This window comes from Protopterus annectens, chromosome 2.part1 (genome assembly GCF_019279795.1).
Source record: "Protopterus annectens isolate FY-2018-M chromosome 2.part1, PAN1.0, whole genome shotgun sequence".
Lineage (NCBI taxonomy): Eukaryota > Metazoa > Chordata > Ceratodontiformes > Protopteridae > Protopterus > Protopterus annectens.
The window spans coordinates 1,871,788,143-1,871,860,231 of record NC_056729.1 but is presented as its reverse complement, the minus strand read 5'-3'; positions in this window follow the sequence as shown (position 1 = coordinate 1,871,860,231).

The following is a 72,089-nucleotide window of genomic DNA, read 5'->3' as shown; positions in this document are numbered from 1 at the left end:
TGAGTTTAAGTACTTGGGATCAACAGTTCAGAGTAATGGTGAGTGTGAAAGAGAGGTGAAGAAGAGAGTACAGGCAGGGTGGAATGGGTGGAGAAGAGTGTCAGGAGTGATTTGTGACAGACAGGTACCAATAAGAGTGAAAGGGAAGGTCTATAAGAGGGCAGTGAGACCAGCTATGTTATATGGGTTGGAGACGGTAGCATTGACGAAAAGGCAGGAGTCAGAGCTGGATGTGGCAGAGTTAGATGTTAAGATTTGCACTGGGTGTGACTAGGATGGACATGATTAGGAATCAGTATATTAGAGGGTCAGCTCAGGTTGGACAGTTTGTTGACAAAGCAAGAGAGGTGAGATTGCGTTGGTTTGGACATGTGCTGAGCAGGGATTCTGGGTATATTGGGAAAAGGATGCTAAGGATGGAGCTGCCAGGTAAGAGGAAAAGAGGAAGGCCTAAGATAAGGTTTATGGATATGGTGAGAGAGGACATGCAGGTGGTTGGTGTGAAAGAGCATGATGCAGAGGACAGGAAGAAATGGAAACAGATGATCCGCTGTGGTGACCCCTAACGGGAACAGCCGAAAGAAGATTATGATGAGTGAGTGTAAAATAGTGATTCCATCATTCTCACTCACATGAAAAGTATATACACACAAACATAACATTTTTCTTTTATATTTTGCACTCTCTAAATGGCAGAAGCACTGCTTATTGAAAGTATAAAATGGCAGTAATTTGGTTATTTTCAGTCCGAGCTCCACTACAGCTTGATATGCTGCTGTAAAGCACTGGACTTGTTTTTCAGTGGGCATTATCTGTAGATTAACATCCTCAATCAGGGTGAAATCTACAGTTTGCCTATTCTTTAACACCAAATAACACACAGCAAATATTACCATAACATAACTAGGCAGAGTGATAGACTGCTCATCTTCCTTTTAAACACTTTAATAACTTCAACCACACATCATTGCAGAGACTAGACAGCATGTTGGACAACTCAGCACACATCTATTAGCAGCTTTCCACTGCCCATTAACAACTTAACTCCACCAGGCAGTGTAATACTGCTGGTCTGAACCAAAGACAGTGCCAGCTGAAACACAATAAGGGGTACAAAGAAGGACCTACCCATTGAACAACTACTAGGGTTTTTCTGACAACCAGAATGCTTCACAGCCTGTTCCCACACAAACATAACACTGTCTCTAAAACAAAGCCTGCACAAACAATGACAGCAGCACATTAAACATGTCCAACCTGATATGGCTATGGTGCACACCAGCACAACAGAACGAGGCCACATCAGTATCTGCAAAATCTCAGTGTTCCATTACAAGAAACCCTAAAGCACCCCTCGCCCTAGCCATCCCATGGTTAAGAACCCTCATTGTCACCTCCATTGCCTTAAACATATCAGAACCCCTCCAAACCAACCTGGAAATTGTGGCCAATCAAATGAATTTATCTTCTACGAACTTCTGCACAACAACTGACAAGTCCCTTAAACAGATATGCAACCTCGTTTTAGGTATGCTACAAATTTCCTTACATCCCAGATGGATAACTATCCATACAGGTTCCACAAATTGCCATTGCAATAGATGCAGTCCAGAATTCACACCACCAGGACACACTTCCACTCTTTTAGCTGCCCAGTAAACAAAATAGTGAGCCAACATGTCTAAAAGCTTCCTTCCTGAAAAAGAAACACACATGATTACTCAACTAATACAACTCTGTTTTCCTTATATTCTTATAAATTTAATTCAAAAACACTCTACAACTGCATTTCCCTGCTTCTTTAATCACCCCCAGAGAATTACCTTCCTCAGCCAAATCAGGTACTCTTCCTGTTCCCAAAGAAGGATTAGCAATATTATCCACGTGCACTCCTTGTACTTTCAATGCCATCTTCATGCAAGATGCAAACTTCCTAGCATCCAGCCTTCCTCCTTTCAAATATGAAAAATTTAAACCATCCAGCCATTTACCAAGTGCCTCTGCCCACTCTCCAGCTCATGCCACTGAGCATAACAAATGCATTCTGCTTCTTGGCAAAAACACCTGCTTACCTTCACCTTCTTGGTCAGTTTCTGATCATCTTGGCCAGAACAATATCCCCACTGAAGTAATCTTTAGGTCATTCCACTACAAATAACCTAGCAATTCACTAACCTGGAACACCCTGAGATACATGAAAACTACCCACCAAAGCGATCCCGCAGTACAAGCCAAAATGAGTACAAGCCACCTTGTGAAATCCAGCCAACAAAATCGTCATCATCCACTTGCCTAACAGTAACCTTCTATCCCCTTTTCTTGGACATTGCTTTTTCCAGCTCTTCAATAACTTCAATATCCTCCAGTCCCTAGTAACATCTCACAAACTCAACAGTTTTTCCACAGCACTCAATTCTGCAAGGTGAAGCCTAACTACCTGACTGCTACACCAGTCCTGCACCTCTCCACTAAAATTCTCAATACTAAATTAACCAATTCTTCATATTTAAGGACAGCCTAGAAACAAACTGCTAAAAAATCAGCAAAGCCTTACAGCATGCCTTCCTAGTTGTTTTGGACCAGGATTGTGTCACCAGTCTACTTGCCAGGCTTAACCAATCTCCCACACTTTCCTGGGTTCCAGTTGCCAAAAATCTGCAGAACTGGAAATAGAATAGACTCTCAGCCAAAACATTGCAATGACCAGGAATATGCTGAGCTGAAAAAATGGTTAGTGTTTAAACAATGCAAGACAATCTTCTCAAGAAACTATTGCACCCATCTAGATTTTGCCATCTTCTTAGCTAGAGCTTGTACAACTTCCTAGTTATCCAAATTAAATATCACCTTCTTCCAAAAGTCCTCCCCCACATTACCAATAATCCCCAAACTGGTATCTATACCAAGAAAGCGATATCCTTCCAGTGCTTGTCAGTCCAAATCTGCTTCTAAACCTTGAACCTCATATAAGAGAACTTCATTTTCATAAGACAAAAATTGCAAAAACTGAAATACCTGAATGGCAATTTTTCCCAGCGTAAGTAAACACTTGCCCAAAAGTACATGAAACACACACCAAAGTAAGTAAAACCCATCTAGGTGGGGAGCTATGCCCCCACATCCACACTAATAATTTATACCAACTCCAGGATCACACTACAGTGGAGAAAAGGGCATGTTGGGCAAGTGTTTACTTACCCTGGGAAAAAATTCACCATTCAGGTATTTCAGCTTTCGTGATTTTCATCTCACAAAAATGAAGTTCGATTATATGAGGTGTGAAGGCTGCCAGTCTAGCCTGATAGAATTGTGCAGATAATTCTGTCATTTGTAAATATAAATGTTGAAATACAGGCTTGTTTTCTTAAATGCAAGAATATGCTGTGAAATGTTGAACGTAAAACAAAGTCGCAACATTGCCCTTGGCTGTAAAGAAAGCTAAGTCAAACATTTCTTGTATGCCCTTTGAAGTTCAAATTATTTCATGATTGTCTTTGATGTTTACAATTCGGCTCTGGCTGGGCTAGATGAAGGCTTCCTGCCTATTGTTTTAACTTAAGGAATAATTACTAGAGTTTACATATGGAATGTCTTTTATTGATGTAGTTTCCTGCAGCTGTAAGATAACAAAATAATGTAGTATCTGTCAGCCTGGGAACACCAGGAAAGTGTAAAAAACGATGTAATGTTTATCAAAACTGCAATAGCAATTTTTGTCTTGATCATCCACCTCACATTTGTGGTGGCAGTGGTTGGGATATGCTCACATTTGGGTTTGGCAGTAGTGGGATATCCACATCACATATTATTTAGGTGGCAAATACTAATTGGCTTATAGTGGTGTGGGTAGAGTTTATCCCAGTAGCTTGTGTACAGTGAGCTTGGAAGGTGTTTTGTACTCTAAAACAGCCACGCAGTGAATACTCAGATTTCAGATCACAATTGTTTTATTTCTTTTGTTAGCTTAGTTAGTCAGGGTGAGCAGGCAGCATGTCAGCAGAGGAGTATGGAAAGCTGACAAGGAGCCAGCTGGCGGAGATGTGCCAGGCTAGGGGACTGGTGCATGGAAACCTGACAAAGGCAGACCTGATTGCAGCCTTCATTACAGCTGCATCAGAAAACAGCAACCAGGAGGGCAATCAGACTGGCAGTGGATATATAATACCCTCAGAGAATGGACAGCTCAACCTTTCTTCAGTTTACTTAAAAATCCAGATGGAGCTAAAGAGACTTAGGTTGGAGGCCAGGCATGTGGAACTAGAAGCAGCTGAGAGACTGAGGCATCTAGAGAGTGAGGAGAATGAGAAACTGCTATGCCTAGAAGCCGAGGAAAAAGAAAAGCGGAGGCAGCATGAGAAGGAGATGCTGACTCTTCACCAGAGTCATGGAGGTAATGTGGAAGGGAGTAACTGGACCCCAGAAGGACAAATGGTCAGTAAATTTCTTCCACAGTTTAAAGAGGGGATAATGTTGATAGTTTCCGTCATATGTTTGAGAGGGTATGCAAACAGTATATTGTTGACCAAAGGCTCTGGGTACGGTTTCTGACCCCCTTACTCCATGGTAAAGCTGTAACTGTACTGTCTAAAATGTCTGGTGTTGCATGTTTTGATTATACTGCTGTTAAGAAATGTCTTTTAGAACTGTTTAAGCTAACATCTGAAACATATAGGAAAAAGTTTCATGAGCATAGATGCAGGGCAGATGAAAGTGTGTGTGAATATGTTGCTGATGAGCACTTATTTCCATTGGTGGGTGAGTGGATGCCAGGTGACCACTTTTGATTGGCTGGCAGACCTTTTGGTGAGGGAACAAGCCCTTAGCTAACTACATCCTCATGTCCTCAGGCAAAGTGCTGATAGACAATGTGCTACTTCAGATGAGATGGGGAAGAAGGGAGACCTATAACTGGCAAGCAGGGCAGCCCTGCAAAGGAAGGGGACTCCTAGTACTGCTGATGGGTCTAAAGGAACCCATGGTGGACAGCACAGATTGCCCCAACAGAATCTGCCAGTGGAAGGGGAAGCCACTAATCCAGGTACACATCCAGGACCTAGGGTGAAATGTTTTGAATGCAACCAGTGGGGCCATGTGGCATACAGATGTCCACAGAGGCAAGGTGGGGAACAAAAGGTGAGATAGCCAGTAAGTGGGAAAGACAAAATGCCAATAGTAGGTTGTCTTGGGACAACAAGGGTACTAAACTACCACCAGAGGCTATATCCTATTATTGTGAATGGCAAAGAGGCCATTGCCAAGAGAGAGACAGTCTCTGATATAACCACTGTAAAGCCTGAAATGGTTACAGAGGAGCACTACTTGCCTGGGCAGTCTACACCAGTCAGGGCTTTATGAAGGATCCCATTCCAAATACCTTTAGCTTGGGTTCACCTTGACTGGAAGGGTGGAATGGGAAGCCAGCAAGTAGGTGTGTTTGAGGATATACCTTCAGATGTCCTGATATTGAATGATTTTGATAGTGCAGTACCCAGTGCATGTGCGGTTTCATGCAGTCAGGCTTGGGGACAAGCAGGTAAGTCTGGTAGCCTGGGGGAGACCCAGACAGACTGCATACTTGCAGCCAGAACTGGTGAGGTTTGTTACTTCAGGGAGTGAGCTACGCTGTAGCAGTGAGACTGAAAGTGAGCCACAGCTGCTTTGGGGTACTGATGTTCCCTTGGATGGAGTGACTGCAAAGGTAGAGGTGAGTAGGAGTACCCAGGCTGACAGTGAGTCACCATTGTCAGAGGATGCCAGACTTCCTGTGGAAGGGGAGCTGGGAAGGGTAACAAGGAGAGAGTTTAGATAGGCTTAGCTCTCTGACCCTATATTGCAAAGCCTGAAGCAGGTAGATAGGGTGGCACCTGATTCTCAAGGAAAGGGGGAATCTGTATACTGGGACAAAGGGTTACTATACAGAGAGTGGAACCTTGAGGGAAGATGAGAAGGTGAGAGAGTACAGCAGTTGGTACTGCCTAGAACTTACCATCTGGCACTTCTAGCCATAGCCCATAATATTCCCCTTGCAGGTCATATGGGCATAAAACATGCAAAGAGGCATATTATGTAGAACTTCTATTGGCCTGGAATTTCCAGAGATGTAACAAGGTACTGCAGGACCTGCGAGCAGTGCCAAAAGGTAGGCAAGGGAGGAGACAAGGTGAGAGCTCCTTTGATGCCTTTGCCTGTGATTGAGGAGCCATTTTAGAAGGTAGCTATGGATATTGTGGGTCATCTGAGTACCCCAAGTTCTACAGGAAAAAGATATATCCTAGTGATTGTGGATTATGCTACATGATACCCTGAGGCAGTGGCTTTGTCCTCCACTGAGGCAGAGAAGGTGGCAAATGCTTTGTTAGAGATTTTCAGCAGGGTATGTTTCCTAAAAGAAATACTGACTGACAGAGGTACCGATTTCATGTCAGACCTGCTGGCTTGTCTGTGGAAGTCCTCTGGGGTGAAGCACATGAAGACCACCCAATACCATCCCCAGACTAACGGTCTTGTTGAGGGGTTAAACTCTACAATCAAGTCCATGCTATGGGCATTTGGAGGTCAGGTTAAGAGGGAGTGGGACAAATATCTGCCTGATCTGTTGTTTGCTTACAGAGAAGTTCCCCAGGAACCCACAAGTTTTCACCCTTTGAGTTGCTGTATGGGCATAGGGTGAGGGGACATCTAGATTTAATTTGAGATGAGTGGGAAGGTGAGTGTGAGTCTCACTAGGAGTCTGTTGTGGCATACATCCTAAACCTCAGGACAAGGCTCAGGGAACTCATGAGCTTGGCCCAGGAGAAGCTGGCAGAAGCCCGACAACAGAAAAAGGTGTGGTATGACAGCAATGCTCGAGCTAGAGAGTATACTGTGGGGCAGCAGGTAATGGTTCTCATTCCTGTCAGACACAACAAGCTGCAAGCACCTTGACAGGGACCCTACAAGGTGGTAAGAAAGGAAAGTTATGTTAACTACATGGTGGAACTGCTAGACAGAAGGCAGGGGGCACAAACTGTACCATGTTAACATGATGAAACCTTACCATGATAGGGAGGCCATTGTGCTGAGTATTTGCAGTGGATTGCAGGAGGAGTCTGACGGAGATCTGGGGACTGATCTCCTCAGTGAGACTTGGGCCGACACCTCAGTCAAAGGGGTAGCAATGTCCCAGCAGCTATCTCCTACCCAGGTTTAGGAAATCCAAGCAGTGTTGCAGGAATTCGGGGACATGTTCACTGGGAAACCAGGGTGCACCCTCCTGGTGCAGCACCAGGTTGATAAAGGACCCCAGAGGCCTATTATCAGGCCCCTTAAAGGGTGCCCGAGAGAGGCAGACAGACCCTGAGGGAAGAGGTACAGGAGATGTTGGCATTAGGGGTGATTCAAATGTCCAACAGTCCCTGGGCCTCACCAGTGGTGCTGGTGCCAAAGAAGGATGGCAGCACCCGGTTCTGTGTGGACTACAGGAAATTAAATAGTCACACCGAGACAGATGCTTACCCAATGCCTAGGACAGATAAGGCCCTAGAGCAGCTGGGTGGGGCTAAGTATCTTACAACCATTGATCTTACCAAGGGTTACTGGCAGGTGCCCTTGACTCCTAGTGCTAGAGAGAAGTCAAACTTTGTGACTCCTTTTGGCTTGTATGAGTTCACAAAGATACCCTTTGGGATGAAGAATGCCCCAGTGACTTTCCAGAGGCTGGTAGATAATATCCTAGCAGGAGCAGGAGGGTTTTCCCTTGCTTACCTAGATGATATTGCCATCTACAGCCATTCCTGGCCAGAGCACCTTCAGCATGTCAGGGAGGTGCTGGGCAGACTACAGAGGGCAGGGTTGACCATTAACCCAAGCAAATGTCAGGTGGGTATGGCAGAGGTCTCCTACCTAGGACATAGAGTGGGGAGTAGTAAGATAAGGCCATGACCTGCCAAAGTGGAAGCCATTCAGGCATGGCCTGCACCTGTTACTAAAAAGCAGGTGAGGGTATTTTTAGGGACAGCAGGGTACTACAGAAAGTTTGTCCCCAGTTATAATACTATAGATGCTCCCCTCACAAACCTGATAAGGAAGAACAGGCCAGATAAGGTAATGTGGACCCCAGAATGTGACCAGGAATTCCAGAAGCTTAATGAATCTTTGGGATGACCCCCTGTGTTAGCCATTCCAGATTACAGCACATAATTTGTTGTGCAGGTGGATGCTTCAAGCCATGGGGTGGGGGCTGTACTTAGCCAGATTTCTTCAGAGGGGGAAGAGCACCCAGTGGTTTATCTCAGTTGTAGGCTCCAACCCAAGGAGGAATGCTATGCAGCTGTAAAAAAGGAATGTCTAGCCATAGTGTGGGCATTGCAGAAACTTCAGCCTTATCTGTATGGAAGGAAATTCACTGTTATGACAGATCACAATTCCCTAACATGGTTAAACAGAGCCAGTCATGAAAATGCCAAGTTGCTAAGATGGAGCCTGGGGGTGCAAGCATTTGATATGTCAGTGAAGCACTGCAGTGGGGTTAGCAATGCCAATGCAGATGGGCTCTCAAGACCGGGAATTGGGTGAGTTACACTCAGATAGACCTAACCCTCTCAAAAGGCATTTCTCAAGGGTCACTTGAAAAACGAGCTTGAGTTCTCGGGGGGGGGGGTGGATCTGAAGGCTGCCAGCCTAGCCAGATAGAATTGTGCAGATAATTCTGTCATTTATAAATATAAATTTTGAAATACAGACTTGTTTTCTTAAATGCAAGAATATGCTGTGAAATGTTGAACTTAAAAGAATGTAGCAACATTGCCCCCTGCTGTAAAGAAAGCTAAGTCAATCATTTCTTGTTTGTCCTTTGAAGTTCAAATTATTTTATGACTGCCTTTGATGTTTACAATTCGTCTCTGGCCAGGCTAGATGAAGGCTTCCTGCCTATTGTTTTAACTTAAGGAATAATTACTAGAGTTTACATTTGGAATGTCTTTTATTGATGTAGTTTCCTGCAGCTGCAAAATAACAAAAGAATGTAGTATCTGTCAGCCTAGGAATACCAGGAAAGTGTAAAAAGTGATGCAATGTTTATCAGAACTGCAATAGCAATTTAAACAGAGAGAATCAGAAGGCATTAAGCATTTTTGTCTTGATCATCCAACTCACAGCACTGCCTTGCTCATATGTAAAATATCTTAGACTTGTGTTTTCTTTTAGAAATAGCTAGGAACTAGAAAGATTAGACTAAGTTTTTTCCTGTGATGTCAGAACTGTACTACTAAATTATTTTAAGTATTTCTGTGTGATCTCTGAACTCTCTTGACTAGCAGTGTATAGTAGCATGTATTGTCTTGTGGTTTTAATAGTTTATTATTAAATATTTTAAAACCTTTTAACTGTGGCTGGTTTGTGTAGAGATAAGTTAAGCACTAAGAGTACTTACATGCCTTTGGTAAAACTGTACAAAGCCACTCTAATAGCTTTAGCCTTGGGCTATACTACCAATTGGATAATATTATTGCACAGTAATAATTTTACACCCTTTTAAGGGCCTTTGAGTAGCTGCTAAATATTAGCTGGGTGGTGGCAGTTATTTCTACTGTATGGTTTGGGTAAAAGGGGCACAGCTGGAAAACCTATGCCAGCCTTTCCCAGAAGTGTCTGTGTGATTGTATAAACTCTTATCTCAAAATGTGTGTGTGTCAGCTACTTGGGCAAGGACATGAGGCATTGGTTGGACAGAGAGGGTGCTGGAGATTATAGCTTGCCCAGCTGGCTGAGATCTGGACCCTATAGCTGTGCCAGTGAGGAGTCTTATTGGGGACCTGGAGAACAAGGGAGTGACCAGCCCCAGACTGACTATTTTCTCTGTGTGCTCTTAAGGGAAATTGCACTTTACTGTGTATATTGGTTATCCTTTCCTCATATATGAGACACCCCCTCTGGTGTTAATGGTGAGGATTGAGGCTCCTTGATTGCTGGGCCAGGGCACGGGCGTCACATGTGATTCAAGGTTTAGAAGTAGGTCCATCAGTTCATCCTTCTTGCAATGGTTCAGCAAATCACCCACCTCCAAAATAAGCTCCAATTCTACCTAGCCCTCCTGCTACATCTATAAACAAGCCAATGTCTGATGAAGTAATCCAGTCATTCTTCCAGCACACCCTCCATTAAAGTGCTGGAGAAACTGCAGCCAACTAGATATGTCTTCCTTGACCTTCTTATCCTTACACAATGATGCTTCTATTTTGTACCACACACCAGTTATAGATGTATGACATGACCCTATTGCTCTACTTGCAAAATTACGAGTCCTAAAACCTCCATTACTTCCTTAACCCTTATCTTTTCCTTTCCCGCCATATAATCCACCTTACTTCTCACTTTCACCTTGTCATGTGGTAACTTGAACATTTCAATATTTGCAACAAGCTTCAAACATAAAACGGTGAGCATCTTAGCTGGTCCCTCTACTTTGATCTTAGTCAGTGGTACCCAAACTCTACATAGACTTGTTCAAACAACCTCATTTCCCTAACCACAGATTCCTGCTCTTCCCTGATCAACAGAAATTATCAAAATAATGAACTGCCCTCATGCTGACTGCCCTGTGCTGAAATAGTAGCACATGCAACTCTGCAGTCCATAAGCATGGCCTTATTGAAGTAAAACTTAACACCATGATGCATGCCCATAATAGGTCAATCCTGCCTTCTCATCAGCAATAAAAATACTAACTTGATATCTAACTTTGTAAACCAAGGATTCTTAAATGACCTGATCACTCTTACTGTTTCATTCAAAGAATAATGAACCTTAACCTCTGACCTATCAGTATTACATTGACAATTTCACCTGTTAAAGACACCAAGCCCAGTTGAGATATTCAATATTAACAAAATGGGGTAACTTCAAAATGACAAAATAATAATCTACCCACAGACAACTCCTTATCAAACAATTTCTAAACATATTCTTACAGGTATGAACTGTATCAATCACCTTAAACTTTATCAAAAAACCACCATGATACCCCTCCACCAGCTTCTAGGCTATCTCCTTATTAGGGTAACGCTGCAGGAGAAACTCTGACTCACAAAAGGGTGACTCACTCTTTAAAATCCATCTATCTCCCAGTTACTCTAATCCAAGTCTCCACATCCTGCCCTGGCACAGTACCATCTCCTCTCATCCCCAGCTACCTCCTGTAACCCAAGTCTCCATATTGTGTCCTGGCCCAGTACCATCCTCTCTAATTCTATGTCCCCCACCGCCTGTAACCCAAATCTCCACATCCTGTCCTGGCCCAGTACCATCCCCTCTCACCCCCCACAACCCATCCTTCTTCAAGCACTTGAAGGCAGGATGCTAGCCTGAACAGTGAGAACACACATGTAGGAATCTACATGTGAGAAAACATTTTCCCTCACTGAGCACTCAACATATCTTCACATTCCTCCCCATTCCCTCTGATCACTCCCTGACTACATCAACTGACCTGTCCAGCATGGTACTCATCCAATTGTCTGGATGCTCATATTCCCATAATAAGGAATTGTCCTACTGCCTTGACCTTGCAAAAATGTTGAATATACCATAGACAGGCATTATTCCCCCAGAGCCTCTGTGCCTCCCAAGTCATTAGAAAATAAGATAACAGTGGTAATACCTGCTGGGGCTGTTTTTCAGATGTAACAGCCATAAACCTACAAACCCAATTATCCCAAGTGTTTGGCTGATATATTCCTGTATCTCTCTTTTCCAATGTAGATAAGGCTGCAGTAAGATCCTTAATCTTGGTGACCACATCTCCACCACTTTTTGAACACCCTCTGCATCTGTGAGATCAAAAACACAACAAAATCTATTTGCCAAATCTTCTATACTATCACTGGCATGCCCACTGTGATAAAGATTGCTGTATCCCTTGCCCTACTTATCAGAAATGAATGTAGTCCCATTTCCCAATTGCTGCTACCTGATTCACCTCACCTAACTCCCTGACTTCTGGCAACAGCAGAAAATGTATAAGCTCTCCAGAATCCCCACTAGTTCTCATCATCCCTAAACCTGTTTGTATTGACTCAGATGCTTCACCTAAGTGACTTTCAGTGCTTTCGTCCCCAAGCTAACTCTAATCTTCACCTATCTCCCTAAACTCAAGTCTTGCATCAATGTAAGCTAGCATCTGAAACAACTACCCAAGTCCCCTTAAGCAGAAAGCATATCCAAATCTGTCCCTGTCAGCTGTTGCTGAGATGTTGAGGGCAACTCTGTCAAAGTCCTCTACACCTTACCTGCCTTCTTCTGCCTCTCTGAATGCATCCCCGTTAAAGCCCTTCAAGATACTCTGGATCATTTCTCAGTCAATTCAGTGGCCTCTGTGACTATTTGTTCACCTTGGCCTCATCACTTCTGACCACATCTAGCTGGATCCATCTGCACATCTTCCTGTGGCACTTGTCCCTGCACCCCTTGAAAGAATTCATCTGTCTGTGAGACCAGCTCTTGTTACTTAATCTCTAAGTCCTGTAGTTGCTCCATCCTGCATGAAATAAGCACAACAGTGCATCAGCAGACATGTATCTTCCAATGTAGCATCTTCTCTTTCCTCCCTTTTCAAAATCCCTTAACTTCCCAAATAAAAAAGACAACCTTTATATATTATTCATATTATTGTTCTCTGCAAATATTTTTTTATGGGGGGGGTCAACAATGGCCCTACAAACCTGCCAGAATCCCCCAAGCAACTACTAAATTGAGGGCTCCTCCATCTCTGCTGTCTTATTTCCTAATTTATATCCCCTTGTTCAATTACAGTTATAATCAGCCACTGTGCTGTAGCTGAGCACTCCAAAGGGACAAATCCGAACACAATAAAGGACAACTGGAATAAAAACAATCAGAGACTCTTCAAATATTAGTTTTATTAACCTGAGACATTGCCAGAATAAGGAAAGTCCCAACTCTCAGCCACAAGGGTTACAGCTGTTTAATCTCATAGGTAATACTTAGCAACCTATCAGCAGACTACTACATGACTAAACACTAACAGTAATCAAAATCAAAAACCGGACTGCATACCTTGTGTCTGTGAGGTAAGTACATTAATCAATAAGCCAACGTCCAACCATAGCCATCTGCCTAAAGTCTGTCTTATGTTTTGCTTTTTTTTTTTTGGAACTAAACCTACAATCCACTGTATCCTGCCGTGGATCAGTAGGTGAGCTGTTTCTTCATTTTGCTTTACTTCAGTTATTGTTGTATTTTATTTTATTTTCTTCATTCTTTCTTTCTCTTATTTTTTTTTTTAACAAGGAGACGGGGATAAAACATCTCCACAGTATTTGCCACTGTTTTCCCAGTTCTCTCTTTTATTTATTTTTTTATTTTCCTTCAACATAATGAAAATCAAGGAACGCGGCCATTAAGTGAGGGATGCTGCTGCCTAATGACTCTGCGCAATGTCTGAATGATGTCACAATGCCAGCATCACTTCCTGACAAATGATTTGCCATGCTTTACTCCACAGCAAACAAGCAGATTGCAAATGCCATTAAGGCATATACTACTAACTTAAGTTACAAAGACATGCGTCTGGAGCGTTTCTCCCCAGGCCTCCTCTGAAAATTGGCTTGTTCCAAGTCAGACTTTCCTGGTAAACAAATACTAAATAAATATATATATATATATATATATATATATATATATATATATATATATATATATATATATATATATATAAAGTATCTCAGCTGACCCTACCCTAGCAACATGTCCAGATTCAAGTTATCAAAGAGTGACACAGATTTGAGTTAAAGCTTAATAACCTTCAGAAAATGCATACTAACACTAATCCTGTCAGTTTAGCGACTTCCTATGTCTTTATGAACAATATTTGAAATCTGTCCTTATTTATCCTGCATCCACAATCTCCTTACTAGTAGTAAATTTAACCAGAGGTTTGCACAGCTACCATCTAAACAACTGGTAAAAAGAAAAACACTTAGCAATCTAAGTCTTATTAACTAATCATAACCATCTTGATGCAACTCCACCATAAATGAAAACCTTTACACTTATCCTCTATAAAAGAAGTAAACTAAAACCCAAACATTCACCTCCTATGAAACAAATACCTGGGCCTTGTAATAGAAACACCAGATTGGCAGCTTGGATATGACAGACTAGCCTACCAACTCGATATGTAATGCCATAGAGGTCTCTCCTCCCCTTAACCTTCTCTTATAATCTCCCTACCCTACTCTGCCTTTCTTGTGACCTCACTGAAGCCCCCTTCAACCTCCCAACCTTAGATACTTAATGGTAAAGTCCACAGACAAATTAGTCTGCCTAGCAGACTCCATTTATACTATGCCTTATATTTACATGTTTTTTTTTTTTTTTATATTTTCATTCTATTATTTTATTTTGCTTTGCCTTTTTTCAGCAGACAAAACAATGCATTAGTGACTTTTTGGTGATTCTTTTAAGTCCATGTCCTGCAGCACACTTGTAGGGCAATTTCTCCACTTTAATAAACAACAAGGAATGTGAAACAAGAAGTTGACGCTCCAGCTACATTTTAAATAAAGAGTATTTAGTTTGTTTTTTAAAGTATACTCAAGGACATGATTGGAAAACAATACTGCCTAAGATGCTTTGCTCAACAAAACTAAGAACAGTCAGTAAATAAGTGAGCTGCATGTCTGATATGGTCAGCACTGATACTATATGTGACACCCCCGCACTAGTCCAGTATTCAAGGAGCTTCAATTCTCACCACTAACACCAGTGCGGGACATGCACATTGGGAAGATGACAAGTACACACACAGTAAAGTGCAATTTCCCTTAAGAGCACACTGAGGTCACAGTCAGTCTAGGGCTAGCTTCACTCTCTCTTTCCAGATCCGCAGTAAGACTCCCCACTGCCACAGCTATAGAGTTAAGATCTCAGCCAAGTGGTCAAGCCAAAACCTCCAGCACCCTCCCTGTTCAACCAGTGCTTTCTGTCCCTGCCCAAGTAGCTGACACACACAAAAACATGAGATTTGATTTATATACAGAAACACAGATACTCATGCGGAAGGCTAGCACAGGTTCTCTAGCTATGCCCCCTTCTGTCCAGACTATAAGGTAGTACCAGCTGCCCCCAACCACTCTTATCAGCTACTATAAGACTCTTACAAAGGGTGACCAATTCTACTCTGTAAAGTTACTGTTATCCAAATGGTAAGTGTGTCCAAGGCCAAAGCCATTTAAGAGTGGCCTGTACCGTGTTACCAAATACATATGCAAGTACTCTCAGAGCTTAAATATCTCTACACAAACCAGTCACAATTAAAAGGTTTAAATATATTTAATAATAAATAATAAAAGAACAAGACTTCACATAATCAGTGTGCCATGCAATCACAGCCCTTAAGGCAAAATAACATACCCAACACACTAGTGTTAGGTGACTCTATAATCAGGCACATTGCTGTCCCACTAACTAGGCTGGACAAGGAGAAGGTTACAGTTAGCTATCTGTCGGGTGCCAGGATCCACCACATAACACAAGCACTCAGGTCACTCCGGAACAAGTACAAATATGACTCTGTCATTGTACATGTTGGTATGAATGACCTGAGATGTACCTCCCTGGACTACATGAAAAGAGACATGGAAGAGCTTTCTGATCATGTAGCCCTGGCAGGTATGACCCTGAAGATAAAAAACATTCTTTGACTGGGTCAACACTCAGTTTTCACCTCAGAGCAACAAAAATAAAACAAAAGCGAAATGACCACAGCTGAGGAGTATAGAAACTGTGAGAAAGTAAGCGCTTTCATGATCTTTCATCAATCGCTTAATGATCCTGACCCTGAGTAGCATCCTGCCCTCACCAAGAATGATGCCACAGTATAAAGAAAAAATGATCAGCTTCAACAATTGGCTAAGTTTCTGGTGTCATTCAAAGGGGATCCAGTATCTGTCTGCCTGGGATGACATGCTCGACATGCCACGTTGTTTCGCAAGAGATGGCTTGCACCTGTCACCCTTAGGTTTTTGAATACTGGCAAAGGCTCTTGCCGCCCCATAGTGCCTTTTTTAGGCAAGGCTCAAAAGACAAACCCACCACAGTAAATAACACAAGTAACCAAAAACTGAGGGTAATGCTACTCAACGCCAGAAGTCTAAGTCTCAAAATGCACGCACTCAAGGCACTCCTCAGTATGGAGAACTTCGATATCTGTGCAGTAACAGAAACCTGGTTTAAGGCTTCAGAGAGCACCCCAGCACTGTCATACCATACCTTTCAGCCACAGAACCTGGACCGAAACACAAAAGTCAGGGGTGTATCCATATTCATCAAGGATACTCACACCTCCAGGTTAGTGGCACAGCACGATGCATCAGAGATCATCCAAGGGCAACTAACAATGAGCAAAACTGCAATCCAAATTGTAGCTTGCTACAGATCAACCACCATGACCCAGGACCCCCATTCTGCATTTCTGGAGATACTGGGAAATATGAAGATCCTACCAAACACCCTAATACTGGGTGATTTCAACTACCCAAACATTAACTGGGAGAATTACTCAAGTACTAACTCCCTTACCCAATGCTTCCTAGAATTTATAAACTTGAATGCCCTGGATCAACTGGTCAACACCCTGACCAGAGGGAACAACATATTGGACCTGGTCATCACCAACATGGGCAACCGGTGTTCCACACCTGACGTCAACCCCTCACTGGCTAGATCAGACCATAGACTAATCACTCTGGATATTCACATTCCGCCCCAACCCCAATCAAGGAAACCACAGTGAAAAACTTTTCAAAAGCAAACTTCACATTGCTTAAGACTGAGGTGGAAAGGTTCACAGCCCCCACGCCAATAGACAATGCTGTCCAAGCTACTGAAACCTATACAAAGGCACTTTATGATCATCTGCAGGCATGCATAGATCGTACTATCCCAAGTAAAACCAAGACTCACTCCTCCAAGAAAAGGAAACCAGTCTAGTGGACCCCTGCCATAAACAGGCTTTACAATAGAAGGAGGAAACTAGTACAGATAAGATCAAAATCCCTAGAAGGAAAGACATCCCTGATCAGTATCAGCAAGAAATTATGATCCCTCATTAAATCATCCAAGGCTAGCTTCGAAAGAAAAATTGCCAAGGACTCCAAAGATAACCACAAAGTGTTCTTTAGCTATGTCAAGAACCTAAGTGGAAACTCTCAGATCTGTGCTGAGTTGGTGCAGAATGGCACAAAATACACTGATCCGACTGATATTGCCAACATTTTGGCAGACAGATTCAGTGCAAATGTCACAACCCTCTCACCCCCTATAGGGCCCATAACCATACCAGAAGAATGTAAGGCCCCGGCAATCACTGACACACAGGTTAAAACAGCCCTATCCAAAGCCAAAAACACAGCCTCAATGGGACCGGATGGTGTCCCAGGCTGTGTCTTACAAGAGCTCCAAAATGAACTAACCCCTCACCTAAACACACTGTTCAAACTCAGCCTTTCTACAGCCTACGTACCCACAGAGTGGCGCACAGCAACAGTTATCCCACTCCACAAAGGTGGCAACACAACGGATCCCGGGAACTATCGCCCTATAAGCCTGACTAGCCTAGTCTGCAAGACTATGGAGCACATCATCATGGAACTCATTAACATTGGGAACCTCCAAACTTTGGACCCCACCCAGTTTGGCTTTGTTAAGGGCAGATCATGCCTCCTAAACCTGGTGGACTTCTTTGAGACAGTTACCAAGGCATTAGATGAGGGTATGGAGGTCCACACAGCCTTCCTTGACCTCTCAAAGGCTTTCAACACGATTCCCCATTCTGGTATTATAGAAAAACTCACCAACCTGAACATTAACCCCTATGTCACAAGATGGGTTGCAAATTGGCTCATGGACAGAACCCACACGGTGAGAGTTGCAGACTCTAGTTCCGACTCTAAACCGGTTACAAGTGGCATCCCCAGGGCTCAGTCCTAGGACCCCTCCTGTTCAGTATATACTTCTCATAGGTACAGGCAAGCACAGGAGGACTGTGGTTGATCAAGTTTGCAGACGACTGCAAACTAGGGGCCATAACTGATTCTTCGACTGATACAGACACCCTCCAGAAGGGTCTCACTGAGATGAATACCTGGTGTCAAAATCATGCCCGCAAGCTGGATGCCAAAAAGTGCTTAGTCATCCCCTTTGGAAAAAACAAAGTACCCGTGAATTACTACATAGGTGGTAGTTCCCTAAATACAGAAAAAGTAATAAGAGATCTGGGGACCCAAGTAGATAACAATCTGTCCTTTGATAATGGTATTGCCAAGGTGGTTAGAAAATCCTTCCACGTAGACCACCTAATCTCAAAAAGGTTTGCATCCAGAACAAAAGAGGTTATTGTGCCTCTCTACTCATCACTTATTAGACCCATTATAGAATACAACACCCCATTTGGGATGTACCTTACAAGACACTGCAACAGTTGGAAAGACCACAAAGGTACCTCACCAAGAGGATTACTGGCCTCAAACAGATGACCTATGCAATCCGACTAAAGAAACTCCAGCTGTACTTGATTGCATACCGTTTACTCAGAGGTGATCTCTGCTTGACATACAAGACCATGTCCAACCCAGAATTGATGGATATGCTCCACCTAAAAAAAACAAACCCCTGAGAGACACACGCTCTAGGGATAAAAACCTTACCACAATGATAAATAGGATGTGCTGGAGGATAGATTCCTGACCCAGAGACTCCCCATGCTTTGGAACAAGATTCCAATATACATCAGGCAGAGCCCCTCACTAGCACTGTTTAAGAGAAACCTTGACGGGTGGCTGGGAAACAGAACATTTACCCCGGGGATCACTGTAGTGGCTCTGCTGGACAGAGGCACAGGGAAGTAATGGCTCTGCTGGTCAGAGGCACAGGGAACTAATCTAAGGGGGTGGCAAAAGCCAACACATGCTGGCTATGTTTATAAATGCCCTTGCGCAGATATCCTAGTGCTTATCTATGAACCTATGAACCTAAGACAATACTCAGTAACTCAATACAGTGACAACAGAGTTCAGAATCACAGGAAATATTTTAAAACAACACTGTAGAACAGTCTCACATAAATACAGAAAACATCTAGACTACTCTTGCTATATTCCTATATATCTCTAAGAGATACTATGCCCTAACTGTCTTACTCACAGAGTCAGGCAGATAGAGATGAGAAGTGCTAAACAGATGCTTACAGGTCCAGAACAAAATACAAAATGCGCTGACTTTCTCTCTGAGATAGTTCCTAAATTAATAATACACATTACTCCTGGGTAAGCTAGATGACATCATTATTTCACACTTGCCTGTAGTTTCCAGGCTGAACAGATACCAACAGAATTTAACATGTCTCTATGAAAAATACTTCTCTCTTAGAAGCTGATACCTATCTCTTAGATGCTTGCCTGCAACTGGAAGTCATAAAACAATTAACACTTTTACATTTTAAACCTAGTAATTATTTCTGTTTTAAGACAATAGAAAGAAACTCTAGCTGCAGACATTCTTGTTAGAGTGTGCTAAATGGTGAATAAAAGTTTGAAATTAATTCTGCTGTAAATATGCTGAATGATAAAGCATAAAATAAAAAGTTTGCGTGAATGTAGGTATAGAGCTTAGCAATGTAAAATTGGCTTCCTTACTGTGTGACATAGAGCTGGCTGAAATAAGTGAAAAACAAGAAACATCTATTAATGGACACAAACTATTTCCTGAAAGACATGTTTATCACAATATCAGAAAAAAAGTCTGACATGCTCTCTTACAATGGACATGGCTTTTTATAAAATCAGTAGTACAAGCTGTTTCATTCAAAAACATGCTCTCCCACAGTATCAGCAAAGAATTTGATAGATAAATGTACACGTCTTTTTATAGAATAAGCAAGAAAACAATTCTGAAAGACAAATATTACATGCATTCTCACATCACCAGAAGTGCTTATAAGTAAATATTAAATGGTTTCACAGAAGGACAACAGAAATGTCTAAAAACAGAGATCATTTGATTCCTTCAAAAGCCCGAAAAACATACCAATAGGAAAACAGGATTTAAAGTGTGTGAGAAGAACAGTATATACGATTGTATACTAAACTGTATTAGAGCTATGTAGGAACTTAGGTTCTGAGGAAAATGGAAAATGGAAAGTTATTATCTATGCTGATCATGAAGTAAAACTTTGTACATCTATGCTACAAGCTGTCAGAACAGTGTGCGTCGCTTCTTATAAAAATAAGTTATTTATTAGTAACTGTGCTGATTCAGCAGTAAACAGCCAGCAAGATTTTGTGTCTTAAGAAAACTTTGGTTCCAGTCCAGTACAGCATGCAGCCCCTTCAGAAATTGATTTTTCAATAGTGACCCTAGCCTGTATCCGAACACAGGGGGATTGATGTCATGCCTTGTATGAGGTCACTCTAGTAAAGCACAGTAACTAACATTTATGTTGAGTACTTCAGTTTTCTACATTTTCTACAGTTTGCAGCAGTACAGTTTCTCAGATATCTGAATCCAGTGAGACTGCAGTGCAGGAAAGCCACAGTGCCATAAATTCTCCAAAAAGGTGAAAAACAAAGTTTCAAAACTGAAACTGCCAGTTTTGTTTCACCAGCTTCACTAGTGACTACAGAGACTTTTCAACCATCTACAGTAAGCAGCTTGGCCATCTGCCCCTCTGTTAACTGGTAAGAAATATTTTTTTTTGTGTTACATACAGTATAGATACCATTAGAGGTCATAATAACAGAATGGAATGTTGGTATACACAGCATATTAGCAAATGTAAAACCTTATTAGGACAAGTTGATAATAAGGCATTATGCAAATATATTACAATATTTGACTGGTATCTCAAACAAAACCATGCGTGGTATGAAAAAATGTTTATTGTGTAAATCTTGTGAAACTGCTTTCTGTGTACAGTCTCATAAAAAATACAGTGCATGCCATTATTCAAAGGTTAGACTGTACATATCTTCTCTGAAGTACAGGCCAACACTAAGGGACTCTGGCTAACAAAGTTTGCAGATGACTGCAAACTGGGAGCCATTATTGAATCCCCAAATTATGTGGATATTCTACAAAAGGGCCTTACAGAAACAGATGTCTGGTGCCAGAGCCATGGGCTCAAGCTTAATGCCAAGAAATGCATAGTTATCCCCTTTGGAAAAAAAAAAACATGTACCCATGAATTACCACATAGGTGGCAGGACACTAAACATCGAAAGTGTGATGAAAGACTTAGGGACACAGGTGGACAGTGGTCTCACTTTCGATAACCACCTTGCCACAACAGTCAGGAAATCCTTCTATGTGGCACACCTCATCACTAAGGGCTTTTCATCCAGAAAAAGGAGGTCATTGTCCCACTGTACTCATCCCTCATTAGACCCATTATAGAGTATAATGCCCCGTTTGGTATGTACCTCACAAGACATCTGCAACAGCTTGAAAGGCCACAGAAATACCTCACTAAAAGAATCACAGGCCTAAAGCAGATGATGCCTGTCAAAAGATTTTAATACTCTTAACATATACTGGAAGAATCACGCAGATAAAAATAAGCAAAAAGGTTTATTTTACATGCATGGAGACATGCTACAAAGTACATGATATGTCAGCAGTCTAATTTCTGCACACTTCACATGGGTTTTTATACCCTTCGCTGCACGTACACAGTAGATGGTTACTAGACAAGGAATTCCAGTCAAGGCTACAAATTCACATACTGGAGCCTTAGATGGTCAGAGGTCAGTCACAAGATAAGCTTGTGCCTGGACCAAGGTAACATCTGTGCATTCCTCTTTGGTCAGCAAATTCTTTACAAGAAAAACAGCTTATTTTAACTTGCTTCTTTGCACGCAATGCAATTTCACATTTTAACCCTTAATATGCATGATACAAAGATGCTGAACACAAAAATTCTTACTACAATGCCATATACTGACCATCTAAAAAAACTCCAACTATACTCTGTGGCATATCATCTACTCAGAGGCTATCTCTGCTTAACATACAAGGCCATGTCAAACCCTGAGCTGTTGGACATGCTCCTCTTAAAGAAATCCCAATCGCTCTGAGCCACACGCTCCAGGGATCTAAACCTTGTCATCACAATGAAGAAAAAACATGCTGGAGGGATAGGTTCCTGACCCAGAGACTCCCCATACTCTGGAATAGACTGCCCATACATATCAAGCAGAGTGCCGCTTTGGCCCTCTTCAAAAGAAACCTTGATGATTGGATGGGAGTTAGGAAATTCACCCCGGGGATCATGTCAGCTGCCCTGCTAGACAGGGGCCTGGAGAAGTAAATATTGTGGGAAGAAATATCCAGGGAATTGTTATGGCTAGGCTTGCATAGGCCCTAGGGCCGATAGCCTAGTACTGACCTATGAACCTATGAACCTATAAGAACCAAAAAAAGGTTAATATGCTTACATTATATTCAGATGTTGGACAGTTACGTTCTGTCACTGCAATAATCTCAGAGTTACAATAATCAAATCAGTCATTGACAAAAACTCTAGTACATCTTGTTGCAAAAGAATTTAATACACTTCTAAAAGACAGACAGAATGAGTTCAAAATGTTTAGAAGAGTTATACAAACATTTTTTCAAAAGTACATAGGAGTTTTAAATTCAGCAGAACAGATTACTAAAAAATATCAGGCAGCCCATGCAGCATTACAGGAAACTCTTGAGCAGCAGTTACAGGATACAGAAAATAAATTATCTGAACTGACAGAGACTGACTTCCTGCATACAACAGCTGAACTTAAAAACATTGCAAAAGAGCAGAAAACTACAGCTGATCTGTACAAAAAAAGGCTTATTTTACAATATGCTTGTGTTTTAAAAATGGTTAAGCATACACGGCAGGATCTGATGTATGGATAAATCATTCTCAACTGTTTTAAAACTTTCATTCAGTTAAAGGAAGACATTTATCAATACTATAGTAAAGTAGAGCACATGGCTGCCATTCTCATAGCATAGTCAAAAGGTACACAAAACAGTTCTATTGCATAAAAATCAAATGAAAATAGTTAATAGTAAAAATCTGAAGTCACAAGACTAACATGCATGTATTTTCTTTTCGTCTAAAGTACATCTGTTTAAAATGCACAAGAGCAAAAGGCAGACAGCAAATGTATACAATGTAAATATAAACACGTGTTATTTAAGCCAATATCTATTTTGTTATTTACAATTTTTCTATAATTGTATAGTAACACCTCACCAAACAGTTAAAGCTCTTATAGACACTTTTAAAAAGAAATAAAATCACAGATGGTATTTGTCAAGCAGTCTTTGTAAAATGAATGGCAGCAGGGCAGTTAAATTATGTAAGCTACTTGTAAAATAATGTCTATTTATGTTGTATAAATGCATAGTTATGCAAATCACAAATATAATTCTAAGTGTTTTACAACTGCATTCTACTATCAAGCTGCAAGTATATAAACAGATGACTACAGGAAAAAATTCTAAAAGGATTAACTATGGTCTAAAGAGTCTAAAATGTGAGTTCAGACTATCCCAGGCTAAATGAGTAGTTGCAGATAATGTTAGGCAAATAAAGTAAAAAACAAGACTGATTGCCAGGCAAGTGGCTTGTGTTTTTCTAAAACATTATTGTTATTAAAACATAATTAAGTGTTCACATGCAGCACTATTTGGTAATTGTAATAAAACATCACAATTGTGCATACAGGTAAATGTTAAAAGTAAAAACCTCAGTTACATCAAGTACAGCCAGCAAATGGGCCATAGTACACATACATTCAAATAAATTATGCAGGAAAGCACAAATACCCCCTACTAGTAGTAGACAACAAAGGCAACAGAAAATATTCTGTCATTGGGAATGGCCAAAAATGATCAAATCAGACAAAGGTCCACAGTCTGTTATTAACCTAATAAAGCAAATGTGTAACCAAAGTGTTGGGCTGGCATGCATTCTATTCTCACAGCAACTAAACAATACTGCAATACTACATGGGGAGAGGCACTCTCACAGTTTTATACTGACTGTATGAGCAGTACAGCTGAAGGGTCTAAATAGAGCTACAGGAAGAAAAATAACATCTCATTCCCTCTTAACGATACTCATTTAGGGGGGAGGGAAAAACAAGTAGTGCATTAAAATACTTGTAAACAGATTAAACCTGCAGGCAAAATATTTTACAAGTTGTTAATAGCTATTATGCTAATTATTATTGTAGTGCTTAGTCTTAAATTGTATTTACAACCTATTAAACTATAAAGCTATACAAACGAGAGACTAAAATATGTAAAAAAATGAGCAATACTGGTCACTATCTTTTAACATGTTTTTAGCAAGACAATGTTGGTATGCAAAAAGCATGAAGGTTTCTGATTGTTGGGTATATAGTTTAATACTTAAAATAGCAGGGGTTATGACTCTAGTGCCAATTCCACTAGATGTTATTGTTACTAAATTTGTAAATTAGACTAAATGTACTTTGCAGTCTTTGCATGTACAAATGTAAAATAATTCAGTTTAAATAAAATTAATGTCTAATAAGTATGTGCAAAACAACATGTTTAAAAATGGGTCCAGGGTACCTACTAGATTAAAATGCATGAGTAGCAAACAGTCTGTGTAGATACATACTGTACAGGACACATTATAATGTAACAAGTTCAAAAGTAATTTGTCTAATTGTAATCTTATCACTAGTTGTAATTTTATGTTTTTTGGACCACCATTTTATCTGTACCAGTATTGGTTACCCCAGTTAGAGGAAAATTATATTAAAATATTGTACTCATACAGTTAATCGACTAATACGTGAACAGCATTCTTCAGTATATAAACCATGTTTTTTTTAAATCCTCAAGTATTGAATATATCGACATGCACATTTGTAAAGTTTATGGGCAGTTCAGAGATATGACCACAATGTTATGGTTAAAATGACATTAAAACTGTATATTTTCAGCACTGAATAATGTTTGAAGTAGCACATAGTCCTCGCCTCTTGTAGATATTAGACTGTATCTAAACTCTTGTTAAAAAGTGATTAATAAAATTAAACATATGATTCCACATTTGCAAAAAGTGAATAAAATAAGTAAAAACAAATAAGTCATAAATTAAGTTCTGTGATTGTTCTTCTTTCGGCTTTTCCCAGTTAGGGGTTGCTAGAGCGGAATTATGGTCTGCTAATGATTGGCAGTAGATTTTTTTTATGGTGCCAAGGTGCCAGCCTGATGCCCAACCTTCAATGAAGGCACGCCCATTCACACATGTCTTTTGAATACCACTCAACCATGGGGAGGACATGCAGACTCCACACAGAAGGCGCTCCAGCCGAGAATTGAACAGTAGAACCTCTTGCTGTAAGGCTACAATGCTACCTCTGCACTACCGCAGCTATAAATTAAGTTCTGTGATTGCAAGTTAGAAAATAAAACCAAAGCAAACACAGCTCATAACTGGTGAAATATTTTCACAGAATGGTTTGTAAAAGAAAAAGTTGTTAAATTAAAACATACATTCAGTTTTGGTAGTAGTACTTGATATCATTGTATTAACTGTGTAAAACTGCATTTTGACTTGCATCAAAAAAAGACCAAAGGTTTTTTGTTTCCTAATGTGTTTTCTGTATAATATGACCAAAAGATACACACACAATATAAACTGTTTTAAAAGAAAGAGAGAGAATTGTTTGAGTGTATTAAACAGTGAATACAAGATTGAAATTAATTCTGCTGTAAATATGCTGAAAGATAAAGCATAGAATAAAATGTTTGCTTGAATATAGGTATAGAGCTTAGCAATGTAAAATTGCCACTCTTACTGTGTGACATAGCTCATACTGAAATAAGTGAAAATAAGAAACATCTATTAATGGACCCAAAATATTTCCTGAATAACGGTTGTCACAATATCAGAAAAAAGTCTGATGTGCTCTCCTACACTGGACATGGCTTTTTATAAAATTAATAGTACAAGCTGTTTCCTGCAAAAACATGTTCTCCCACAGTATCAGCAAAGAATTTGACAGATAATTGTACTTCTTTGTATAGAATCAGCAAGAAAACAATTCTGAAAGACAAATATTGCGTGCATTCTCACATCAGCAGAAGTGCTTACAAGTAAATATTAAATGGTTTTAGAGAAGGACAATAGAAAAGTCTAAAAGCAGACATTACATGATTTCCCACAAAAGCCCAAAAAAGATACCAAGAGGAAAACAGGATCTAAAGTGCATGAAAAGAACAGTATATAAGACTGTATACTAAACTGTGTTAGCGGTATGAAGGAACTTAGGTTCCAAGGTAAATGCAAAATGGAAAGTCATCATTTATGCTGATCGTAAAGTAAAACTTTGTAGATCTGTTCTACAAGTTGTCAGAATAGTTCGCGTCATTTGTTATAAAAATTAGTTCTTTATTAGTAACCATGCTTACAGTAAATTAGTATTGTGCTGCAGAATATATTTCTTTATCAGTGTGCAATTTGCAAGGCTTGGCGCTTTAAACAGACTACAGATGCAGTCATGCAAAACTCTGTGTAATAACCAGACTCTGATTCAGCAGTTAACAGCCAGCAAGACTTTGTGTCTTAAGAAGACTTTAGTTCCAGTCCAGTACACCATGCAGCACATTCATAAATTAATTTTTCAATTCTGTCTTATAGTTCTGGTAGACACACTCATAAAATTCTTTAATTATTTTCTCAGAGTTTGCAAGGCAAGTCTGTATGTCCCTGCTTCTACTACGAAAACATACATTTGCACAGGCATATAGTCAATATACATTTCTGCTGTTCTCCAGCAGAGTGCACTGTGGTTACATTTTTGAAGCTCAGGCATAACATATAGTTTAATCATAACATATAGTTCTCTTATATTTGTAAAACAAGCCTGTGGATCATATTATTTTTTACAAATTACATAGGATTATTCATAAAATTCTATCCAGCTCGGCTGGCAGCCTTTACAATTCTCCCCCAGCTATTTTTTTCAGGTAACCACTGAAAAACATTGCTTGAGAGGATTGATCCTATCTGGGAATACCTTACCCCATTCCCTGTCTTAAGAACCCATCTGCATTGGCATTGCTAACCTCACTGCGGTGCTGCACTGCCATATTATATGCTTGCAACCCTAGGCTCAAACTTAGCAACTTGGCATTTTGGTGGCTGGCTCAATGTAACTACATTAGGAGATTGTAATCTGTAACTACATTGAATTTTTTCCATACAGATAAGGCTGCAGTTTCTGCAGTGCCCACACTATGGCTAGACATTCCTTTTCTACAGCTGCATAGCATTCCTCCCTGGTTTGGAGCCTACAACTGAGATGAACCATTGGGTGCTCTTCTCCCTCTGAAGAAATCTGGCTAAATACAGCCCCCACTCCATGGTTCGAAGCATCCACCTGCACAACAAATTCTTTACTGTAATCTGTGTGGGTTAACACAGGAGGTCCTCCCAAAGCTTATTTAAGCTTCTGGAATGCCTGCTCATATGCTGGGATCAATGCTACCTTATCTGGCCAGTTTTTCCTTGTCAGTTCTGTGAAGGGAGCAGATGTGGTACTATAATTGGGGAAAAACTCTCTGTAGTACCCTGCTGTCCCTAAGAATGCCCTCACCTGCTTTTTGCTAACAGGTGCAGGCCATGCCTGAATGGCTTACTCTTTGGCTGGTTCTGGCCTGATCTTACCACTCCCCACTCTATGTCCCAGGTAGGTGACCTCTGCCATACCCACCTGACATTTGCTTGGCTTAATGGTTAGCCCTGCCCTCTGTAATCTGTCCATCATCTCCTTGGCATGCAGAAGGTACTCTTGCCAATAATGGATGAAGAGAGCAATATCATCTAGGTAAGCAAGGGCAAAATCAACTGCTCCTGGTAGGATATGATCTACCTACCTGTGGAAAGTTGCTGGGGCATTTTTCATCCCAAAAGGGATCTTTGTGAGCTCATACAAGCAAAAAGTAGTCACAAAGGCTGATCTGTCTCTAGTACTGGGAGTCAAGGGCATCTGCCGGTAACCCTTGGTAAGATCAGTGGTGGTAAGATACTTAGCCCCACTCAGCTGCTCTAGGGCTTCATTTGTCTTTGGCATGTGGTAAGCATCCAACTCTGTATGACTACTTAATTTCCTCTAGTTCACATAGAACCTGGTGCTGCCATCCTTCTTTTGTATCAACATCACTGGGGAGGCTCAGGGACTGCTGGACTCCTAAATTACTCCTAGTTTAAACATTTCCTGTATCTCATCCATAAGAGTCTGACTCTCTCAGGCACCCTATATGGGGCCTGCCTAATTGGCCTTTGGGGTCCTGTATCCACATGATGCTGCACCAGGTGGGTGCATCCTGGTTTCCCAGTGAACATGTCCCCAAACCCTTGTCACACTGCTCAGATTTCTTGGACCTGGGTAGGAGATAGCTACTAGGACATTGCTACCCCCTCTACTGAGGTGTCAGTCTGAGCCTCACTGAGGAGATCAGTCACCAGATCTGACTCAGATTCCTCCTACAATCCACTGCAAATTCTCAGCACAAGGGCCTCCCTATTATGGCGATGTTTCATCATGTTAACATGGTACAGTTTGGGCCCCTGCCACCTGCCTAGCAGTTCCACAATGTAGTTAACATCACTGACCTTCCTTACCACCTTGTAGGGTCCCTCCCAAACTGCTTGCAGCTTGTTGTGTCTGACAGGAACAAGAACCATTACCTGCTGCCCCACAGCATACTCTCTAGCATGAGCATTCCTGTCATACCAGACCTTTTTCTGATGTTGGGCTTCTGCCAGGTTCTCCTGGGCCAAGCCCATGAGTTCCCTGAGCCTTGTCCTGAGGTTTAGAACATATGCCACAACAGACTCCTTGTGGGATTCCCACTCACCCTCCTACTCATCTCAAATTAAGTCTAGAGGCCCTCTTCAACTTATGACCATACAGCAACTCAAAGGGTGAAAAAACTGTGGATTCCTGGGGCACCTTTCTCTATGCAAACCACAGATGGGATAAATATTTGTCCCAGTCCCTCCTAAACTGGTATGCAAATGCTCATAGCATGGACTTGAGTGTAGAGTTTAACCTCTCAAAAAGGCCATTAGTCTGGGGATGGTAGAGGGTGGTCTTTAGGTGCTTCACCCCACAGCACTTCCACAAACAAGCCAGCAGGTCTGACATGAAATTTGCAGCTCTGTTAGTCAGAATTTCTTTTGGAAAACCTACCCTTCTGAAAATCTCTAACAAAGCATTTCCACCTTTTCTGCTCAATGGAGGACAAAGCCACTGCCTCAGGGTATCTTGTAGCATAATCTACTACCACTAGGATATACTTTTTCCCTGTGGAACTTGGGGTACTTAGAGGCCCCACAATATCCATAGCTACCCTCTGAAATGGCTCCTCAATCACAGGCAAAGGTATCAAAGGAGCTTTCACCTTGTCTCCTGCCTAGCCTACCTTTTGGCACTGCTCACAGGTCCTGCAGTACCCTGTTACATCTCTGGAAATCCCAGGCCAATAAAAGTTCTGCATAATACGTCTCTTTGTATGTTTTATGCGTATATGACCAACAACGGGAATATCATGGGCTATGGCTAGAAGTGCCAGATGGTAGGGTCTAGGCAATACCAACTGCTGTTTTCTCTCACCCTCTAGCCTTCCCTCAGGGCTCCACTCTCTATACAGTAACCCTTTGTCCCAGTATACAGATCCCCCTTCCCTTGAGAATCAGGTGCCTCACTAGCTACCTTTCGCAGACCTTGCAATGTAGGGTCTGAGAGCTGAGCCTGTCTCAGCTATCTCTTTGTAACCCTTCCCAACTCCCCTTCCATAGGAAGTCTAGCATCCTCTGACAGCGGGGCCTCACTGTTAGCCTGGGTACTACTACTCACCTCTGCCCTTGCAGTCACTCTGTCCAAGGGAACATCAGTACTCGCAAGTAGCTGTGGCTCACCTTCATTCTCACTGCTACAGGGTAGCTCCCTCCCTGAAGTAACCACCTTACCAGTCCTGGATGCAAGTGTGCAGTCTGTCTGTGTTTCCCCTAGGCTATCAGACCTACATGCTTGTCTCCATGCCTGACTGCATATAACTGCATGAACACATGGTACTCCATTATAAAAATCCTTCCCTATCTGGACATCTTCAGGATGGTAGTTTGGTACCCTTATTGTCTCAAGACAACCTACTGTTGGCATTTTGTCATTTCTACTTACTGGCTCTCCCACCATTTGTTCCCCAGCTTGCCTCTTTGGACATCTATATGCTACATGGCCCCACTGGTTGCATTCAAAACATTTAACCCTAGATCCTGAATGAGTACCTGGACCAGTGTCTTCCCCAGCTACTAGCAGATTTAGTTGGGGCAATCTAGGCTGCCCACCATGGGTTCCTTTAGACCCATGAGCAGCACTGGGTGTCCCTTTCCTATGAAGTGATGCCCTGCTTGCTAGGTATAGGTCTCCCTTCTTCCCCAACTCATCTAAAGTAAGCCATTGTCTATCAGCTAACCAGATCCTCATGTCCTCAGGTAAAGTGCTAAGGGCTTGTTCCCTCTCCAAAAGGTCTGCCAGCCCATCAGAAGTGGTGACCCGACATCCACTCACCCACCTATGAAAATAGGTGCTTAGTTCAGCAACACATTCACACACACTTTCATGTGCCTTGTATCTATGCTCACAAAACTTTTTCCTATAAGCTTCAGGTGTTACCTTAAAAATTCTAGCAAACAATTCTTTATAACATAATTTAAACAGTCATTATCAGACAGTTTGGACAGAACAGTTACTGCTTTACCATGGAGTAAGGGGGTCAGAAATCATACCCAGAGCCCTTGGTCAACATCATACTGTTTACATACCCTCTGAAACATATGAATGAAACTATCAGAATTAGCCCCCTCTGTAAATTGTGGAAGGAGTTTACCCACCTTTGTTGTTTCTGAGGTTGGGTTATCCCGTCCCCATTACCTCAATGACTCTGGTGAAGAGTCAGCATCTCCTTTTCATGTTGCTTATGCCTCTCCTTCGCCTCAGGATCCAGATGTTTCAGTCTGTTTGCTGCTTCAGTTTCAAAATGCTTGGCCTCCAACCCAAGTCTCCTTAGCTCCAGACATATTTTAAGTCCTCTGTGCAAAGAATAAGCTGTCCATTCTCTGAGAGTTGTATATCTGCACAGCCAGTCTGATCATCCTTCTGTCTGAAATTTTCTGATGCAGCTGTGACTAAAGCTGCAATCATGTCTGCTTTAGTCAGGTTTCCATGCACCAGTCCTTTAGCCTGGCACCTCTCAGCCAACATGCTCCTTGTTAGCTTGCCATACTCCTCTGCTAACATGCTTGCCTGCCCTCCCCAACTAACTATGCTAACAAAAAAAATAAAAATATTGTGATATGAACTGTGAATGTTCACTATATGGCTGATTTAGAGTACAAAAACATCTTCAGTAATCAGTGTACACAAGCTACAGTAATTCAATATCCACACCACTACAAGCCAATTAGTATGTGATGTGGCTAACTCACCACGATCAACCAATTAATATTTGATGTGGGTACCCCACCACTGCCAGACAATTAATATGCGATGCCCCTGCACTGGACCAGTAATCAAGGAGCCTCAATCCTCACCACTAACATCAGTGAGGGATGTGCAGATTGGAAGGATGACAAGTACACACACAGTAAAGTACAATTTCCCTTAAGAGCACAAAGAGATCACAGTCAGTCTAGGGATGCTTTCTCTCTCTTTCCAGATCCCCAATAAAACTCCAGACTGGCACAGCTATAGGGTTAAAATCTCAGCTGAGTGGTCAAGCAAAACCTCCAGCACCCTCTCTGTCCAACCAGTGCTTCGTGTCCCTGCCCAAGTAGCTGGCGTGCACATACACACACACATACACACACACACACACACACACACACACACACACACACACACTTTGAGATTTGATTTATATACAAACACACAGACACTCCTGGAAGAGGTTGGCACATGTTCTCTACCTATGCCCCCTTCTGCCTAGACTATAAGGTAGTATCAGCTGCAACCAACCACTCTTATCAGCTACTTTAAAGCCCTTACAATGGTTGACCAATTATACTGTGTAATGTTACTATTTTCCAAATGGTAATTTTGTCCAAGGCCAAGGCCACTTAAGAGTGGCCTGTACGGTGTTACCATATACATATGCAAGTACTCTCATAGCTTAAATATCTCTACACAAACCAGTCACAATTAAAAGGTTTAAATATATTTAATAATAAATAAAAGAACAAGACAATACTCAGTAACTCAATATAGTGACAGAGTTCAGAATCACAGGAAATATTTTGAAACAACATTGTAAAACAGTCTCACATAAATCAGAAAACCTCTAGACTACTCTTGCTATATTTCTATCTATAAGAGATACTATGCCCCAAATGTCTTACATATAGACCCAGGCAAATATAGATGAGAAGTGGTGAAGAGATGTTACAGGTCCAGAACAAAACACACAGTGCACTGACTTTCTCTCTGAGATAGTTCTTAAATTAATGGTACACATTACTGCTGGGTTAGCTAGATGACATCACTATTTCACACTTACCTCTAGTTCCCAGGCTAAACAGATGCCAACAGAATTTAACATGTCTCTATGAAAAATACTTCTCTCTTAGAAGCTGACACTTATCTCTTAGAAGCTTGCCTGCAACTGGAAGTTGTAAAGCAATTAACACTTTTACATTTTAAACCTAGTAATTATTTATGTCTTAAGACAATAGAAAGAAACTCTAGCTGCAGGTAGACACACTTGTAAAATTATTTACTTATTTTCTCAGAGTTTGCAAGTTAACTCCATGTGTCCCATCTTCTACTATGAAAACATACATTTGCACAGGCATATAGTCCATATACATTTTTGCTCTTCTGCAGCAGAGTGCACTGTGGTTAAATTTTTGAAGCACAGCCATAACATATAGTTTAATCATAACATATAGTTCTCTTACATTTGTAAAACAAGTCTGTGAATCATATTAATATTTGCAAATGACATAGGATTATTTATAAAATTCTATCTAGCTGGGCTGGCAGCCTTCACACCATAATATCCAATTAGGCATCCAACAAAAAGATGGATGGATTGTGTCAGAAAAGACTTGAAACTGTCAGGCATTGCAGCCGAAGTAAGTTGGAAACTGGCATAAAATCAAGAGGGATGGTGATAGCTAACACAGCACCATGACTTCATGTAGAAAATGGGAAAACGGGGTTGATGATGATGATGAACTCTTGAGACTCTAATGTCTGACATGAATGACTGAGTTAATCATCTGTGATTTATAAGGCAATAGAAGTATTGGTGGGGATATCAGGGACATTCTGTCAACTCAATGACAGGTAATATACACACGGGTCTACTTCTAAATTTCAAACTTTCTGGACCATAAGAAAGTCAACATTTTGAAAGTTGGAAATTTAGAAGTAGACCCCCCCACGCATACACATTACACACACACACACACACACACACACACACACACACACACACACACACACACACACACTCACACACGTGCACTAATATAGATATAGATATAGATAAATGGATCTATGTCATAATATCAAAAATCCAAAATACTGAAACCCAAAATATAGAAAATTATTTAATGTAGGGGGCTAGCCACCTTGTACCCCCTTGTGGGAGATTTATACCAACTCCCTGATCTCATAACAGAGTGGAATGGGAAAATTTCCCATTTTCAGTATTTTGAGTTTTTGACATTTTGGGTTTCAGTATTTTGAGCCCCCCCCCCCCCCCCACACACACACAGAGTTGTAAACAGCTAATCAGATGTGGGACATTTCTTGATTTCATCATGACAGGGTATTGATTTGGCAAGATTTAAGATTTCTTTCTTGGGCTGAGACTTACTGATGCTTTCTTGAGCAAAACCACATTAGGATTTACAACTGCAAAACATCTCTGATGCAGCAGCAAGGTTCTCAGAAAATTAGCTGTACAAGTCTGAGCAAAGCAGTACCCATCTTCTAGTTAGAGAAGTATATGCATATATTAGCAGAGTTAAACTGACAGTTTTGTTGAGAGAAGACAGTACAACTTAAGATAATTCAAAACCAGTTGAAATGATTGCTGTCTTTTCATTGCATTTGTGATGTCTTAAGTACAAAAATGAACTATTAATCATTACATTTGTAAAACATGTTTTGCTGTCACCGATAAGAAACTGTTTTAGTTCTTGCAATAAATATGAATAAAACTGCCTGATTTATAATATCTAAACTCACTTTAACCCAGAAATAAGACATGACATTGAGAAACAGCAGTGATGTCTAGAGATCAACTGCAAAATGAAACCAGCAAAAATTACAGAGCTTCTGTCAGGAAAAAAGAATAACTCAACAATCCATCTGAACTGAAAGATTTAACTGTCTCTTTAAGAATTCTGCATGTCTGTGATTGCAAAATACACCATCTAGACTATGAAAATGTACCAGAGGAAAGAAAAGAGGGAATAAGACAGAACTGAGATTGTTTAAAGTGTTGTGATGTAACATAAAGCATATAAAGCCAGATCAGCTGAAAATCATTACAACTGTCTGTTATATGACATTGCCAAGTAAACACTTTTGACTAATATGATGCATGTCAAACATTTTAAATCATTAAGGTAAATGCACTGAGATATACACAAATACTTCAAAGACTCAAAACCTAGAGTGTGAGATTGTGTTTTACAAATTTCATAATGTTTTACATGAAAAAATGTGCTATTTAGTATCTTTGGAAAAGCAATAACTGTGTTTCCCTATTGTCAAAAAAATACGAGGTTATGTAATGTGTGCATAACCCCCACTCAGGTGTCTTTGGTAAGATACTGAAAACTAAATAATGAAGAATGTTATTATCATTCTTATACCTCTTACAAACCAAATATTGCTGTTGATTAAAAAAATTATGTTTTCTAATCAATTAATTAAGAATGTATTAATACTTATGTTTCTTATTGCCTACACAAATGAATGTTTGATATATTTTGATACTCAGAAAATGTTAGGATTTATGAAGAGTGACCTATTATAATGGAATCAATTTCTCTCAGCTAATAAAATAAGTTTTGCAGCCTATTTGATCAGCAGATATAGTTTGCCAAATTGCAATTGGCTGGACATCCAAACTTGCAAGGATTTTATACATACTAAGCTCATACACTCATTAGAGGCATAAAATAAGAACAACTTAAAAATCTTGGATTTTATCTGAACAATTAATAATAGCTCACCCAATAACACTTCATGCATATCTGTTATTTATAAAATTCTCAGAAATGATTTTAACAAAACAGATGTTTCTTTTTGGAATTATTCAAATGAAGTTAATAAACAAACATTCTCAGAAAAAGATAAAAAAACATTGTTTATAGTCAGCAAAGGAATCCACAGCTTCCCTGTTCTAGCATGTATACATATGAACATTTTTACATAGATATTTTTTCACCCCACATAGTCTAGCAATAATGTACAAGAAAGATGAAATGAAATGCTGGAGATGTGGACACCCTGATGCTGACTAGATACGTATGGTTGCTAACTGCTAAATAATTTCCCCATTTTGTTTAGACTTTAGATATCTTTGTAAAGCTCTATAGAACGACAACTGTATACTTTCTGACTCCCTTATCCTTTTCAATGTTCCTGTTCCTCAAGTCATTACTAAAAACTAAACATTTGTACTGTGGTTTATCCTCTCTATAACAAGGAAAATTGTTACTAAAATTGGAAATTCTAATCTACTCCTGTCTTTAAAGTTGAGTTTATTCATCTTGTAAAATACATTTGTAAGAACAAGTTTGCTACTATAAAAGCAAGGGCTAACAACATAACTCATTTAATTGCTTGGACAAAATTGTCTAATCTTTTAGAGAAATATTAAGTGTTCTCCTATGTATATTGCTTTTTTAATTGTTATGGACATTGTATATAGTTTTTTTCTTGTTACTATACTGTAAGGTTATTGTGTTATACAATGGATAAAATATTTTGAAAAACAAAAAGAATGTTATTATGATATGAATATTTTCAGTATTCCCAAAATTATGCTAAGGATCCATATGAAAGTTTTTAAAAAGTAATTTATCTATTCTCCAAAATAAATGAGTTAAGTGCTTTCATCCAAGAAAAATGAGCTTCATCAAAACTAGTAATACAATTCTTTCAGTTCCTTTTGAATTAGCACAAGTCACGTGATCAAAGTCTTAACATGATCAAAGTTTTAAAGGTACAATACCAGTACTGGACCATATATAATGTTTAAACCTAAAAAAAAACTCCTTTAAAGGGTAAATGAATGAGGATTTATAAAATGTGTAAGGCTTATAAAATGTTTTGTGAGAAAAGGTTTTAAGTAACTTAACTAACTTTAACATTCCATGTTAGCAAAACATATTGTAAGAACTTGTAATCTTTAAATCTTCTAAAAATCCTCTTTAAATCCTCCCAAAGGAAGCATGGTATCACTGGGCGCTTGTCATTCATGTGATCAATTTCCCTTCCTTAGATTGGTGTATATATGGACTAATTTTTTCAAACATGGTTTTATCTGAAGACGTTTTCATCAACAAGATGAAAGTGTTTACCTTTTACTTGTTTTTATCAACATTTAAATATTAAAGCAACCTTTTTATTGTGAATTGTGACTCCAGGTGTACTGTGTCCATACTTTGAACTATCTTGAAAGAGCTGTCATATTTTGGCATTTGTAAGGTTCAACACACTATTAATAGAAGCAAAATCATTTAACCCAGGTGGGTCAGTGGCATCCAGGTCCAGTTGTCATGCCAGTTCTTGCACTTCAAGATGCAATTCCCAGAGTTCACCTCAGGATCAGTGGGAATTTCTTCAACAGTACAGAAATGGAAACCATTAGTGTGGGAGTTTGCAGTGTTCCTATACAATAAATTGTTCTAGTTTAAGTATATTTATATTCCTTGAAATTCACATTACCTATTTATAGCCTGCTCAAGAATTATATTTTTTACATAATATCCATTTTGTGTAACCAAGGGTTTGTTAAAATGGTCTAATTAAAAAATGATAGAATTGAAAAGTAATACAATTTTTAGGATGGTACAATTGCTTCAGAAATTTATAGGTTAAAAGTAATGAATCATTAATTAATGAGTGCACTTTAGATGATGAAGATTGGTTTAGCTATAAAAGGAATAAAAAATAACAAATCTTACAGTGTGGTGATCTCCAACCCTACCCAAGCCCCCAAGTCTTACCAATTAATCTAAATAGCATAGAATCACCCATACAAAATTCTGACTTAACTAACTCCTTCATCTACCACCTCAAGCTATACCTTTTCCCAGCTATACTGTCCTATCATTAAACAACCACCTATTCATACCAATAAAGCTAGTACATCAACCCCCTCATCCCATCATTTTCCCACTTGTGTTCCAAGTGCCACTATCAACCTCTGTAGCACTTATAACCAAATTACAGAGCTACATGCCTGGATATCACAGTATAAACCAGATATTCTTGCCACTGCAGAAACCTGACTTAAGTCTAATATTAAAAATTCTGAACTACTTCCTGTAGGCTACAGTATAATCAGAGCTGACAGGCCACACAAAAAAGCAGGAGGAGTAGCCTTAATTCATTCAAATTCATGCAATTCCTCTCCCTCTGCAAAAAATGTCAAAATTTAAAAAATGCCAGAATACTAGTATCACTGCAAAAGCTTAATAAAAAAATACAGGTATGTTTTGTTACAGTCTATATCCTACCTGGAAATAATATAGAACTTTAGAAGAAATCCTGTCCTGGACAACCAATGCCTTATGAAAAAAAATAATACTAGGAGATGTAAATATTGACGGGCAAAACTTTACATCAGACTTTCCCCCTGCCAGTATAAAGCTCTATGGTTACATGCAACTTATCAAAACGCAGGCTAGATTTAATAATACCAAAAGTAGAGGTGCAATTCTAGACTGGATACTGGTCTCTAACCCTTGTAAATTTGCAACATCTAGAACATATCTAAACTCATTTAGTAACCACTTTCCACCCTATACCCATAGAAATACCACCCACTAGCCTAACACTAATCAAATTTAAACAACCCCAAATATTTTTAAATTCAGTCAAAACTCCTTCATCAGTACAATGAAAGTCTTTAAATGGTCTATCCTAAACAGTCTCCCACTCAACAAGACAGTCCCTACTTTTAATTTCTTCTTATTAAATTGTTTAAATAGTCTTGCCCTACTCTATAAAAACAGAATGAAAATTAGCCATGCACCATGGCTCACTACCCTAAAATGTCTATCAGAGACAAAGCTTGGTAAGAATGACTTAAACTTAAAACTCCCTATAACCTGCAACTTTATAGCGAATTGTGCATTCTGAGTTAAAAAAAAAAAAAAAAAAAGATTAACCTAGACAAAAAAAAAAAACATAGTATAGCCATCTGGACATTAATACATAACCTGTTACATATGGGTTCAAACAAGGAGCCCAACCATTCTTATAATAACTCTCCACTAGAAATTGCAACCTTATTAAATATCTAATTCATAGAAAGCATTACATCCCCAACTAGAAACTCTTCACCCCCATCCAGTGTTTCTACCACCACCTCATTAACACCCAATCCTGGTAAATCAGCAAACAACAATTTAGACCAAAAACATTTTCAATACATTATGCACACTACCACCCCCCCCCCCACAAGCCAATCTAAACCTAATGTACCCTTTATATACATTGCTGGGAACCTCCACTTAGGGCTCGTCTACACATCAATGAAAAAAAACTTCTACTTAAACTTAAACCTTGCTCTACTGTAGCTGACAACTTTGCAATACCTAAAAATAGCTGCTGATGCAATAGCATATTCTTATCAATAGATCAGTAGTTGAATACTATGTACCCATGACTGAAAAATTGCTATATTATCCCTCTTCATAAAGGTAGTATCTTAGCTGATGTCACTAACTTTTAGCCTATTGCAATATTATCACCTCTCAAAAAATTCATAAAAAATGTACTTATAAGCATCTCCTCCAATATCTTCTATAAGAACAGCTGTTAGCATCCACCCAACATGGCTTTCACCTATACCCAGTACAACTACTGCCCTTTTATCATTCTCTGATGCCTTAAATGAATACAGGGACTAAGGCAAACCTGTTTCTTCCTTATTCATTGACCTGTCAAACGCTTTCAATATAGTTTGTCAAGTTCAACTTGGACTGCCCCATTTAGTGAGCTAATCGAAGGAAGGACACTCAGCAAACTCGGAGCTACAATATATAACATAAAACTTGTAAACTGGAAACAATAGGAGTCAGCAGCACAAAATGAATGTTAAAACTGTTTAATGTAAGTGCTTTCGGCTCGGACTATTCCAAGCCTTCTTCAGACAAAACAGTTAACCACAAACAGCCAAAATTTAAATAGTAACGTCAATTAAGACCTTGATTAATCATTAAAGTGCTATTGCTTTAAAAATATATAACATTAAGACTACAGCTTAGACTAAGCACCTCATTAGTTCTTTTGAGATTTCTTTCTTAAAAGCTGTCTCAGGTTTCAACTTTCTGTTACGTAAGAAGCTCAGTTGTGAGTGTTCAGCCATTTTACAGTGAGCTAATTGAAGGAAGGATACTCAGCAAACTCGGAGCTACAATATATAACATTAAGTATCCTGTTTTTTGTTTATTTTGTTCTTTATTTCTTTATTGTTTATAGCACTTTGTGTACTGTGTATTTTTTCTAGCTAGTTTCACTGTATGTGAGGTATTAACTGTAAATTGTCCACTCTTATTAAGCATCTGTTGGGTTGTTTGTTTATGATAACTTGTTGCAGTTAAACTCTTTTTTCTAGTGGCTCCTTTAGCTGTTTAAAACTTTCATTTAAAGGCTCACTGCTGCTTTTCAGCTGTGAGTAACATTTCTGCAGTTTGTTCTAAGTAGTGGGGATATTTGTAGCACTTCCATATTCAGGCTTGTATTTGGGCCTAGTGTTTGTGGAGGCTGTGTGTCTGAGCACATAATTCAGGGACATCTTGTTTTAGCCAAAGCCATCAGGCATTTCAGTGAGAGAGAATTGTTTGAGGTCATTGGCTGACTAGGGTCTCCTGGACTACAGCTTAGACTAAGCACCTCATTGGTTCTTTTGAGATTTCTTTCTTAAAAGCTGTCTCAGGTTTCAACTTTCTGATACCTAAGAAGCTCAGTTGTGAGTGTTCAGCCATTTTACAGTGAGCTAATCAAAGGAAGGACACTCAGCAAACTCTGAGCTACAATATATAACATTAAGTATCCTGTTTTTTGTTTATTTTGTTCTATATTTCTTTGTTGTTTATAGCACTTTGTGTACTGTGTATTTTTTCTAGCTAGTTTCACTGTGTGTGAGGTGTTAACTGGAAATTGTCCACTCTTATTAAGCATCTGTTGGATAGTTGGTGGCTTTGCAGTTGCCCGCCCCTAGTGTAAATTTGCTCTGGGACCCTCCTCCCAGTCTAGTGTCATTACCTCATTCTACCCAGTACAGGGAGAGCATTTGAGAAGGCCAATCAGCTTAGTTTCTGCTACTCCTTTCTCTCTTTCCAAAAATTTATATTTATATAATTTGTATTTGTGTTTTTTCCTACTTTATTTTGCTTTTGCATCATCTTAAAAGTACTCAATTGTATTTATTACTGCTTGGTGTAACTCATTGTAAGCCTTTCAGTTTAAGCACCTGGGTTTCAGACCAGTTTTACATTAGGAAGGTTTGTGGTCTGCACTGTAGTGGCAGAACAGGTAGCTTACATCCTTCTAAGTTGGAAACTGCTGATTGAGGGTTCAGTGTCTGTTATTCTAAAAGTGTATTAATTCTGGTTTAAGCACTTGGGCTTGAGACCAGTTATTTTACATTAAGAGGGTTCGTGTTCTGCACTCTTGTGGGAGGAGAGGCTGGACTCTGTCCTTCTGAGCTGGGAATTTCTGGTTAAAGCTTATAGTGCCTGCATATTTGAACTGCTTCTTACTGAAATTGGTACACCTCGTTTGCTGTAGCATAGACTAGATCCAGGCCTGCTGAATCTAGCTTTGTTTGTATAACTTGAGCACTAATCCAGGCATTCTTTAAAGTATTCAGTTGTATTTATTACTGCTGGTAGTAACTTGATTAAAGTGTAGCTATCATTTCTAAGTCTTTTGGATTAAGCACTTGGGCTTCAGACCAGTTGTTTTACATTAGGAAGGTTTGTGGCCTGCACTGTGGTGGCAGGACAGGTAGCTTACATCCTTCTAAGTTGGGAACTGCTGATTGAGAGCTCAGTGTCTGTTATTCTAAAAGTGTGTTAGTTCTGGTTTAAGCACTTGGGCTTCAGGCCAGTTATTTTACGTTAAGAAGGATTGTGGTGTGCACTCTTGTGGGAGGAGAGGCTGGACTCTGCCCTTCTGAGCAGGGAATTTCTGGTTAAAGGCTTATAGTGCCTGCATATTCTAACTGTTTTTTACTGAAATTGGTACACCTTGTTTGCTGTAGCATAGACTAGATCCAGGCCTGCTGAATCTAGCTTTATTTGTATGCTTGTTGTTTGTTTATTTCCCTGAAACGCTAATTCCACCTAAAATGTGACCTTTTAGCACTTCTGTGGATCCCTAGTGATATCTGCATTGCTTACTGTACTTATTTCCTTGTTTCACTTGAAAGAAAGTTACTGTTTGTCGTTTTTGCATTTAAGTTACCTGTGACACATTACATTTAAGTTACCTGGCACTTGCTCACTAAAGCAATTATATAAGTCAGCTCTAAAAAATTAAAAGCACTACACCCTCACAAACTCCCCTTGAGCACCTTGTTCCCCATTGGCCCTTTTTTTCAATTATAAAGGAATTCCCAATACTATTCTAGCATGTCCAAAGGTCAGTTGTCAATCTCCTCTCTGGTCCAGCTGGTGAATCTGGGAATCTTGAGGCAATGTTACAACTGCCTCATGTACACAGACAACCCTCTCCTCCTCCCAACAAATTCCAACACATGTGAGAGATGCAACCATACAGCCAAACTGGAGGCTAAGCTCTCTCAACTCAGTACTGGCGTAACCAGTCAGGAGGAGAAGGAAACCACACTCACTACAATTCCAGTCTCACATAGACCTACCACGACAACAAACCAAACACATAAACACACAAAAACATACTTGGAGGCTCTAAATAAAAATCTCCCTAAGCAGCAGAGACCTCCAAAGCAGACACCCAAGCAACCACTACCCCAAAACAAAACACGTGCAACACATAGCTCACAAAGCCAGTGTGCCGAACAGTCACAGCCCTTAAGGCTAAACAACACACCTGATAGACTTGTAATAGGTGACTCTATCGTCAGGCACACTGACGTCCCGCTCACCAGGCTGAACAAGGAGAAGGTCACGGTGAGCTGCCTGTCGGGCGCTAGGATCCACCACATAACACAAGCACTCGGGTCACTCCAAGGCAAGTACAAATATGACTCAGTCATTGTCCATGCTGGTGTGAATGACCTGAGATGTACCTCCCTGGACTAGATGAAAAGAGACATAGAGGAGCTCTCTGAGCATATAGCCCAGGCCGGTATGACCCTGACCTTGAGTAGCATCTTACCCTCACCAAGAATGATGCCACAATATGAAGACAAGATGATCAATTTCAACAATTGGCTTAAGTGTTGGTGCCATTCAAAGGGGATCCAATGCCTGTCAGCCTGGGATGACATGCTCGACAAGCCACGATGCTTTGCTAGGGATGGCTTGCACCTGTCACCCCTGGGCTTTCGGATATTGGCAAAGGCTCTTGCTACCCCCATAGTGCCTTTTTTAGGCAAGGCTCAAAAGACAAATCCACCTCCATAGGTATCACAAGGGATAAGAAACTAAGAGTAATGCTACTCAATGCCAGAAGTCTAAACCTCAAGATGCATGCACTCGAAAATCTCCTTAGCATGGAGAACATCGATATCTGTGCAGTAACAGAAACCTGGTTCAAGGCTCCTGAGCGCACCCCAGCACTACCAGGTTATACCTCATACCATGCTTTTCGGCCGCAAAACTTGGACTGAACCACAAAAGGAGGGGGAGTATCAATATTCGTCAAAGATACCTACACCTCCAGGTTGGTGGCACAGCACGAAGCATCAGAGACTATCCATGTGCAACTAACTGTGGGTAAAACTGCATTCCAGTTTATAGCCTGCTACAGACCACCCTCCCAAACACAGGAACCCCACTTGGCCTTCCTGAGAATACTGGAAAATATGAAGGTCTCTCCAAACACCATTATATTGGGCGACTTCAACTACCCAAATATAGACTGGGAGCATTACTCTAGCTCCAACACCCTAGCCCAAAGGTTCCTAGAATTTATAAACTCAAATGCTATGGAACAACTTGTTACCACTCCCACAAGAGGGGAAAACATACTGGACCTGATCATCACCAACATGGGGACACTATCCTCCAGACCAGAAGTGTATCCCTCACTGGTAAGATCAGACCATAAACTAATCTCACTGGATATTCACATCCCGACCCCACCCCCTGCCCAGAAAACCACAGTGAAAAACTTCTCTAAAGCAAATTTCACACGCCGCAAAACTGAGGCAAAATCCTTCAAAGCCCCCGGGCCTGTGGAAAATACGGCCCAGAACGCAGAATCCTTTATAAATGCATTCTATGAACACCTTCAGGAATGCATGGATCATGCAATCCCAAATAAAACCAAGACCCAATCCTCCAAAGGCAGACGTCCTGTCTGGTGGACCCCAGCCATAAACAAACTATACAATAGAAGGAGGAAGCTACTACATGATAGAGCAAAATCCCAAAAAGGGAAGGCATCTCTGATCAGTATTAGCAAAAAACTATGGGCACTCATAAAATCATCTAAGGCCAGCTTCGAGAGAAAAATTGCACAGGACACTAAGGATAATCACAAGGCTTTCTTTAGTTATGTTAGGAACCTGGGTGGGATTTCCCAGATATGCTCAGAATTAGTCCAAAATGACAAAAAATACACCGAGCCCACAGACATTGCCAACATCCTAGCTGACAGGTTCAGTGCAAACTTCTCCCCCCTCTCCCCACCAAAAGGGCAAATATCTATCCCAACAGAGTGCTGCCCCCCTGACATCTCAGATGCTCAGGTAAGAGCCGCCCTCTCCAAAGCAAAAAACACAGCATCAGTGGGACCAGATGGTGTCCCAGGCTGCGTCCTACATGAACTCCAAGAAGAGCTAAACCCAAACATAAAACTACTGTTCAGTCTTAGCCTTACTACAGGATATGTACCCAAAGAGTGGCGTACAGCAACAGTGGTCCCTCTCCACAAAGGTGGTGCCTCAATGGATCCTGGAAACTATCACCCCATAAGCCTGACTAGCTTGGTCTGCAAAGCTATGGAAAGGATCATCATGGACCTCATAAATAAAGATATTGGGGACCTACAGACACTGGATCCTACCCAGTTTGGCTTTAAGGGCAGATCCTGCCTCTTAAACCTGGTCAATTTCTTTGAAACAGTCACCAAGGCCATTGACAAGGGGAAGGTGGTCCACACAGCCTACCTGGACCTCGCAAAAGGCTTCGATACAATACCCCACTCGGGCATTATAGATAAGCTCATCAGCTTAAATATAAACCCCTATGTCACTAGATGGGTTGCAAACTGGCTCAAGAACAGAACCCACATGGTTAGAATTGCTGGAGCCATGTCAGACTCCAAACCAGTTACAAATGGCGTCCCACAAGGCTCAGTCCTGGGACCTCTCTTGTTCGGTATATATTCCTCGGCGGTACAGGCCAACACGGAAGGACCGTGGCTGACCAAGTTCGCAGATGACCGCAAACTGGGTGCCATAATCAACTCTCCAGCCGACACAAGCATCCTCCAAAAGGGCTTCAGAGAAACAGACAACTGGTGCCAGAGCCATGGCCTCAAGCTAAACGCCAAAACGTGTATAGTCATCCCCTTTGGCAAAAACAAAGTGCCCACAAATTACCACATAGGTGGTAATCCATTAAGTACAGAAGAAGTCATTAGGGACTTGGGGACCCAAGTTGATAGCAATCTCTCATTTGACAACCACGTGGCCAAAGTGGTTAGAAAAACATTTTATATAGCCCACCTAATCATGAAGGGATTCACATCTAGATCAGGGGAGGTCATTGTACCTCTTTACTCATCTCTCATCAGGCCCATAATTGAGTGCAATGCCCCTTTTGGGATGTACCTTACCAGACACCTGCAGCAACTGGAAAGACCCCAAAAGTACCTCACCAAGAGGATCAAAGGGCTCAAACAGATGCCATATGCTGCCCGGTTAAAGAAACTCCAGCTCTACTCATTGGCATACCGCCTGCTCAGAGGCGATCTGTGCCTGACGTATAAAGCCATGTCCAACCCGGAATTAATGGACATGCTGCACCTCAGAAAATCCAAATCCCATCGAGCTACGCGCTCGAGAGACTTGAACCTCAGCACTGAAATAAATAGGACATGCTGGAGGGACAGATTCATAACCCAGAGGCTCCCTTCACTCTGGAATAAAATCCCAGTCCAGGTTAGGCAGAGTCCCACATTGACTCTCTTCAAGAGGAATCTTGATGAGTGGATGGGAGATCATAGGTTTACCCCGGCTATCACTTCTGTGTCACTGTTAGACAGAGGCACAGTATACTAACCTCAAAAAAAGGCATAGCAAAATAAATTTAAAATGGGTGGCGAAAGCCAAACACACTCTGGCTAGGCTTATAAATGCCCTAGGGCAGATAGCCTAGTATGAACCTATGAACCTATGAACTGTGGTTAATTAGCTATTTGACTGACAGGTTTCAGTCTACAAAGTATAGGAGGAAAAAATACAAACAAAAAAGACCCAGTCTATAAAGTGTCGGAATACTCTCTCTCTTCATACATGCAAGTTTCCACTGGTGTACCCCAAGGCTTTATTCTTGGTCCCCTCCTCTTTAATATCTTTATCAGTGACCTCTGTACCTCTGTAAGTCCAGCCTGTTATACAATATGCTAATTATTCTACATTTATATGTGCATCCAAAATTAAAGACCCCAACAACAGAAGAAGAACATAATGCAATTATTATTACCAGTAAGGAGCATGCACCCATACCAGTACTATGGACTAATGAACACTTCCCAATAATTATCTGCCACAGTATATAAATCGCTGAGTAATACAGTGAGGTTCCACCACAATCAATTCAGTGGTAGCCCAAAAGCCACATAACATCTCACCATAATCACTCAAGCTGAAACAAGGGAAGCATAGACCTGTAACAATACTCCATAGTCTCAATATATGCTTCACTCTAATTGTCAAACTCTGTACCTGAACTACCAGAAAATTCAGGTTAGTTCCAAAGTATCTCTAGCACTGGTCATCCAAAAACCAAGTTTCATCTTATCACTTAAACACACTTATAATGATGGAAACTCACAGAATAAAAAGCAATCCACAATCTAGGTTTGTTGCTACAACTTTAATCCGCATATAAGTAGAAAATCACAGTCACATAAAAACTAAGTGCTTTTGTCCCTTACATCCTGGGACTTCATCAGAGTTAGTAAAACAGCCATGACTCCTTCATCAATATATTTGAAAGCCTTTAAATGATCTGTCATAAAAACTCTCCCACTCAACAAGACAGTCCATACTTATAATACCTTATTCTTAAATTCTTCAAATAGGCTTGCCCCACTCTGCACAAAAAGAGTGGCTGTGGGTTTGATTCTTAGCTATGTTTGATAGACCTTGACTTTTGAATGGCCATGTCATCACCGATCCTGAGGGAAGAATTGTTTTAATTTATACTTGAGATATTTGATTCATCTATTGGAAATTTAATAAAACTTATATGACAGATTTACCAACAGTTACGTCAGTGTCTTGTCTTAATGAACTGATGATTAGTAGAGGTTAATTATGGCATAGGGTCACAGAGTTGTGAGGAGAGAACTTTATTTCACTAACAATGGGACATTCCAAAGGGTCACTCCACTTTTAGTGGATTATATGAGTGACTGAATCGTGACTGTATAGCGCAAGATGAGATGAACCAGAGTGGTAGGGTTCCATCAAGACATGAGATTACTTTGGGTTAGTGGCTGCAAGCTAAGTTTAAATTTCTATCTGTGTGGGTAATTCCAGTTCAACAGGGGTATCACTTTCCAAATAGCTTCAGATGTTTGAGAACAAACTGGTAAAATACCATAAGTTACAATTGGAAAGCAGCTATTTGCGAGAATGTATTAAGATAAGATTAGTCCCAAAAGGACTTAGAATTTGGAAATATACCAAGGGACTGGGTGAAGGTACCCCATTTCATTATGATTTGTTAAAACTGTGTGATCACTTTAGGTGTGAATGTATGGAGATTCTTATGAGACATTACCAATCGGCGATGGATATATTGGAAAATGAGATCAAACAATTGCACATAAACCACACTAAGGGCTTACTATTTATATATTATAAGAGTGAATTTGATATTGTCTTTAAGAATATTGACAAAGTAGTATGTGATATAAAAGGTAGAAAGGAGAAATAATTATGGTGGGACAAAGGTGAGTATGATAATGGTATAGCCTGTCCTAAACTTATGGCACATCCAAACAAATCAGTAAAAAGGTCACACAGACAAACCAATTAGTAAAAACTACAAGAAAAACCTAGCCAAGCTAAAGGTTTCACTGTGTGATACCTTAAACCTCCTGTTATAGATGCCCATGGGATATATGACCATTGAAATGTTAGTTAACGAAAAACCCAAGTTCAATAATGCAGAAACTATTCACCATAAATCAAACACTGGTACCTAATGGCACATACTCCAAGGTTGCATGTAGATCAATAAAACAGTCAGCAAAAAATGAGAATATTCCAATAACACTGCTCAGCGTCGTATAAAGGGTTCCTTTATTCACAGATCAACACACTTGTGTTGATCTGTGAATAAAGGAACCCTTTATACGACGCTGAGCAGTGTTATTGGAATATTCTCATTTTTTGCTGACTGTTTTATTGATCTACATGCAACCTTGGAGTATGTGCCATTAGGTACCAGCGTTTGATTTATGGTGATTAGTTTATTTTGTTTTATCCTTACGCTGGTTCCATGCCCTGTTGGCTGGTTGTGCATCTTTTGGATTTTTTAATGCAGAAACTATATTCACTAAGCTGAAAATCAACTCAGAAAAACACATACATATAATTGGTACCTATATACCTTCCAGCAATAACATTAATACAGTAGTATCCATTCTAGACTAGGCATCCCAAAAATTTCACCAATAAAGAATCATAATGAGTGACGCTAATATTGACTGGCCCGCCTGTAACTTGCTCCACCCCAGTAACCACATTAACCTATACAGTTTCACTCAACTAATCAAAACCACAACATGGGTAGATAAAGCATCAAAAAAGGAGTCCATTCTAGACTGGATCCTTACTAACAGACTATCTCAGTCCTACCTCTCTGGGTCCCTCCCAGATACCCTCAACGACCACCTTCCTACCTTTATAATTAGACTCCAAGTGAATCCATTAAAATCCTCTACCCTCCAACAAGTCTAGTACACAATGAATTTCAAAACCCATGACTTCATATCTGCACTTAATCAATGCAACTGGAGACCACTTTTATCTCTCCCCCTGGAAAGTGCTGTAGACTACTTCAATAACACTTTCCTAAACACTGTAAATCATCTTGCTCCTATTAGAACTGTCAGAACTAAATCCAGCTCTGCTCTCTGGCTGACCATAGATACCTGTCTACTGCTAAAACAAAGAGAATAAAGCATGGGACTCATGACATCACAGTAAAACTCAAACTAATAGACAGGCATATCAGGAACTAATGAATAAAGCCAAAAAACAAATTATAACAGACAAAAGGAACCACTATATACGCATTTAAAACAAACACAAAAATAACCCACAAAACTTATGGGGTGCCATTAATAACATCCTACAACCAGGAAAGACCAGTACTCCACCCTCTAACATTGACACCACCACCAATAATATTGCCACCCAATTCAACATACACTTCACCAAATCCATCCTAGCCCTCACCAATAATAGTTCTCCCACTTCACATCCAAACCTACCTTCTGCACCAAAACCTCTTCTCCTTACAGCCTGTCCCAAATAGCACAATTTCTAAATAGCTAAATAGGCTTAACTTCACCACATTGGCCAAAAATTACCTGCAGAATATCTAAAGATCACAGTCAAAAGCCACCTCTTATCCAGTCTCCATGCTCATTAATCACTCTGTCAGAACAACACGTTCCTTCTCTGTGGAAAATGTTGCATATTATACCACTCCACAAAGGAGGTAATTCTTTTGGAACTATCTAATTACCATCTAATTGCCATTCCTTCCCGCTTATCTAAAATCCTCGAAAAAATGTACACATTCTCAAATAACGCATTAATAAACTGCTAACCAACACCCAGCACAGATTCTGCCCCATTCACAGTACTACCCCAGCCCTTATTAGCTTTACCAACACAGTAAATAAACATAAAAACAATGTTAACCTAGTATCCACTGTATTCCTAGATCTCTCCAAGGTCTTTGAGACACTGTTTCTCATCCCAAACTCCTTTTTGCTCTCTCCGACCTTAATCTCAGCCACTCCACACTAGCATGGTTTCAAGACTATCTAACCAATCACCAACAAGCAGTAAAATGGCAAAACTCCTTATCTCCCCTACCTGTAACCCTAGGGGTCCCCCAAGGATCCATTCTTAGACCTCTTCTTTTCAACATATGTACCAACCAACTCCACAAAGCTACCCAGCACACCACTCTAGTCCAGTACGCAGATGACTCCACTCTAATCTGTTCTGCCCCATCACTCCCTCAACTCCAGAAATTGGCACAAGAGTCATTTAATGCTGTTGAAAGCTTGACAGCCAACTGTCAACTAATACTTAACCCCAGTAAAACATACCTAATGATATTCCCTTTCACTAGAGCCTTAGACCCCCATACCAACATTCACATTATTTTCAGCTAATAATGCCCCTATCACACTTGTCTAACAAACCAAAGTTCTAGGGGTTGTCATAGATCACAACATGAAATTTGATATGCACATTGCACAGACAATAATAAAAGTCCATAAAAAAACATAGAACCCTATATAGATGCAAAAAGTACCTCACCAATGACAGTAAAGCCACCATTGCAAGAACCCACCTACTATTCCCACTCCTCATACTCATCAACCTAAACAAATCAGACTTTAACAAACTAAACACCTGCTACAATAAAATAGCTAGGTTTCCTACTGACTTACCCTTCAGGACACATCACTGCATAGCAATCAAGCAACTATACTGGCTAGAATTACCCAAACTGCTCATGTATAACCAGCTTACAATAACCCACCAAATTCTATATTATCCCAATAGAGTTCCTGGTCTTCAAAGCTTACTTAATATCTACTCCAACAAATGCTTATTAAGATCCACCAATAAAGCACTGGCTGGCATAGACAAAAACAACAATAGCTCTGAGGCCTCTGTGTTTTCCATTTCTGTTGCAAAGCATGGAATACAATCCCCATAGATATTAGGACCACTGAAAACAAAAATAATTTCAAAAAACTCCTCCATTCCCATTTACATAGTTCTTGGTTATGTAGTTGTTCTGACCCTGGGTAGCATCACATAATTAGATTGTATCATACTTAACCTTCTATGAAAGCTTGCAACGTATCCTTTCTATACTTTTAATCATGTTACTGTACTATCCACTGATGAATGTAACCAAATGACTGAACAAAATGTCCTTTCAACTTCATTGTTTATTGTAACACACTATGCTCCCTATAGTACATTTACTTTTTGCTCTTTCTTGGCCTTGGAACTGTACCTTATTAACTTTTGACTCTGTACTGCACTTTATTAACACGTGTATTGTATTTACTGTATTTGGTGCACTAATCTTTGTGGAGCTTTTCTCCCCAGGCCTCCGCTTGGGATTCATATCCAATCAGACTTTCCCAGTAAACAAATGTAAAATAAATAAATAAATAAATAAATAAATATGCAGATGACCCTTAAAGACATCAAATGTTTCAGCTATATGACTTCTGAATGTCCATGACATTTTCTTTTCTCTTTTTAAGTCTTTGTGGATGTAGTCAGGTCAATAAAGCCAAACTCCAGGTGGACTTGGTTTATATACCAACAGATAATCTACAGTCTGAACTCCCTTTAGAGTTTATAACACTCAGGAGATCAGAGATGACCAGGGACAGGTCCAAAGGGAAAAGGGTAAGGGATTATAGATAGATGTCCAGGGGGGGGACTAGATTGGGGTTATATTCAACCACAGAAGGGAAGGGGATGGACCTCGAGAATTTAAGAATAATGATATTATTACCAATAATAAGGGAGATTTTAAAATCTACACTCTCAGCACTGAGTGATTAAATAAGGAATGGGTAGAGTTATTCAAAAAAAGGGGTGGCATTTGTTTCAACTAGACAGGCTAAAACCGTCCAGACCATTATTGATTTGAAACTGTACACTAGAAAGTTACATTACTCCCTGTTTGATAATTCAGAGAAATACTGAGAAATACAAAGATATTTCAAAAGGACCTAATGTCTACTACCCCCTCTCCTACATCCGACGGTCATGTTATTTGAAAAAAATATGTGAATATGATATTAGACAGATACTCAAAAATAGGGCTAGACCATTTTTTGCAAATATGAGTCAGGATGAAATGAATTTCCTGGTTAGTATTTTTAACAACAGGGAAATTAGAATAATGAAACTAGACAAGGGAAGAGGGTTAGTTGTTATGAATGCATCAGATTATATCATAAAAATGGAAGAGATATTACTTTCTGACAAATACGAGGAAGTGCCAATTTACCAGCTGAATATCACATATGCTAAGATGGATTTGGTCATTTATTATTTATTGATGCAGGAGCACATCACTAACAATGAATATAGGTATTTAAAAATTGAACATCTTCATATCCCAAATATTTCTGGAATCCCAAAGATTCACAAAAATCAAACAGAGCCTCTTATGTGACCCATAGTGGACGGAAAGGGTTCTAGGTCTTTTAGAATGGCCTAGCTTGTAGAGGTCAAGTTAAAGGACATGTTGAAACATGACTCACACGTCCTTAGGGATTCTTGGGATTTTTAAGGAAAGTTTGCAATGACTTGTACAGTAAGCAGCTTATATTTGTAACAACTGATGTTAAGGATTTATTTTCTGTTATACTACATTGGGTATGGGTAGACAGGTTCTTTGAGTATATGAACAAGGTGAATACTCTGTTTAATAGTACTATTAAGTCCTCGCTGTTTTGATACAATGTTTATCAGAGGACAATGATATTTTTTGAAAGGAATATTTATAAACAAAAAACAGGGGTGGCAATGGGGGCAACATGTGCTCTGACATTTGCCAACATGGATATGGCTCATTGAGAACACACGTATGTTTTCAACTCACAATTCAAGGACAGGTGGGTATTATATTGTAGAATCTTGGATGACATAGTGATTTTTGGAAGGACAGTGAGAGTAAATTGATAGAGTTTTTTCAATATGTAAATAATACCAATGAATTTTTGAGATTCACTATGGAAAACTGCCATGGCATTCTACATTATTTGGATGTAGAAATTAGAAAGGATACAGAGCGCAATACGTTTCTAACATATATAGAAAACCCACCTATTCAAATGTGTTGCTACATTTCAGTAGGTGCCACCCACTATATCAGAAGAAAGCTTTGGTAAAAGGCCAACTGGTAAGGTTGGTGTATATGACATCAACTATTGATACATTTTTTGAGAAAAGCATAAAACTAAGGCATATGTTAATAAATAGAGGTTATACAGAAAATTTTCTGAATCAGAATTTTACAGAAGTGTACAACAAAAGGGTGATAGTTTTTTATATGCCTTTACTGGGATAAAAAAATGAATTTTGGACCAGTTTGGACAGTGCAGTGCGCAGCAGTTACCATTGTCACCTCACAGCAAGAAGTTTTCCGGTTCAATTCTCAGCTGGGGTGCCTTCTTTGAGGAGTCTGCATGTCCTCCCTGCATTCGTGTGGGTTTCCGCTGAGTGCTCCAGTTTCCTCCCATGTTACAAAGACGTGTCTGGAGAATTTCTCCCCAGACCTCTACTGAAAATTGTCTTGTTCCAAGTCAGACTTTCCCCAGTAAACAAATGTTAAATAAATAAATAAATAAATAATAAAATGAAGGGGAAGATGAGAAGAAAAACATTCAAAAACTTATAGGCAGGGCTGTGTTCTTACCAATAATAGTGATGCTGAAAACATCAGAAATGTTATTTACAGAAATTGGAAAATCTTTGAACTTATTTTAATAGATCAGAAGAAACTGGGTAATGCCCCTTGCGTTATTTATAAAAAAGATTATTGTGTGAAGAACCATAACCCAACAAAAGCTGTAAAACAAAACAAAAAATAAAAATAGTTTATTTATTTATTTTATTTATTTATTTTATATTTGTTGATCGGGATAGTCCAACTGGATATATGTCCATTTTCAGCTGAGGCCCGTGGAGAAAAGCTCCAAGATAATAATACACATTGAACATTTAGTAAATGCTAGTTTCAAGCAGATTACAGTCATAAGCAATTCCAGCATTTAGCACATACAGTACTAACTTATTATAAAACACTTTACAAAAAAACGTTATTTTCAAAGTTATATACACATAACATTGCATTCAGGTTTAAGACACATTGAGCAGCAGTTATGCAATTGACCCTTCCTGAAATGGTGTGGTAGAAAAAAGTTAGAAGTAGTTGAAGGTAAGGCACTTAAGTAATAGAGAGGTCACTAGTTGGGGTTAGTGCAAGGACATAACCAATGAGTTTCAAAGTATTTATTGAGTTTGTTTTTGAATTGAGTTAGTGAGGGTTCTAGGGTCAAGTCAGCTGGGAGTCTGTTCTATGTTTTTCCAACAGAGTTGGCAAATAGAGAGTCCCCAGCTGAGTAGCTGGATTTGTATGTTTGAACTAGGAGTCTAGTGGATGATCGCAGTGGCTGGGTGCTGGTGTAGGGGCTGATAATATTTTTTAGTGCAGGTGTATTTTATGGTTGGTAAAGGACTTTATATGCCACTATAAGCTGGTTGAACTGCAGTAGGCTAGGCAGTTCAAGCCATCCTAGGCGATTTAGGTTGTGACAGTGGTGTGTCGGTAGGCTGTGCCAGTAGCAAATCTGGCAATGCGGTTATAGCAGGATGATAGTTTATTAAGACCTATTTTGTTTAAGTTGGAGAATAGAGGTGAGGCGTACAGAAGAGTTGATAGTAGATGGGAACGGGCAATTGCAGTTCTAGCAAGTGGGGTAAGGAAAGGTTTGATTCTGTAAAGAAATACATGTTTTTTTTAATGGTTTTGATAGTTTGATTGATATGTGCATCAAACCTTAGGTTGTTATCAACTATGACACCCAGTAGTTTAGTTTGGACTTCTGGGGAGATGATAGTGCCATTGTTACCGGTGATGTTGAAAGATGGCAGGGGGGTCCTGGGTGTGGAGGAGAAGAGGAGCAGCTTAATTTTATTGGGGATTAGGATTAGATGTTGATTGGAGAGGCATTTTTCTACTGTATTGAAGGTATTTTGGGTTAATGTGAATAAAGTAGCTGGTGAGGTGTCAGGACAAATCAAGGTGGAGTCATCCGCATATTGAATGCATGTAACATCTGGGATGACTGAATGAAGGTCATTGATAAAGATGGAGAAAAGAAGGGGTCCTAATATTGAGCCATGGGGACTCCTAATGTGATGGGTAGGTGAGATGATAGCTTGTCCTGCCATAGGACTGCCTGTTGCCTGCCCTGCAGGTAGGATTGAAACCTTTGGAGTGCATGGTTGTTTAAGGAGAAGGCCTTCAAGGTATTTATAAGCATTTTGTGGTCAACCATGTCAAAAGCCTTGGATAGATCTAGAAAGAGTGCTGAGGATAGTTTGTTATTGCAGTTGTGGTTAATGACATTAGAGAAAGAGAGGAGGGCAGAAGTAGTACTGTGGTGTGGCTTAAAGCCATGCTGAATGTTGGACAACAGCTTGTTCTGTATGAGGTAGTGCATGAGCTGTATGTGCACACACTTCTCCATAATTTTAGCTAGAGGTGACAGAATAGCTATGCGTCTAAAGTTTGACAGTTCAGTGGAACTGCCTCCTTTATGGAGAGGTATGACATGGGAGATTTTCCATATAGTGAGTATAGTAGCTTCAGATATAGCTCTGTTGATCAAGATAGAGATGGGGTAGGCTATGGTGTCAGCAGCCTTTTGCAGATAGTCTGCTGGGAGGAGGACGGCAGCCAGGGTGATGGGTCTGAGTTTCTTAATTAGAACATGAATAAATTGAGTAGGAGTAGGTTGGAAGGTAAAGTATGTTTGGGTACTGGGTGTGGCTGCATTAGAATTAGAGCCAGAAGAAGGGACACATATAGGGTTGGGACGGTGGCCTAATGGTTAAGGTGTTTGCCTTTCAAACACAAGGTACAGGGTTTGAGTCTCACAAGGGATAATTGGCTAGGTTTAAAATGGCTCGCAAGGGCAGTTAGCCTAGTATGAACCATTATATAAAGCTGCTGTGGCTTAGTGGTAATTCATGCAGTCTATTGTGTCAATGGTCCTGGGTTCGAGACTGGCAGAGGTTTTTTTATGAAACTATACCATTTCATGGGGTGGCAAAAGCCACATCACTATGGCTAGGCTTACAAATGCCCCAGGGCAGATAGCCTAGTACTATACTATGAAACTATGAAACTATGAAACGTGTAGTACATGTAAACTCTGTCCCAATATAGAGGAGGGCAAGTTAGAGTTGTGGGTACAGGTAGAGTTAATTATTGCAATTATTATACCCAAAGAGTGGTTTACATAGCTCAGTGCAGTAATTGCACTTGTTACTATATAGGTGAAAATGAGACAGTGCTAAAGGGAAGAATTTATGAACACCTTCATGATAGTGTGAATGAGCAAAATAATGCATTACTGAAACATATACAGGAATACAGGGAACATGCATTTGGTTTCTTTGTTATAGATGCTGTTGATGTAGATGACAAAGAGGATCATGGAATATCAGATTAGAGGTAAAAGAGCTGCAGTGGCAGTTAAGCACCAATGCAACTGGTCCCTATGGATTAAATGACTCTGTGTCCTTAGTGTGTTTTAAAAATGAAATCTTTACAGTACTAGATTAGTTAGGTTTTATTTTTTGTTGTGGTACTATATGAATTTAGTGTTAAACACCAATTTTTTTCAAGAAAGTATAGTGTAGTGTTTTATATAGATGGTATGACTTTAAATGTGCGATGGATTAACAAGAGAGAGAGGGGTGAAATGTTATAAAAGGAAATGACACGTTGTTTCACTAACTGTGATGAAATCCCAGGATGTAAAGGATAAAAGTGCTTAGTTTTTATGTGCCTGTGATTTTTTACATATATGTGGATTAAAGTTGTCATGACTATACCAGATTGTGGATTGCTTTTTATTCTGGGAGTTTCCATTGTCGCAAGCATGTTTAACTGGTGAGATGAAACTTGTTTTTTGGATGACCAGTGCTAGAAATACCTTGGAATTAAGTTGAAGTTTCTGGTAGTTCAGGTACAGAGTTTGACAATTAGAGTGAAGCATGCATTGAGACTGGAGTATTGTTACAGGTGCATACCTCCCTTGTTTCAACTTTAGTGATTATGGTGAGATGTTATTTGGCTTTTGGGCTACCATGTAGAAAGCATGCTCACTACAGTCTTTTTTTACACATTGAAGTATTGCACATATACAATGCAGGCACAACTGGGTGCATAACAAATGTTAAACAGCAAACTGGCAACTTTGCTTATTTTATAAATGGGAAGGAAATGAAGTGATAAGACAGTCTGAAAAGGGGAATAGCAGACAGAGGAATACACAGGAGGACAATTAGAATGGAAAAGTGGTATGGGATGGGAAAGGTGGGACATTTTTTTTATTATGAGACATGTATTTTCTTTTAGGGAGGAAAGATAACATGGAAGGAAGTAGTAGAACAGTGTTTGGAGGTAGGGGAGGGTTATAGGGATGGCAGCAGGGACAGACACATGGGGAAGCAGGGATCCAGGGACAGCAGCAGGAGCATACACACTGGGAAGGAGGGGTTAGGGATGGCAGCGGGGCAGATACATGGAGAGGGAGGGGTATAGTGGTGACAGCAGGGGCAGACACACAGGGAGAGAGGGGTATAGAGGTGGCAGCAGGGGCAGACTCATAGGGAAAGAGGGTATAGGAGTATAGGGGTGGCAGCAGGGGCAGACACACACAGGCATGTAACACAGAGACTGACAGGGGAGGCACTGATTCATGACTGAGAGGGGTCACAATTCAGAGATGTAAACATATATAGGGTTATCAACAGATAATGAGGTCAACTAGGAAAAAAACAGAAGCATATGAGTGATAGAGGATGAAGAACACCACAAATGGGAATACAGTAGAGTTAGAACTACCTGCAAAGCCACCCCAGAGAGCACCCCCATCCAGATGTCAGTCACCTCTATGGCTGAAATCATGGACAGGGTCCACCACTGATGGCCTGCTGTTTGATATGTCCTTCAGCATGCTAGTGCAGGTTTTGAGCCACCAGACCATCTCAGTCCTCTCCAGCTGCCACCCTTATTGTTGGTTGACTCTAGAAGACCTCTTTGTACCACATCCCAATATGGAGCTTACCTCTGACCACAGTACAGAAGCACAAGAGTTTTTTAGCACATCCTCCAGATCAACTTCCACAAGATGACCATTATAATCCTACAGAGAGGATGCTTAGGGACTGCTCATGTCTCAGCAGTTGTGGTGGTGGCTAGTGAAGGGTGCATATATAACACTCCACTGCTGATACTCGAAAAAAATGAAAAGAAAGTGAGAGAAACAATGAAACAAGAAAAAAAAATTCAAAGGAAAAGAGGAGAGAGATAAATATAAAATAATGAAAAAAGCAGTGTAAGTATGATGTGGTGCACATTTTCATGAGAGGAGAAAAAAAATCAGTCAGCAAAACCATAGTTACATTAATGACTAGGGAACTCTTTGTTGATACATGGGAGCACATAGGGGGATATACATAGATGTGCCCCTGTGTGCAGTAGACAAAAAAGCAAGGAAGAAATAATAAAACTGTACAAATGAAATGTACAGCCCTGTGGAAAACAAGTGTATGTGGAGATGTCATACACAGTGTGGCAAATGCTTGGCACAGCACCACATATAATATGCCTAGCAATAACAACATAAATAGGCAATATACAAGTAATAACTGCTGCAACTAAAATCCCGGTTTATGTGAGGCAGAGCACCTTGCTGGCCTTGTTCAAGAGGAATCTTGACCAATGGATGGGAGATCGCAGATACACCCCAGGGGTTACCTCAGTGTCACTGCTCGACAGAGGCACAGCAAAATAATGGGCATAGTTTCTCCAAACTAAAGGGGTGGCGTAAGCCACAAAACTATGGGCTAGGCTTATAAATGCCCTCGGGCAGATAGCCTAGTATGAACCTATGCACCTATGAACAGTTACATTGAATAATTAAGCTTCAGTGCAGTTGTCACACTTATGTTATTCCAGGAATATTTGTAGCAGAGGCACAAATGAATTGTGAAATGTCAGTCTGACAAAGACAATGCTTTCTGCAATGGTAAACAGATTCCTATAAGGCTGACTCAGGGAAGGAGGGCATGATCTGAAACTCACAATATATCACTCTTGAGAAAGACTATTATCTCCATTATTTCTTTATCTTTTCTTAAGAGTTCTTCATACATGGTGTAACAAATACATTGGAAACACATGTAACAGTCACTACAAAAATGACAATGACATTTTTACTGAGGATTATTAACTTGTCAGAATTTCTTTCTACTTCAATTCTAAATGAATGGGAGTGACCTGATGATAGAGAATACAGTATTGTATTCTTATCAGCTGTGCACTCTCAATGCATTATGGGTAAGAACTAACTGTCCAAGAAAAGCACAGTTATACCAGCATGTCTGTTCAAATTTAAGATTAAGAAAGCATTAAAACAAGTAATAAATAGTCATTGTGAAGCTGGCAGGCTAAGACTGCAGAGAAGTTCACACTAAGATAACAAAATATGCATTCTTCAGTTTCTGTCCATAGTGGTCCTTCAATGCATAGGCATAGACTGTTTCTGATGTCAATGATTATGTTGTACACATTAATGTGTTTTTGTGTCTTGCAACAGAAAAGAGGCAGTCCAAGTGCTGTGGTAATATTTCTTGGTTTGTAAAGTTCAGCTAATTAAGAAGCTGCTGTTATTGCTTATCAGGTTTATTCATCTTCAGACTACAAAAGGCTTAGTAGGCTTATGGCATCAAGAAAGGGAAAATGCAGCTTTATACAACAGCACAGAATCAGAGGTGTGAATTTTGAGCCTAAATATCTTTATGACTGAGTGTGAAATAACATGAAATAGCTTCTATTACTTCTATCATTTCCTTTAGCAAATGCTTTCAGAAGTGATAGTCATTGTGATGTAATATTGAAGTAGACAATTTATTTTTTTAAGGGACAAATGGGAGAACATAAGGTAAGATAATGGCAAAAGAAATTTGATAAACCACAATTCAACATCAATAAAAACATCATGCACACCCACCTATATACAAAATTACATAACCTAGCACTTGTTATATTAATAGTCAGCTATAAAGGTGGGGGACCAGATGACCCTATACATAACAACACTAATATCACTTAGTTAATGGGTGCATTATACTCTACCACTATACCTGCCTAATAAAGACTTCCAATCTTGGAGGAGTCACTCAGACATACCAACTTGTATAAAGGAGTAGAAGATTTTGCAGAGATGAAACACAGAGAATTTTCTAGGTGTTCTATAGAGATAATTTGTCTTACTTTCCAGTGTTTAGCATACAAAACATTGACAACACTTGCATGGACCCAAAGAACTTCTAGATTTGGACAAATAATTAATTGAGTAGTGTACCAAAATTCCCAGTTAAGAGGATTAGACATTCCAAAAACAGAGTCAAGTTTCCTAATTAAAAAAAAATCCAGTAGACATCAATCATGGGGCAGCTCCAAAACATAAGGTGGTTATCTGCACCATCTTGACTGCATCTACATTATTTGGTGGACTGGGGCTTACCTGAAATGAATTGTCTACACCGCCTGAGATACCACCTAAATAAGATTCTCATTTGCTGATCATGATACCAAGGTCACCTTAGGAGTTTAGCTAATACTTTAACACCTGATCCAATTGATTCTTAGACAATTTACTGTTTTCTTATAATTTTCATCTTCCTGCCATAAAACACTTAGGGACAATGGCTTTACATCCCCCAAGATCCCCACTCTATCTTTTTTCATCCTTTTCCACTTTCACACAAGAACGGCCTTCCATTTTCTTTTTCCAGCAAAAATGTATAGCTGGTCCATACCTGCTTAAGTTGCCAATTAGTACACCATTCCTGCTTTTATAATCCAAGTTTAATATACAAGGTCTCAAGACACTTTAATAATGGTCCTACCACAGTGACCATCTAAACATCCCCTTATCCATTTAGATGATTTTAGATCTGTTACTAAGCTGTCCACTTCCAGGTGGTCACTTCCAGGGGTACCAGATAAGGTCAGACAGGCCCTTTCCCTATGCTGAGTTTCCTGCTATCAGTTCTTCATGGTATATTTGCTTAATTAAATCTTTAAGCAGATTGTGAGTCTCATTCATTTCTTTTCGGCCTCCTCGCCATCTGTTGTATGAGCTGGTTTAGATGAGAAGCTAGAGCATACCTTGCTAGAAAGGGGATCCTAAACCCTCTGAATTGCTTATGAATATGTGATAAAGATACTGTAATTCTTCCACCCCTGTACCCCAAAACAGCACTATCAATATTGCTTTGGATAGTTTTCAGGATGAGCATCATCATCAAAGAATGCGGAATGTTTCTGGCCATATATGAGATGTGGGCTAGATTCATAACATGGGTGGCTTTAATCTTATCTTAGATTGAAAGTTAGATATCTTAGGGAATACATTCTGAACTCTGGTTACCAAGCCAATAATATTAATGTCAATTGTGTCAGAGATAAGTCTCAGGATTCAAAACCTAGGTAATCGGTATCCTCAGCAATTGGTACAGAAAGACCATCCAGCATAGTTTGAGTCTCCACACTTTATCATGGCTGATTTTGAAAAAATTACATTTTAAACCCAGTAAAATATGAAAAAGATGAAAGATAACTAGAACTTTTCACAACGCATTAGGCAGATTTGCACTCATTAATATGCAGTCATCCACAAACATTAGAAAGACAGTGATCAATCCATCTAAAACAGTTAGTGATTCAAAAAATGTCCTCACCAGATAGGTTAACTCCACTATGACTAATAAAAAAGGGTTGGAGGGAGTGGTCAAACTCTGTGTTGGTCTCCTACAGATTGTTCCCAAATTCAACAGGCCCCCTTTAAATAGAACTCTAAAGAAAGGGGAAAACTATATCTTCTTTATACAGCCAAGAAAATGAGGTCCACAGTTTATCCACTGAAAGACCTGGAAAAGGTAGCCAACTTTCTTTTTTTTTTTCTGTTCCCCCTTGGACCTCATTGTTACCAGCCCGGCCCCCAGTACCAAACAGCCATGCTGGGTCTACCACCTACTCTCCAACCCCAAAGACGTAGCCTGTGTATTTTTTTGCTGGAGATGGTCATGGATCCTGAAGGTGTCCTTGGGGCTCAGCTCATCTGTGCTTCTGTCTGCAGGGGTGGGAGATTTTTGTTATGGCTTACACTTCCTTTTCCCAAACACAGTTTTTGTTGCTTTTACGTATGAGGGCAGTTCCCCTTTTTTGATCACACTCCTCCTTATGGAACATTTCAATGAGCATCCTCCCACTTGGGGTGGTCATACCCATCCTTCTGTGACACTCCATCAGTTAGCTACCCAGACATCTGGGTAGTAATGAGGGCTTTATCTCTGTATACCACTGGAGTGGCTCAAAATAGACAAATTCCCCATGCAAGTATCATGAGAGTTCATTCAGCTTCAGTTTGTTGTGGACTGAATAACTAAACTAGAATAGAAATGCCACGCCATTGCAGAAACTGCTACTGCTATATTTTTTGTAATATGTGAAAGTAGAAGGATTGACATCGAGGGATGGAAATACACTCTGGGGAAAATGTTAAATTTATGGCACAGTTGTCCTTTTTGTACTACTGTTAGATGACAGAGAATAAATTAACCTTAATTTCTGCTTCCATGTAACTTCTTCTCATAGACAGACATGGTTAGGGTAGTGCCTCCTCAGATGAACAGAACAGGTAATGTTTGTGACAGCACTCAACACCCAGGTAAGTGAGTGACAGGTATCAACTTTGTACACGGGACCATCATGGCTGTCTCCAAGCAGATGCTCCCCATGCTGTGTACAATGCATGAAGAAAGCTTTTGGTCTCCCTGCTGTACAACACAAAAAGTCTTCCCATAATCAAATCCTACAGAAGTGATATCCACTTAGCAGGTCAGGTCCATGCGTACAAATGATGCTGGCCATGTCTACTTACATTGATGTGGGCCAAACTCTAATAGTTCTACCATTGCATCCACCCCTGGTCATGGCCACTCATATGGATATGGCCATCTCTCTTCTAGCTCTACCATTGTCTGCAACCATGACCAAGGAAGCCCCGTGGACATGCATGACATTTCTCCAGATTCACTGTGAGCTCATCCCCATGCATCACAGTTAGGGTTCAAGAGTTCCAAACTGGCCGAGTCTGTAGGAGATGCTACCTGAGTAATGCATAACCTCAGTCAGATGGCAGTACTGACAGCCAGTCCCCTGCCACGACTATACAGCAGTGGACACAGCTAATCCTGGATACTGAGGCCACATACTATGGTCTACCTGAAACACATGCCTCTACATGTAACTCTAAAAAGAAAGCTGCTATACATGGCCAGCACTCCCCCACTGGTAACCCCATACCATTACATAAGGACATGATCCCTGACACCCCACAATACCCTAGTCATGTGCAGGGATACCACAGGAACTGCTCATAACCCCTGCACATATGATAGTGTATCCAATAACACTATGCCCCACCAAACTGCAAATAATGATGGCCATATCTCACACATGTCACTGGCTGATGTAGGTTAGAATATATGTAACACATAGCATGACCAGTCTCTGCAATGTACTGTATAGCCTAGGTATGTAAGTTCACTCAACACTTTTGTTCTGTGTTTGTCCTTTCATCACCAGTGGTTGAGAACCAGATGCCACCTATTTGCCAGTGTCATGACAAACTGACCCTAATTCTGCCTCACTTGATAATTTGCTGCAGCCATATCCTCCTCCAAACCCTCACCCAGCTCTTCCTCCACTGCTGGAAAAGTCCAGTCAACCAGTACTATGATCTGCCCTTCCTGCTGTTGTTTATACAGCAACATGTGGTTTAGCATGGCACATACTGCAAATGTCTTGTTGTACATCTTGGGAGTGCATGACAGTATACTCTCCAGATGTACGTACACAGTAGAAGTGAGACTGAAGCTGTCTGAACACAAGTTTGGTGATGTTCTATGTCTGCACCAATGTGGAGCTGCACACCCTCTTCACCTCTGTCAGGAGGCTGCATATAGTTCAAAGCATATTTGGTATCACCTGGAACACACAACAGCAAATAACATTATAAACAGTGATGCTGAGCCATCATGGGCTCCAGGGATGGCAATGTTTTCACCAATCAGCTAGAAGACCTAGTGAAAAGTCAATCTACACAAAACTCTGGTATAGGTTGCAAACATGATAATCTTTGGACCTACCTGGTTGGTGGAGAGATATACTCAATGCTTTACACACCACCAGGCAGTTAATGGAGAGAAAACCTTTTTTATTGATATATTGGATACAAAATAGACCTAATGGAGCCTTTGATGGCAATGTGGGTGCAGTCTGTGTTCTCCAGCATCTCAGGGAAATGGGCTCTGTTGTAGAATGCCTGTACAGTGATAGTATTTCTCTACTTTTCTCTCCAATGGGGTCAGATCTGTTACTCCAATCTGCACGAGTAGCACATGCAAGATGTTCATGAGACTGAGATCTGTGAAACTCCTAGTATGTCCTCAGTTGGATACTGGAAGGTCCCAGCAGCAAGAATGGTTAATGCTACACAAAACTTCATATCCACTGGGAAAGGCATTCCATGCATCCCTCCTTGGACCCAAGAGTGGACAGCACCAGTTAGCCTATTCCTGGATGATATCTCTAGCCACACAGTAGTGGCTGACTACAACTCAGCCCTGGTGGCGATGGAATGTTATTGGCTGATGGACCATTCTGGAATGTGGAGGACAGCAGCACACATCATCAATGCTGCTTTCCAAAGTGGCTACTAATCCATTCTGAGCTGCTTATGTAAACATCACTACTGGCATAAGCGACAACCCAGGTCAGTGAGAAATACTGGTTTACCGACAAACTGACTGCTTTGTCTTGTTGTGCTGTGTTTATACATTTTTTAATCATATTGCCATATTTACTGTCATCATTTGCATACAGGATAGCTCTAACTGGCATGATGACATGCTTTTGCATGTTGTTCTATGGTAATGTGTATGTGATTCATACTCTGCTCTCTTCTAAGATAGCAATCCCCCAAACATTTGCCACTTATAACACTATCTTGCTTAAAGTGATACAATGATTGTCCCTGAAAATGATCCTTCACTTGTGAGGCTACAAAATATCAATGCATTATTGAGGACATATTCCTCAGGGAAATACATGAAAAGAACTGCATCTTCCATTTCCACAGTTTATTTGCAGCTTGTTAACAGTTATTCAATAAAAGTCATTATTATTCCAAAACCTGCATGCTGATTGGACACCCGGACAGTGTACCTATTGTAAATTGAGCATGTCCTAAAAGACATAAGTCCAATCATTAACTACTGAGCAGCTGAACTTTCTATTATAATATGTGGGAAAAAACTGTCTTGAAATACTTTGAGAGACACAGCTAAATACTAAAACAATCATGACATTCTGCTAAACTTTAGACAGTTGAAAGGTACAGAACTGCTAATATGACAAATTGTAATATTTTTAACCTTACCTCTTAACTATCCAGACTTTAGTGAAATGCCCCTCACATTTTTCATATGCTGTCCTGTCCCTCATAAATATTTAAGCGTAATGCTGAATTTCTAAAAAAAAGAAGATAGACAGAGTGGCAGGCCTATATGAAAATGCCATCTCCCATGGCAGCTCACTAGCAGTGTACTAATGTACTGTGCAAGTGTGCAGACATATATACCATATGTATGCTCATAAAATCAGCAACAAAGGAAGCACACAGAAGGATACTAATCCACCTTTATGCAAAGGCATTATTTAAGAAAGATAAACAAAGCCTTTCTTAAATATATTATACAATAACAATGACCCACTCCTGGATGTGAGTATCGGAAGATTTAACCACAGATGGCTTTGTTTGATCACTAGGACTTCACCTTCATGATCAAACCACACCAAAAGTGGGTAAATCCTGCTATACTCATACTCCATTGTGCATTATTGCTAAAACAGCTGTTGTGTTGTATTTCCTACCCAACTGTTGACTACTGAATATTACAAATTTATTTTTATTAAGGAATAAATTGTGATACAACAATTTTTACATTTCTAAGAACTAAGATATAAATAAACTATAAATGTTATAATTATTTACATTATGTACATTGTTGCTTGGATAATATTTGACACATGTTTGTATAGGACTTAATACATAAACTGATTATTCTTAATAAATAAACCAAAAAATGTAAATTATATTTTGACTCTTTTGGATTGATTATGCATATGCTTATGACTCACAGCAAGTGAGGCAACTTTTAACTTTTCTGTGGCTATTGTTGATTTATATGATATAATTTCAGAGTATCTTTTATTTAAATTATTTATAATATCAACTGCAGTTTTATCATTAGATTCAGTGGAAGAAATGATATATTGTATATTGCTGCATATGTAATACCAGCAATGACTTTCTTTTGTAGCTTGATTAGTTATATAATTAGCTTTAGGATTTTCAGTCTCCTTTTGTAAGTTTATTAATTCAGATTCCTGTTTTTAGTTTGTGTTTATACCAGTGCTTCCCAACCTTTTTTTATTTATGTACCCCTTGGCAGTCCATTTCCCTCAATTGTACCCCTCATATTTTTGCATGCGAAAGCAAAATGTGGGTAATTTTGGTACCAGCCCCAACGCAGCCCCCACACAGCCATTCCAGTGTCCAATTACTTGGCTATTTTTCCATTTTTCCCCAGTTGCCATAAACACTGTTCAAAACTCTCAGTGTGTAAACTGTTTTCTTCTTTACTTCTACAATTGTTATAGATATTTGGATTTAATTTTAAACTTATATTTCAAATTTTATAAGACAAACACTGATAGATATTTGCTAAGAATAGCAAACAGTGTCACAATGACAACAGACTTGGCATTAAAACATCTATGCCTTTGAAACTCATGTTCACTGAAACAGCATTGAAACCCACATTCAAAGAAATGCATCTGGTCTGTGTTGGATTAAATTTAGTAAATCACCAAAAACTGCCAACAGGTCAAAAGTAGTAACTAAAAAACCATATGCCAAGACCCTGGAAGAAAACACAATGCAGCTTACAGACAGAACAACTTTGTCAAGCCTTGTAGTTGTTGATTTAACAGTGTAGTCCACAGAAATCCACAGGATAAAAACGCCAGGGAACAAAGCTTTTCAGCTGTTAAAATAGTTTAATCCAAGCATTCACTTCACAGGAAAAAAAACACTGAAATCACACTAACCCTCCATCTGCAAGTACGTTTTTGTTTCAAAAAACTTCCTCAGATGTGGGCTGGTAACTACATCAATGCATATATATACATCAATTAACATTTAAAACCACCAGTCTCATGCTGCATAGTAAATGAGGCATAACTGAAAATGATGTCATGAAAACTTTTAAAACTCATTCTAAACGCCTTATTTCTTGCATAAAAAGTATCCTGTGAATTTCTGTGGACTACACTCTTAAATCAACGACTACAAGGCTTGACTAAGTCGTCCTGTCTGTAAGCTTCATTGTGTTTTCTTCCAGGGTCTTGGCATCTGGATTAAATTTACCTTTGGGCTGTTTTCAAATCATAGGCTCCTTGCGCATATTTTAGGACCCTGCAAAAGTTCTTTGATTCACCTCCTTGATTGTATTAAATTATAATGTAATAATTCAATTATCTCCCTTGTATAACACAATGCCACTTATTAGAGTATGTATTAAATTTATAATTTTCAACATTTTTCTGTGACTAAGCAATGAAACAAAACATATGAACCAATAATGACAAAACTGCCAGATTCAGAACATTTCAACCATAAAAGGCCACTCACACTTCTGTCATTACAATCCACCAATATAGTTAACATGCACAATCTCTGCAGAAGTCATCTGAATAATTCCACATTAAAGAGATCTGTAACTAAAGAAAAAGTTTCTGCTAGGAAACAACTGTATATTTCAATGTTTCATCATGACTAGGCCGATGGCTTTTTAATGGCAAACTTAAGCTGGTATTCATATTGAGTTGAGGAAATTTGTCCAGGGTAACTGGGAACTTCCTCTGTTCTTTTTAATTCACTCTGCGAAATGTTTTACATCTTATCTCAGCACCATCTCTGACAAAGGAGTTTCATTTTATCTTCTCATCAGAAGGATTGCTCACTCAGGAGAGCAGCACCCCTACCATATTGCACTGCACTGTTCATTTTGGAAAAACAATCCAACTGCAGGCTATGGATTTTTATTCCCATTCCAGCACCAAAGGTGTGTGCTGCCTATTGAGGCCCGAAGACAGTAGCATTGTAGCAGTAAGACACAAACACACACACACACACACACATAATAAAGGCAAGAGCACTTTTGCCTTGATTTAGGTTCTCAATACTTGATCAAACATCTTTCCTAGTGTATGGGTAAAATGAGTAACATGATTTTTTTCTTGGAATATAATCTGTGTTTAAAACAAGTAAATGTGAAAAACAGAAGCAAACAGAAAAGATGAAGAGAAACTCTTTGTATGGATAAAACATTTTGACACAACATGTAACATAGGACCACTGACACTGACTGCAACAAATGATATACCTTTGTACTGTAAATATTTTTCATGAGTCATGCTATTTAACCATACAAATTCAGTCCCTGTTGCCCTTGAAGAATACATTGCCTGTGTTACATTAAAAAATAGGGAATGCATGGCAAAATAAAAACAGGTTCACACTTACTAGTCATCTCATCCAAAGGAGGAGATATTCAGGATTGTAGCACCCCACCCCTTAGAATACAACACAGTATTAGTAATCTAAGTGCTGTAAACATTTAGCCTGGTTAAAGCAATTACCTGTCTTGAAATATTCTTTTCAAACATAATTCCAGCTACTTGACACAGATGTTCTTGGTTTCCTCACACCAAAAATTAAATCTTCCGTGGAGCAGTTTACCATGCGACGTCTCTTCCTATTGGTTGAAAAGCTGTAAGGTGAGTAATCCAAAAGCTGGCAACTTAACTCTTTCACGCTCCATCTCTACAGCCTCCTGACTCTCGAACATCTGCAGAGAGAACATTGCAGCAAAGCTCAAACTGCCTCTGCAGAAAACTAGCTTCTGCCCTTTGAACTTCATCGCAAAGGATCTGCTCTTAGAAACTGTAGGCTAGAAAGCCGCTATTGTTAATCTTTTTTTTACATACCCCTACATGACCAAGCATGTACACCGGGTTGGGAATTGCTGGTTTATATCAAGACTGTGATCTGCCATGTGTAAGTATATATATATATATATCTATATATATATATATATAGAGAGAGAGATATGCTTTAATGAGTCCCAAATCATAACTGTATTTGTTCTTTTATGCAATTTGTTTTTATAAAGAACTCTGCTTCAGAAAGTAACCAGTCTTATAATCTTTTAATTTATTCACATATGCCAGTGTTCTGGCTACACACAGGAGTTTCTTATATGCATTTTTAAATTTTAAGATAAGAACATTATGGCCAGAAATTGGAAAGGTTATAATGTTAAATTACAGAATTTTAGTTATTAAATCTGGTGAATTTAATATTTTATCTGTTTTAGTTTGCATACCATTGGTAAATGACTAATGAATAAAATTTATGTATTTGTTTCGTTTAAGCAAAATGCATCTTTTAAATTTAAAATCTCTATCCAATTTTAAGAGTTTTTGTTATAGAAGTCAATCATGATTGCAGTGGTTTCTGTGTAATTTAATAATCAATTAAAGTCTCCCTCAGCATTAGGTTGTCTTTAGTGTTGTCTAATATTATATCTAAATGCTTTATTAGCTAATGATAGGCCCATTCCTGTGAATCGGTACAATTTAGCTAAAGTACATAGTATATTATTATATTTTATTATTATAAGTGATATTAGACCATCTTGATCTTGATATTTGTATATTTGGGTTGATGTTAATTTTTTCCAATAATATCATAACTCCTCTTTTCCATGATAATATTTCATCGTTAAATGGATTCCATCTAGTTTAGGTACTGATAATAAGTGGGGTAACTGTCCCTGTGGGCCATTTTAAGCCTAGCCAATTCCCTTCCAAAGATAGGAATTACGTCATCTACCTTCTGTTTGTCAGGTAAACACCTTAACCATTATATTAACCCTCAACTATGTTTGATGCATATCCTTGGAAGAAATAATACTTGTTCCTTATTTATGATTTAAACTTATACTAAATCTGATCCTTTCCTTGGCTTGTTTAATCCATTAATATTTAGTGAAAGAAATGTTAAATCCCTAGAAAAATAAAGTAATTATGTAAACTTATCAATATTGACATCAGCATTACATTTTTAATAAATATGGTTAGACCATGAAAAATGCTACCTCTATAAGCTATAAGAGTAACCATAAGTATAAATCAAAGTTTTTAAGTATTTATACATTAAATTATTTTTTATCTAAATACATGGAATTCTCAAAATTCCTAGCCTAGTAATGCAAAGATCATCTAAGCTAATCCTCCTGCAAAATCCGACCAACAGATTTTAGATGTATTTAGAACTTCTTAAAGCCATTAGAGTTCTGCATTATGTTTTTAATAGATTGAGAGCTTAAGTGTTAGTAAACATATGCTATATATTATTATATGAGTATAAATGTAAATTATAAGTCATTAATTTCTGATTGCTCTATTAATTTATTAAATTTATCCAATGTTTCACTTTTCATTATTGGCTGCTTCACTAGAATGAGAAAGTGTATTATTAATTAAAGAGACTTTGTAAGCTCTTAAACAGTTTCGATAACTGATCAGAACTAATAGTGTTTACAAGGGAATTATAAGTACATTTCATTTATTATGAATTATGAACTTGAATATATATAGTTTACTGGTAGTGAATAAAAGGTGTATTTCTCTTTGTAAACTACTGTTTCAGATAATTTTTATGTAACTCTATATCTTAACACATAATAATGTAAACTACTATATCTATTTAGCAGCAGTTTATCTGTTCTGATCATAATAAAATATGTGTTCACTATATTGTCTGTTATATTTAACTTATAGTATAATTATGCCATAAAAACTTTTAAACCTTAATGTATTTATATGTATTTTATTTGAGATGTATAAGAAATTATCCTTGTTATAAACATGATTCTGCTCCCTAAGAGGGAGTGGGAATGATGGAGTATTTATTCAAAACCATCTACATTTATTTATTTCTTTATTTGTTTGTTTGTTTGTCTTCATTAACCGGGAAAAGTCCAACTGGGCAAGACCCATTTTCAGCAGAGGCTTGGGGAGAAAAGCTCCCCATTTAAGTTACACCTGATGTACATTTATAATAGCAGAGTAAAAATGACTAAATATAAGCTTATTTACACGGTTTTAAATATTACATGATGTGTAAGAATATCTCTTCCATGTCCTAAATAACATATTATCTTATCTGACTTTAGCATCCCTTTTATACAAGTATTACAACCATGAAAAGTGTACCCAGACAATATAATAGCTATTCGCCTATACAGCTACATCGTTATCACATTAAGTATGTCTAGTATCACATGACGTTTATGACTATCATCTATCCTATCAGGGATTCACATTTTCTCAAGTAAGTAAATGATATCATGAGCTGAAGGTAGCAAGTGTGACTGCAAGAAAAGGTGTGGACTCATATAAACAGTATCATAAACATCTCTTCACAAACACTCTCTCCCTCACACTCATCCCCCCCCCCTGTCTCATGTGCAGAAATGCTACTACCCCCCCCCCCCCCCCCCAAATCGAGCAAGCAGAACAATGGCTCAAAGTATCAGGACATCCGGAAAAGAAAGCATGGGCTTAAAATACAGTTCTTAGAGAAAAAACATCAGTGCAAAACTCTGCCAGTATCCTGTTACTCAACCATAGCAGTCCCTACACATCCATCACTGAGCTCCTCTCTGGATTAAAAATGCCTATATTCCCCTATGGGCTCACTGCTCTGATCACCAGTAGAAAAAAACATGAACAGGAGTCAGGCAGTAGTGATGAGTCTATAAAGAGAGACATCTCCCTAATATTTCCTCTACCACAGTTTCTCTTTCTGCCTCTTTCCTCAATTTCTTCCCCAGCAACACCACAATGTTAAGAACCACCATCTAACCCATTAGTGAAGTCAGAGGGGGACCAGCAATGTGTTAATGCTATATGCATTCAGCTTTCCCCCACTGAATTTGCACAAAGCATCTAAACTTCAATTCATTTCACTGGCTGTCACATATCAACTCATAAGCATCTATGTGTCAATGACAGAATC